This window comes from Grammomys surdaster, unplaced genomic scaffold, assembly GCF_004785775.1.
Source record: "Grammomys surdaster isolate TR1022 unplaced genomic scaffold, NIH_TR_1.0 948, whole genome shotgun sequence".
NCBI classification, from domain to species: domain Eukaryota; kingdom Metazoa; phylum Chordata; class Mammalia; order Rodentia; family Muridae; genus Grammomys; species Grammomys surdaster.
Window position 1 is genome coordinate 66,246 of NW_021605367.1, and position 71,159 is coordinate 137,404.

Below are 71,159 nucleotides of genomic sequence, written 5' to 3' on the forward strand. Positions count from 1 at the left end.
ACACCAGGCAAATCTTTGGCTGCCCCAAAGTACTTGTAACCTCGGTTTCCTGGGACTTCTTTACCTTCATGATCCAGCATCTTAGGGCCAACTTTCTTGTTGGGAAAGAAAGAGAAGGAATGGATCTGATACACAAGCCTGCTCTTTTGTGTACATTTTAAGATAATGTCACATATGAAAAACACTCTACACAGAAGAATATTTGTGCATTTTTTTTCAAAACCCTTAAACACAAAGCTAGAAAGATGTGGCTCGAGACTAGTGTTCATCTAGCATGCAAGTAGCCCTGGTTCAATCCCCAAAACCAGAAAAAAGTAAGTTTAAAAAATAAAAAAAAAAAATTGTTGGCCTGACATGGTAGCATACACCTTTAATTTTAGCACTGAAAGGACTGAGGAAGGAGGCCTGATGACCTGAGTTCAACTCCCCAGGATCCACATGGTAGAAGATAAAAAATGACTTCTTAAGTTGTCCTCTGTCCACTAAATGTGCACTGTGGTGTGTACATGCACACACATAAATGAATGAATGAATGAATGAATGAATGAATGAATGAATGAATGAATGAATGTCATTAAGAAAAATTAAAAACCAAAAGGAAAAATTCAACAGGGCTGAGGATGTTAACTCTGCACTGTGCTTCCTTAGACCCGAGTATAACTGGGTGTGGGCGTACATGCCCAGAATCCCAGCACTTGAGAGCCTGAGACAGGAAGACTGCCACAAATCTAAGGCTAGCCTAGCCTGAGCTACAGAGTAAGACTTGGTCTGAGAGAAGAAAAAAAAAAAAAAAAAACAAAAAACAGACAAGAAAAGGAAAAATGTATCAAGAGGCCTTGGGATGCACCTGAATCAGGAAAGCCTTGCCTAGCTAGCACAATGAATGCCCTAAGATCAGTCCTCAGCACCACATAAAACCGGGCATGGTGGTATATGCCTGAAACCCCAGAACTCAGGAGGCAGAGGCAAGAGGCAGATGTGCAAGGTTAACCTTGGCTACTTTGAAGCCAACCTGAACTACATGACACTATCTCAAAAGGTAAACAAGCAAAACTAGTAATAAACATAAAAAATAAGGTAGAATGGAAGATGCCAAAGCACATGACAGAACTTCCTGAGCACACGCTGTGTGTACCACACTCTGTGTGTACCACATGGCGGTATAAACTGTGTGTGCTGGGGCTAGACTGGTATAGACCTTAGAAACACATCCTGTTCAAGGCTTGTGCCATTCGGGATTTCAGGATGGTGTCACCATCCTTTTCACAGGCATCCTGCCCGCATGTAACAGCTGCTTCTCAACCCTGGCACCCCTGGCACCTCTGGACAGGCACAGACTGAACCCTACCCACAGTCAATGCACACAGACACACTCTTGGGCAAGTCGTTAGTTTGTCCCAGGTATCCCTGGAGCTCTAGCTACTTACTCCATAGTCAGGACCGCCTAGCTCCTTGATCCGCACCTCCCAGTGTCCTTTCTCCCTTAGCAGCTTGTTAATTTCGTCATTCAGGTCTCGGATTCGGAATTCCCCTAAACCAGCTAGAAAACAAAAATGTTAATATCATTTCTTCAAGATGCTATGCCCTAAAATACTAAATGTCAGTACTTCTAATACATGTACTCAGTGTTACAGCTTTAAGATGGAAGGCCTCAACCCCAATAGTGTACTGAATAAAACTACTTATTTAAATTAAGAAGAAAAGGCCTGGTGTGGCAGTGTGTGCCTTTAATCCCAGCACTCAGGAGGCAGAAGCAGGCAGATCTTAGTGAGTTCAAGGTCAGCCTGGCTGACATAGTAAGTTCTAGCCTAGCCAGGGATACACAGTGATACCTCCATCTCGAAAATAAATAAATAAATAAATTTTTTTAAATAAAACAAATTGATTAAAAAAAAATCACCAGCCGGGCGGTGGTGGCGCACGCCTTTAATCCCAGCACTTGGGAGGCAGAGGCAGGCGGATTTCTGAGTTCGAGGCCAGCCTGGTCTACAGAGTGAGTCCCAGGACAGCCAGGACTACACAGAGACACCCTGTCTTGAAAAACCAAAAAAAAAAAAAACAAAAAAAAACAAGAAAACAAAAAACAAAAACAGAACAAAAAAAAACGAAAAACAAAAACAAAAAAAAACAAAACAAACAAAAAAAAAACAAAAATCACCAACACCCAAATAAAGGAAGACCAAATACTATAAACAACAACTCCCAACAGGGTAGGATTAAAAATTCTTTAAAAAACTTCACCCTCGATGGGCAGCAGTAGCGCACACCTTTAATCCCAGCACTTAGGAGGCAGAGGCAGGCAGATTTCTGAGTTTGAGGCCAGCCTGGTCTACAGAGTGAATTCCAGGACAGCTAGGGCTACGCAGAGAAACCCTGTCTCGAAAAACAAAATAAAACAAAACAAACAAACAAAAACTTCACCCTCTCTAAGCGATAGTGACACACACCTTTAATTAATAGCCCTTGGGAGGCAGAGGTAGTGGGTCTTCCAGACCAGCCTGGTCTACAAAGTGAGTTCCAGGACACCCAGGGCTATGCAGTGAAACCTGTATCAAATAAACCTTAAAAAGTAGCAACCAAAAAAATATGAATGGAAACCCTTCTCTATCATTTACACCACCTTAGAATGAACAGTTAAGGTTATAGGCAACAGTTACTTTCTGAGGCAAGCAAAGATTCAGTGAGTCTGGCTTAATTAACTGCCAGCACCAGGCTATGCTGCCTTAGTCCTTTCAGGAAAGCAGGCCAAGACTGTGGACTTGACAGATGAAAAGGAAGTGCACAGAGTGCGTGCTGAAAGGCTGACTATGGTGGCTAAGCACTGGACACAGATGGACACCCCAACATAGATGCGAGGATGGTTGGTGACCACACAAGTTGAGAGTCGTCAGGAGTCCCAGCAAGGTCTGTGTAAGGCAAAGCTAACTGGACTAAAGCTGCAAGTGGCCATGTGGAGAGGGAACACTGTGCAGTGAGGGGTGCGACCTGGATCTGTGTGACAGCTTACATAGGCACGTCGGTCAGTCAGACTCAGCCCGCTTATGTTAGAGATGGCATGCCTCATCCTGAGTAAGTCCATGAAAACAAAGAAGAAAAGATAAGATGGAGAGAGAGCTCCGTGGTTAAGAGCATCTGCTGCTCTTGCAGAGGACCAGTTTGGGTGGCAGCCAGAGGAGGAAGAGGAGGAAGAATCACCACCACCATCATCATCACCATCATCATCTCATCATCATCAACAACATCAGGTGTTATAGTAACTTCTTGCTGACATTTTGAAAACCGAACTGGAAGCTGGCTGTGGTGGTGCATGCCTGTAATGCTGGCAGTAGCGAGACGGAGGTTGGAGAATGAGGAGTTGAAGATCATTCTCGGTGACACAGATGAGGCTGGGATACCTGAGACCCTTGTCTCAAGACACAAAAGAAAATCTACACAGAGAAACATTCACATGCTTGGTACAAAGCTACGAGGTTTTACAAGCGACACAAGTCATCACTACAACCAAGACACGGAGATCACCCACCATCCCTAAACATCCTCTCACGCTCCGCGGTGGTCAGCCTCAGCCCTCCATACAACTACTAATGTCACTGTTTTCTGTTCCTATGATTGTTCTTATATGTCACATAAATGAAGTCACATGGAGTGGCACTTTGAGTTAGGTTTCAGTTGTTTTGTTGTTTTGTCACAGGGTCTCCCTAAGAAGCCCTGGCTGTTCTGGAACTCACTATGAAGACCAGCAGGTTAATTCTGAGCTTGCAGAGATCCTCCAGCCTCTGATAAGACTAAATGGTTATGTCACCATTCTCAGTACATTTGGGGTTTATGCTCCTGGCACTGATCCACATGTGTGTGCATCACTAGGTAGCATTTCAGCATACGGACAGACCTTTGAGCTGCTTCCTGGTTGAGACAAAATTAATTAGGGGCTAAAGTGCTATACTTTTTTGTTTTGTTTTGTTTTGTTTTGTTTTGTTTTTTCGAGACAGGGTTTCTCTGTGTAGCCCTGACTGTCCTGGAACTCACTCTGTAGACCAGGCTGGCCTTGAACTCAGAAATCCACCTGCCTCTACCTCCCAAGTGCTGGGATTAAAGGTGTGCGCCACCACTGTCCGGCAAAGCTGCTATACTTATTAGATATTTTTGTTGGAGAATGCAACTGTAGGATAGCAGGCTGCAGTGTTTACTTTTATAAGAGATTATAAAGCCACAGTCTACAGGGGCCATCACTCTCCTCACTAGCCGAAGAGTACAAGTGCTCCACCTTCTCTGCCACACTCAGCCATGTGCCTTTTGCCTGTGCAGTACATACAGTACCCTGTAGTTTTCATCTATGCGCTATACATGAAGCACATGCTCATCTGCCTCTATGCATGCTCTTTGGTAAAGTGCTTAAACATCTATTTTTAAAACAGTTTATTGTTTTCTTATTACTGACTTTTAGCAGTTCATTCCTTACTGCTGCCTTCCCCACTGAACTGCCTTTATGCCTCCATCAGAAGTGCACAGAACAGCCCTTAGGAGGCTAAGGCAAGAAGATCAAAACCTCTGGCAGGCCTGAGCTACAGTGAGACTGGCTAAGAGAATGAGAGATTGCCGGATGGGGGGAGATATGTGCCTAGGTAAGGCGCCACTCTCTCTGGATGAACTCTATCTTCGTGTCCACATAGCTATCCTTTTACCAATGTAGGTTTTTGGTTTCTGTTTCTTTCTTGTATGTGAGAGGGTCTCTCTATGCAGCCCTAGCTCCTGAAACTCACTATGTAGACCAGGCTGTCCACTCTGGCCTCCAGAGCGGTGGATTCCAGGTGTGCACCACACATCTGGCTCTCCCTCACAAATACACTTGTTGTAGTGGCTTTACTTTATATTAAGCTTTTTAAATTTAAGTGGTACGAATGTGCCAATTCTGTTCCTTGTTTTTAAAGTGGTTTGCAGTTATACATATACATACACATTGTGTAAAAAAAAAAAATAGTATGTACTTATGTATATTTTGGAGACAGTATCTTGTGGCCCTGGCTGGCTTCAAACTTCTTATGTAACTGAGGATGATCTTGAATTTCTGATCCTTTAGCTTGTATATCCCAAAGCTCAGATACCCAGTTTATACAATGCTAAGGATCAAACCCACAGCTAAGTGTGTGCCAAGAAAACCCTTTATTACCTGATCTACATCTTCTTTCTTAACATTTAAATTTTTTGATAAAATTGTCAACATAAAAAAAAAAAAAAACCTTTTTTTTTGGCTAGCATTTGCAGGAAAAAACTAGTGGCTACATATCAAGACCTTATCTCAAAGAGTAGTAACAAAAAAGCTGGGTGTGACGGTCCATGCCAGTAACCCTAGCACTAGGAAGGCTGAGACAGGATAGCTGTGAGTTCCAGAACAGCCAAGGAGGAAGGAAAGGAGGGAAGAGGGATGGTAGGACTATGCAGAGTCCTACCACCTTCAAACACAGCATCTCTTCATATTATTAACGTTTCTTAATTCCTTTCAGCAATATTCTGCTGTGTTCAGCAAACTAACTCTGGATATATCTGCTAGGTTTATACACAAGTAGACTGGAGTATGTGTCAGTAGTGGAAGACCAAATGTACAAGACCCTAGGTTCAATCCCCAGTACCACCCAAATAGACATATACTGTGTAAATATCCTGGTTTCCTGGTGTGTCTGTGTGTCTAACACTTGTGTGTGGGTACCAGCAGAGGTCAGAACAAGATGTTGGATCCCCAGGAGCTGGAGTTAAAGGTAGGTGTGACAATGTGGAGTGGAGACAGGTGACCAAGCACAGTTCTCTGGAACAGCAGAGCAGTTCCTAACCACAGAGGGGCTCCCCAGCCCTTTGCTGTTATCTCGATTGGTTTTCTTTTCTTTTTGTTCTTTTTGTTTGTTTGTTTTCTTTTCTTTGTTTTGGTTTTTGAGACAGAGTTTCTCTCTATGTAGCCCTCACTGTCCAGGAACTCCCTTTGCAGACCAGGCTGGCCTGGAGATCCACCTGCCTCTGCCTTCCTGTGTGTTGGAAAGAAATAGTGAACAAACCATCTCAAGCAGTATATTTGGTTAGTTTTCAAACCTGGGTTGTGTCCTGAAACATGAGGTTGTCCTGCCTGACCCTCGTACTTACCGGTTTTATAAATGTTAACAACACAAAGCTCTTGAATTTCCACACACACATGCACATGCTAAGCTTTAAGTACGTAGGCATTTTTCTTCCTGTTGTTATAATTAGAAGACTTAATTTGTAAGATTTCAATTATTTTTAATTTTCTGACATTTGTCATATGACCTAGAAGAATATCTTCTACTTTGGTGAATGATGTGTGTGCTCTTATAAGGGAAACAGAATATAGTCATAGATAGATAGATGGGAGGCTGGAATGGGAAGATCAAGTAGGAACAAGGGAAGGGGGCTGTGGGGGGGAATACAGAGAGAGACAGCTAAAATTCAAAGTCATTTGAGGGGTAGTATGGAAGCCTATTACAGAAGAAACTTCCTAAAACATATACACATTGAAGGCGATCACCTCTTATCACCAAACTAGGCGTCCAGTACTGGGATTGTGTTATATTTAACTAAGTTGTTGTCCAAGAAACTCCACGGGAATGGTTAAACAACCCAGGCTGTTGCCAAGACGACAGGTTGCTTGTCCACAAACTGACAGCAAAGCTCCACTGCTGAAGACAACATCTATATGACTCACTGAAGACGGAGATGTCCAGCCAGTGTCTACATAGAGCCTTCACCTTACATCCCAGCATCTTTGGTACAGAATCATACGCTCTTAAGAGAGACTGGAACACTAACTGAGCTACAGACTCTTTACTACAGTGGTGTCCTGCCTGCAAGATATGCTAGGGCAAGCAATCAGTGGCACAGAGCTGTGGTCGTAACAAACAACGTCTAGCTTGACCTAAAGCCCACTCCACAAGATGAATACCTGACACTGCTTGGGTGGGTGATCAAGAACCTGAGACTAAGACAGCCCAGGCACCAAGGGCAAACACCCTTTCCTAGTCTAAAAAGGAAAAATAAAAGCAGTGAGAAAATCAGTCCTCCTGACAACCTGCTATGCTCACAGACCAGTGCCTTGCTCGGCCAGCATCAGAGATGATGCTTCTTCCGTAGCCAATGGGAACAGATATGGAGACCTAGAGCCAGACATCCCACAGAGAACGAACACTCGGCCCTAAATGCAAGTCTACATCAAATCCTGTCCCTCAGGGGCGGTGGTGGCACATGCTTTTAATCCTAGAACTTGGCAGGCAAAGGCAGGCTGTTCTCTGAGTTGGAGGCCCGCATGGTCTATATAGCCAGTTTCAGGATAGCCAGGGCTACACAGGGAAGCCCTGTCTCAAAAAGCAAAAAAAAAAGACAAAACAAAAACCTCAGAAAAGGAGGCAAAAAAAGTGTAAGGTCCAGAGGGGAGGGAGGACACCAAGAAAACAAGACCCTCTAACTCAACATGAGCAGAGCTCACGTGAACTCACAGGGCCTGCGCATGCATAGGGCCTGCACAGCTCCCACCATGCCCTCTGCATTTGTACTATGGCTTCCAGCTAGGTGTTGTTATGGGATGTCTGAGTGTGTGAATGAATGGGTCTCTGATTCTTTTACCTTCTCTTGGATGCTTTTCCTTCTGTTGGTTTGCCTTGTCCAATTTCGATGTGACAGTTTTTGTTTTATCATATTATTTATTTTTTTTACATTTTTTAAAAATGAATGAATGAATGATTAAAAACGTATCCACTACAGTAAGGATTAACAGCTGAACTGCCATTTATGCATACTGGGACAGGGAAAATCAGTTTTCTTTTTTTCTCTTTTTTTTTTTTGTTTTTTTCGAGACAGGGTTTCTCTGTGTAGCCCTGGCTGTCCTGGAACTCACCCGGCAGACCAGGCTGGCCTCGAACTCAGAAATCTGCCTGCCTCTGCCTCCCAAGTGCTGGGATTAAAGGCGTGTGCCACCACCGCCCGGCTCAGTTTTCTATATAGAACAACACTAGATATATCAACCACTCCATGAGAGGCCTCATGTTCAGGAGTAGTTGATCAATATGTACACAGAGCTCTGCCGGTTTTTAGTGTGCTTACCTTACACTCGGTTGCAATTTAGGTTTGGTTTTTTGTTCTGTTTGTTTGGGGGCGGTATTTTGCTTACTTGGCTTGGGGGATTTTGTTGTTGTATTGGGTTACTGTTTGTTTTTAGAGAAAGAACTTAAAAGTTGGGTGGGGGGGAGAGGATCTAGAAGGACTTGGAGGAGGGGAAAAATATGATCAAAATATATTTAAAATAGTTAAGTGGAATGTTATTAGACGCTGCATTCTGTCAACGTCAGCTAGGCCAAACTGACTGACACAACTGTATTCGTTTGTTTGCTGGTTTTCACCTCCTGTGAGGGTTCCCTTGAGCTGCTGCCTGCACTTCCCTGACAGTGGGATTGCAAGCTTGCACCACACCTGGACAATGTTCACATCTGGTCCCCACTTCTGACTCTGCGCTCTACAACACTTTAGAAGGTAAACAGCTTACCATTCTGAATCTGAGCGACTTTTTTTGAGATCTCTCCAATGATCTGTAGGGAAAATAACAGGCAAATTTTCATGATTTTTAAACATATTGGAAAGTCCTGGAAACCTGTAATTCACAAGCAACAAAAATGGTACAGGTGGGGCTGGAGAGATGGCTCAGTGGTTAAGAGCACTGACTGCTCTTCTAGACGTCCTGAGTTCAATTCCCAGCAACCACATGGTGGTTCACAGCCATCTGTAATGGGATCCCATGCCCTCATATGGGTGTCTGAGGACAGCTACAGTGTACTCATATACATAAAATAAATAAATTTAAAAAAAAATGGTACAGGTGTGGCAGAGCACACCTTTAACTCCACCACTGGGGAGGCAGAGGCAGGCAGAGCTCTGTGGGTTCAAGGGCAGTTTGGCCTATGCAATGAATTCTAGGTCAGCCAAGGCTACAAAGTGAGACTATGTCTTAAAAAACAAAAACAACACTGAGCAGTGGCGGTGCACATCTCTAGTCCAAGCACTTGGGAGAGAGAGGCAGGCGATCTCTGTGAGTTAGAAGGCTAGCCTGGTCTACAGAGAGAATTCCAGGCCAACTAGAGCTACACATAAAAACCATGTCTCAAAAAACCAAAAATAGCTTTTAATCCCAAAACTAGGGAGGCAGAGGCAGGCAGATCTCTATGAGTTAGAGGCCAGCCTGGTCTACATAGAGATTAGTTAGAAATACAAAAAGAGACCCAGTTTCAAAAAAAAAATTGAATTCTGGTTAATAATCATTGATGAGATAAAAAGAACCAAGCAGAGGCATTATTTCTACTGAACACACCTGTCGTCTCCACTTCTCCGCTTTCGGCAACTCAGTACATTCAGAAGCAAGAAAAGGTCTCCGTTCCTAAGGAGGATGAGAGTAACACATTGCAACTAGGCTCTGTACACACTTACGTACCGTCCACAGCCAACTCAGCCTTGAAACCTGAAATATCTAATGCTCTAAATATACTTGAAGTCACAGTGCTAGAGGACATTCAACTCCTAACCATTACTGAACTATCTCTTCTTAGGAAACTATATAGTTAGGATACACAATTACTCAAGGAGCAATGTATAGTTAAAATAAATATATGTAAATATTTAATCTCTCTGGGTCCACTCTCTACCTTCTTCTAGTCAATATTAAAGCTGGAATAATGAGGGGAAAGCAGGAGGCAGATAGTCACACTGCCAAGAGAAAAGAGGCACAGCAGCGATGCAAGTGTACAAACTCCTCAACAAACACAGCAGGAAGAGCTGGGGTTCGAAGCCTGCCCAGGGGGTGTCAGCCCATTTGCTCCCTGATACTTCCCAGGGAACACTACACTCACCTTGACTTTTCCCTCTTCCAGCTGGGCTTGACGAAATCTCGCCAGGGCAGTCCTGCAGGCACACAAAAGACTCCATTAGATTTCTTATCACTCGAGTTCCTGCATGGGGTAGATCTGCTAACGACCACATCTAACATCCTTCATGTAAATGGTAATAAGAAAACCAGACTAGTTTAGGATTTCATGTTCCAAGGGATAGGCCTCAAACTCCATTTGTGTTTCCAGGTACTCAAGTATCTATTTACATTGCGTATGTAGACTGTGGGAAAATTCTATTTCTCAGACTGTGATAAGCAATATATAGAAGTGTCAAAAGATTCCCATCGGGTTTCCCTTCCTGTCATTTCCAACTCATCCCCAAGAGGGAAAATGTTTACTCAGTGAGTTTAAGATCTGGAAGACGTCAGACATTAATGGGAAAAAAAAAACCACAAGCAAACACAGAAAGGTTATTTTAACACATGGAGAGAAGAAAACACTTCTTAAAAGAGTCCTACCAAAGGGATCACATACAAGTTCTGTGCCAATTACTAAATCTCAAATCTATCAGCCCCAAGGAAGTTGATACTCACATGGCTTTTTCTGCATTTCGGGCCTAGAAAGAGACAAGGGAAGAAAACAACATCAAGTTTAGAATAACTGTCTTTCTTGTGATTGATTTTAAATCATGCTTTTTAATCCATAAATGTGTGTGCCTGCTTGTCTGTACATGCACTGTATGTGTACAGTGGCCAGAGGACAGAAAAGAACACCAGTTCCATGGAACTAGAATATAGGCAGTCGGAAGCCACCTGATATGGATGATGGGAACCAAACCTGGGTCCTCTGTAGGAACAATAAGTGCTCTTAACCACTAATTCCTCTGGCACTAGAATCTTTTTTATCACTTCTACTGTTTTGTTTGTTGGTTGGTTGATAAAGTGGAAATTTCTGGTTTCTTTGGAAACTCAGTTGTGTCATATAATGTTTTTCTGGAAACTCTCTTCTGAGAGGATGTTTGTGCTGAAGAAGACACATGGGAGGATGTTTTGCTAAGAACAGCCATATGGTGTTCTTCTGGAGGCAGCCTGGAAAGGGGGCATGTGATGTTTTGATAAGAGCGGATGCTTGAGAGACCATATGTTTGGAAAGGATATAAATGTAGCCCGAGAGACAGTGGAGGATGTTGGATGGTATTGGTATACCTTACCGTTCTTTGTCAGTCATTGTTTGTCATGACTTCATAGAGGAAACACATCAAAAAACTTCTGGTGGTGTTCTAGCAGCTTCTTGCTGCTTCTGCAGATTCGGGCCAATTGCCAGAGCCTTGCAGTTTCTACTGGATCAACCTGCTGTTGCTGATTCATGAATGGTGTTTTCAAGTCCTGCCATTGCTGACTCCTCAGAAATGATATTTGTGAATGGATCTAGCTGCTGCTGCTCAATTGTGTAAACTAAATTGCTACTACCCTGACAATGCAAACTAAATTTGTTCCAAAGAAGTATTTCTAAACAGGTTCACATCCTCCTTTGCTCTATTAGCCTTTCCTTTCCAATACCCCGATGGATAATGGGCTATAAGAGACATTGAAACATTTAAGAACCCTTTAAAAATAGGTTTTTAAAAAATCTAAACCTACAGGTTGATTGGTTTCTGGCTTTTTGAGACAGAGTACTCTGTGTAGCCCTGGCTGTCCTGAAACTTGCTCTGTAGACTAGACAGTCTTTGAACTCAAAGATGGGCCACCTCTGGCTCCCGAGTGCTGGAATTAAAGGTGTGTGCTGCCACCATCACCGGGCTGTGTTTTTTTTTTTTTTTTTAAATCATACACATAGTGCAGAATGTACTGTGATCATATCCTTTAACCTCTCCGACCCTTCTCTCACTCCTGATGACATATGAACCACCTTACACCACTCTAACCAGAAAGCAGTGTAGTTATCTGTTCCCTGCCTGTGGTTCTCAGAGGAAAGCATCAAGACTAGCTTTTGCAAAGTGATGTTCATTTGAGTGCTGACACACCAGTGTTAAGTCAATAGTCCCTAAACGTCACACAGGGTCAGGAAGACTTTTTTTTTCAGTTGGATTGTGTGTGAACTACACAGAGAGAATACTTGCTATATTTGGAACTTAGATTTTGCTCCCAGCTCTTCCTCTCACCATCACTGAGACATGGTCTCTCTAAAACCTAAGTTTCCCTTCACAGCAGATACTGTAGCTTCTATCTTACAATGTTGTGAAGACAAGCAGAAACAGATACACAGTTTAGAGAGTCAGCAAAATGAATTTATTTTAACTTGCCCTTCAGATTGTCCCTTCCAGTCAACTCTGAAAGGACCCTGGCCAGTGGAGGATGGATATATGACAGCAATACAGGACACACCCTCCTGCAGAAGCAGCTGCTTCAAGACTGCTGCTTTCTCTCTTTTTTAGGTTTCTGTTCTCAATAGTTTATAGCTTCCAAAACATCCTCTGTAAGCATTTCATGGCTTCCTTAAATTTTTACGTATCTATTTTATTTAACAGGGGTATGTATCTGTTTGTACCTATGCATGTGTAAATACCACTCTGGCCAAAGTGTATTAATGATTTTTTTTTCTACTTAGTATTGTAAAATACAGACCGGCAAGAAGGCCTATATATTTGAATAAGTGTTCATATTTTGCAAACATATTTACATGGTTATGCATATATTTACACCTGTTCCTTAAACATACTTTTGTGTATGCATATGGATACATATCTACCAAAATAGGCTAGTTTTTAGGTAAGACTATAGAGATTTCAAAGACATCAACAGCCGGGCGGTGGTGGCGCAAGCCTTTAATCCCAGCACTTAGGAGGCAGAGGCAGGTGGATTTCTGAGTTCGAGGCCAACCTGGTCTACCGAGTGAGTTTCAGGACAGCCAGGACTACACAGAGAAACCCTGTCTCGAAAAACCAAAACAAAAAAACAAACAAACAAAAAAATCAAAGACATCAACAAATCTCGGAAGTATGAAAACCACTCCGTATGCTTTTAGGGGGACTTTTACCTTTAAATGTTTGTTATATTTTTTGTATGTGTACGAATGCTTTGCCTGTATGCATGTCTAGTGCCACTTCACAAGTGGGTGTTGGATCCCCTAAAACTAGAGTTTTGGATGATTGTAAGTAACCATGTGGGTGCTGGGAACAAAAGTGGAGTGGTTTTTAACCACTGGGCCATCTCTCGAGGTCCACGGGAACTTTACTTTGAAAATACTACAGTAATCACGCCTCTTTGTACCAACTCTGTGTCTGATCTCATATTTCCATATTAAACACTTCTTGAGTGAATGAAACCGAAGATCACAACGTCTCAACACTTCAGCCCATCCTATTCATTCACTCACGGTGATGTCACACCTGTCTAGAGAATGCCAGACTCTGTCGCCGGCAAAGGTGTAAAGACCCTACCCTTTAGAAGTTCCTATCCCTGGAGATTGAGAACACCTAGGCGGGTCTTCCGCCCGTTCAGTCTCTACCCAAACTGTGCTTCACCCGGACTGAATCACCGAGACGCAATACAGCTCCTAAACTCTGTTTTCTTGCAATTTCTAACAGCTACACCAGGCGAGAAAAGAATCCCGAAATAGGCCAGGGAATCCGAGGCCGCACACTGGCCCGGACATCCCATCGTCCATAAGCCTGATCCCTTCCCCATGACACTCACCATGATGCCGGCGAGGGCGCCCTGGCGCCGCGACGCAACACAACGTGTTTAGGGGCCCGGAACCAGGCAGATAGGCGCGGGAACAGAAAACAGCGGACAGTATGGCCTTTTTGTCGGAAGAATAAATGGAAAGGACCGGAAGTTAAGGACCGGAAGCGAGGGAGAACGGGGGAGGGGAGAGAAACGCAGCAGCGCTTCGGTGGGCGGCTTCCTGCTGACGCGTGTTCAGTGCGTCATCTCGCGCCTAAGTCTGCAAGACTACGCTTGCGCGGGCGGATGGTGTGTGTTATTTTTCGTTTGGTTTCGTTCTGGTGGTAACTGCAATCAAAGATTCGCCTGCCTCTGTCCTTCCTGATTCTTCTATGACAGTGAATGACCTTTTTGAAAAATGACTCCACCTCTCAGAATGTACTTAGTGTTCACAGCCACTCGGGGCCCTAAGTGGACTTCCGTCACCTGCCTGAACCTGGGTCGCTGGCATACCTCCAGGAGCAGGCACTGGTTGAGGAGCCAGTGGAGCGAACCTGCCTTCCTGGGAGGCTACTTAACCGCTGCCTGTCATTTACTTGGAGCTGAACAGTGTCTGAGACTACGATCGTCCTCCTTTTAAGAAACATGTATAATTATTATTCTTTATTAAAGGTGACTGTTTTCAAGAAACTGACAGGATGTCCTCGTGAAAGAAACATTAAGCCAACGAATCAAGCCTCTCCCCACACATTCCCAGAAGGCAGAGACTACTCTGTTTTAAAATACAGAGTTAAGGCTAGGCTTGTTGGTCCATGTCTTCAATCCTAGGATTTTGATGGCAAAACAGACCAGTTTCTGTGAACAGGAGAACACCCTGGTCTACACAGGGAGTTTCAGGCCATCCAGGGGTGCATAATATGACCCTGCCTCAAAAACTAGAGAAGAGCTGGGCACCTTTGATCCCAAGACTCAAAAGGCAGAGGCAGACATCTTTGAAGTTTGAGGCTAGTCTATAAAGTTAAGTTCCACGACAGCTAGGGCTACACAAAGAAACGACTCGGAAAAACAAACGAAACAAAAAAGTAGTGAGAAGAAAATGAATTACGGAGTAAGGTCCAGAGAAGAAAAAGCTACCTGGAGCAGATGGGAAGTTAGAGACTACATTCGTCACTTGGTAGAGATACGGATTCTGGAAATGGTGGTGGGCTCTCCCACTGAGTCAACACTAAGAAGAGTACTCATGTCATAGTCCATGCAAGAATGTTACCACCATGCATATAAGGCCAAATTGGAGTCCTTTATTAGCTGGCAACTAATGGGCAGGCTCTTGTTCCAAAGCTCACTGTGCATGGAAGCTCAGAGATACAACATTTATTAAGGTTAAAAATCTGTGACATTGTAGTCAGGTGTAGCAACCAAAACATTTGTTTTGGCTATGCATTCAGCAGACGTTTTGGTTGTACATCTCAGCCATAGTCAACCCACTATATCAGCTTTCCCTGCTCCTGGCTACTCTGTTAGACTCAACCATAAGTACACAAGATCTCAGCAGAAGCCGTGAACTAGGAGTTCAGGATCAAACAGGTTCAGACAGATACTTGGAATAGTGCTTTGGGTCAAGAGCCCCAAGATTTTTTTGCCTTAACTCTTAATGTCTGCATTACTAAAGCACGGTGACTTTTCACATTCAGAGATTTGTGGAGTTTTGGCCTTTTCTGTTCAACTGTCTGTAAGTTTAAAGCAGGGAGTGGGATTAGGAGGAACCAATGGAAATGACGTCAGAGATGAGCACTGCTCCACTTCCTATGACATGAAAGAACACTAGATTAATGTCTAGCACATTAAAAGTAAACCCCTTGCCGGATGGTGGTGGCACTCGCCTTTAATCCCAGCACTTGGGAGGCAGAGGCAGGCGGATTTCTGAGTTCGAGGCCAGCCTGGTCTACAGAGTGAGTTCCAGGACAGCCAAGGCTACACAGAGAAACCCCGTCTCAAAAAACCAAAAAAAAAAAAAAAAAGGTTTTTACTATGTTGGTCCTGTCTGGAACTTTAGAGCAAGATTACCTCACTCACATACTCACCTCACTTGCTGAGTTTTGAAATTAAAGGCACAAACCACCACATTCTGCAGTTTTTCAAGACTGGCTAGCATCAAACTCTTGAGATCTACCTGCCTCTATCTCCCAGCACTACCTGCCTGCTGCAGTTTTTATACGTGTTTCAAGTGTGTATATATGCAGGATGTGTGCAGTGCCTTTGGAGACCAGTCTTGCTATATAGTTTTGGTCTCCCTTATAAACTTGGTACCCTGAAGCCGTGTGGCATACATCTTTAATCCCAGCGCTCAGTGGCAGAGGATCTGAGTTAGAAAGCAGCCTGGTCAAGAGGAAATTCCAAGACAACCAGGGCAAAACAAAAAAATACTGTCTCCAAAGGTGGAGGGGGGGGGGCAAGGAAAAGCAGGTTACTATACCATAAATAGGTGTAATTTCCTGTTTTATAGCTAACTAAATGTAAAGACTAGGACATGCTGTTTTCTACCTCCAGCTGGGTGGGCACTACTTCCTGAACCAGACTAGGAAAAAAACAGAAAAACTAAAGCACCAAACCTCCTGCCATACAACTACTACATGCCGAAGACAGCACTTTGAATCCTGTAAAGCAGTCACGGTCTCCATAGAATTACATTGTTCAGTCACATGGGCCAGGCTATAGGCCTCAGGCCCTAGGGATTTACATACTAATGAAGGCAGAGCAAATTAAGCATGCCTCCCACAGATCCTCTCCCAATCCTCCCCCTTTCTCCCTCCCTATATAGCTCAGTTTTAGGGTTTTATAACCTGAGTTTAGTTTTATAACCTGAGTTGTAGGGGGTACGCCTAGACCCATCTATCATCCCCCATGACAATAAACCTTTTTGGAACCAAGGACTTCGTGTTGTTGAGGCCTGCCACCGCCAAAGCCTCTAGGCCGCTGGAACTATAGGGCTCCTCCCGAATGTGGGACCCGCAACAGCCCAACGCTGTGGCAGCCTCTAAATTTTCACCACAAAAACCTACTGCAGGGGTCTCAATTTTGAGCAGTTTTTCATGTATTTCAACATAAACCTACCTACTGGGCTACAGGTATGCCCCAGTGATAGGGCCTAACATGCTAAAGGTACAAGTTTCATGTTGCTGTTTTAAGATTCTCAATTATGCATTTTTCTCCAGCAATGTCCACCTGCATGTAGGGACCATGTTAGTAGAGGGCATCAGATCCTGTGAAGGTGGAGGTAACAGGTATTTCTGAGCTGTCCTGCAACAAGACATGGCTAAGGCATCTCTCCTAAGGTCTCTCTCTCTCTCTCTCTCTTTTTTTTTTTTTTTGTTTTTCGAGACAGGGTTTCTCTGTGTAGCCCTGGCTGTCCTGGAACTCACTCTGTAGACCAGGCTAGCCTCGAACTCTCAAACTCAGAAATCCGCCTGCCTCTGCCTCCCAAGTGCTGGGATTAAAGGCATGCACCACCACCGCCCGGCCTTAATTTTCTATTAAGAGCCAATGTCCTTACAATTTTCAGTATTTGTAAAGACTACAAAATTACATTTCAGTCACTCTTGTAAAAAATTTACAAACTGATGGGTGACTCTTGAGGGACATGTAAAAAGAAAAAAAAAAATCGAGAACTCCAAAGTTCTTCTCTGATCTTAATGCAAATATCTACAGGCACATTAAAGGATATTAGGAAACAAAGGACAGGGCATCAATTTTTTATTTTTCTCTGTAGCAGCTCTGGCTGTCCTAGAAATTATTTTGTAGACCAGGCTGGCCTCTGAGATCTGCCTTGCTTCTGCCTTGGGTGCTGAGATTAAAGGTGTACACCTGGCCTCAAGGCACCAATTTATAAAGGAAGCCAAAAAGGGATGACTGCCTCAAAGTTGGGTGTGATAGCCCATGCCTTTAATCTCAGAACCTGGCTGAATAAAGCAGAAAACTTTATTACCAATAGGTTAATTGCTGGGGATGTAGCTAGTTTTACTGGGCACATGCATATATATGCCAAAGCTGTGCAGGTCACAAGGACTTTGTGTGAGCCTGTTCTCTTTTCCATTTTAACACGGGTTCCCAGTTCAGCTTCTCAGGCACCATTACCCACTCTGCCTTTGCGCCTGCTCTCAGCGACACTGCACAGGAATGTCTAAAAATAGGCTATTCCTTACTTATGCTGGTTTCTACTTTTAGAAACAAATTTACTAGGGTATTTAATATGCTTGGTTGCTTCGACATACTACTTGCTCAGTAAAAACACCAAGAGTCTAAGTGTGGAAATTATGTCACAGGCATGACACAGCTGATATACTCCCACACTGACATCAATGTGACAGAACATCACAAACTGGCAAGAATTCTTACATGTAAGATTAAAAAAAAAAAAAAACCCAATGTGAAGAATTACATGGCACTGAGAATGGATCAGAACTACTAAACAGTTGTATTTCAGAGAGCAGGAGTAGGAAGGGTGCTTAGGGTTAACCCTAAACTACATAGTATTAACTTGCTTTTATTATAATCCTAGGGTTGGCAGGTCCATGGAAGCCAACATAACAAAGCTAAATATAACATGCTAAAAAGCAGTAAGTACCAGACTATTTTGAGTGAACTAAAAATTAGGGGCATTGTGACAGCAGGTCAAGAGAAATGTTCTTTTGTTCGTGTGTTTAAGTCGAAGCACAACTGTGGACTCAGGTCTTTTCCATCTTTACATGGATTTGGGAACTAAACTCAGGCCACCACTCTTATGTGGCAATGCCTTTACCCAGCAGACAATCAGAACATAGACGACCCACAGAGAACTCTTCATAGCTCTGCAAATTAATAAAACATTGTGTTCTTCTATCATCAGCTTTTCCTTACTGAAGACAGTACTAAGCACAGAAAGAAAAGTCCAAACTGTCATCTTTCAGTCCTCCACATTCCCCTCTTTAATATGGCATTTTGTTCTATATACATTGATGAAAATTTCAAACAAACAAAAGGAACTTTAGTCAAAACTCCCCTTCCTCCTCCAGCTTTATTGGAATAGTTTAAAATTACATTTTCTATTTTCTAGGACTTCAGTTGCTTTTTCCATCTGACTTTTAAAAACTGATTACAGCAAATGAAACACAGTTGTCTAAGTGATATAGTATACAAAAATAACATCTTGATTTCTGTGAAAATGCATTTCTCTGCAATTCCTGAATAGCTCCAAATTATGCTAGCTCTGAGCATCGGATGTTTACTCTGGGTTTTAGATTTAGTCTTTGAAAAAATGTGTTCTACACCTTTGCCATCACCATCTGTACGTCCAGCATCAACACTGGGATGAAGCTGCTTCTGTGTTAGGCTTTCAGCCAGATTCCCTGGCACAGCCTCCAACACATTTGTCTTTTCAGTTTACTCCCAACTCAACTGTATGTTCTATGAGGGCCTGATGCAGATGTTACTTGATGTTATTTAATAGCTACTGAGGTCAGACAATCCAAGGCCGTCATTATGCTAAGAATTAAAGTTGTTTATGGAAGCTCAGATGCTTCCAGAATTGGTTTTACCTCCTACACGGGAACACACTCAAACCCAGAAGGGCTGACTGGTCTGACTGAACTCTTCCCACCCATTAGTCCCTCTTCACCAGTGGCACGGAAAGGGGGTTCTTTAACAAAGCATTATACATAACACCTCTACCAAACTAAACATAAACTTTTTTTTTGTAGTTAAATGCAGAAATTCGGTTTTTTTCCACCCCTTTCCTCCTTTTACACTGCAAGTAAAGCTCACTGGCCTGGGAACAGCCTCTATCTGCCAACCTTTGGCCAGTGAAGAGGATTCAGAGAAAATAATACAACCATCAATCAGAAAAAGGAGGGGCGACAAAGGAAAATAATTAGGCTGTAGCCTCAATTGTGCATTCCCGTGCAAGATGCCCTGACTCGCCACAGCGGTAACAGTTGACTTCACTTGTCTTGCTGCAATTGATGGCTACATGACCAGTTTCACCACACCTAAAAAAAAAAAAAAAAAAAAAAAAGGAATTTACATAGTTTTGACACTGCTTCTCAGACTAAAACTGCTCTTCAATCAATGGTCAATACCAGAGGAAAAAAACATTATTTATTAACACAAGTAAGTATGTTTTTCTTTGTAAAACTACTCTTTTAGAAGACTTTATTGCCCAGGTTGTTTTTAAATCCATTACAGTGCACTCTCAAGTGTTTTCTTCTTTCTTTAAAAAGACTATATACTTAATTTTGAAAACAGTCTAACCAAACCAACGCAGGCCACAAACACAACCTTCTAGCTCCATGCTGTGCTATGAAAGTTAAATCATCGTGACCAGCTAAGAGTCTATCTTTGTATCTTAACCAAGAACAGAAAGAGTAAAAAAAGAACTAACTAGGCTCTCAAAAAACTTGTCATAAGAGATTAACTAGTACCAAGTCCAAAACATCAGCAAAGACGGCGTTACTTGTAAATTAATCCCTAAGGTTTCATTTATATGCCAAGGGCACTTAGTAACTATACCACACACAACCCATATATCATATATGGGAAGTCAGAATATAAAACGGCAGGGATTTGTTTCCTCCTTCCCTATGGGATACAGGCTTGCACAAGTCCTTTCACACTCACTGAGCCCTCACTGCCCCCAACTGTACACTTTATCTTAGTTCAGTTGTCTACCTACCAGGTTTGAGGTTCTAAGTCCAATACCTAGTACCAAAAAGAAAAACAGTAGCAGTCTTTGCCAGGAGTGGTAGCTATAGCAGTTAAAACTGCCTCAAGTTGAGGAGCCAATTTGGGCTAGTGAACTCATCTCAAAAAAGTAAAAGACAAGACTGCTCGGTAAGTAAAGTCATCTTTTTGGCCACTAAGCCTGATGATGATCTACCCTAAGGAAGAACAAGCCACAAGTTGTCCTCAACAGACACTACCTCCACAAAAATCTTCAAGTTTTTCAGTGCCCACTTTATGACTCACCTATAGCACTTCACCTTGGTGCAGTCTTTTTGAATATGTCCAAATTCACCACAAGAATAGCACTTCTGCTCATCCGCGTGGTCACAGTCACGAGCCAGATGGCCTGGCTTGCCACAGTTGTAGCAGCATTGCTCTCGCTCTCTCTTGGGCTCCTTGCAGTCCTTGGCAATGTGGCCACCTCTACCGCAGTTATAGCAGGCTTCAACAATAAGGAAAAGAAGCAGACCAAGACTATAAAACCTTTATAAAGTAGTATGTTTAAGCCACATGCTACAAATCCTCAAAGCTAGGAAACTGTAAAAAGCTGTGTGTGGCTACACACTCACCTCTCCCAAGAGTATGAAGTGTTAAATACTTACCATCCTCCTGAAGATCACAATCCTTGGCAAGATGACCAGACTCACCACAGCGGTAGCAGATGTCAGGAAGAGACGAGGAAACAAACTGGAACCCTAGTTTGAGCAAAAACAAAAAGAATTGGGATAATCAGGCCAGTCATGGTATTAATGAATGCTGGAGTACTTCAAAATTTTTTACTCGACAAAAATACCTCTATCCGAGGTAAAACCACCTCTGCCTCGGCTTCTCATTCCACGACCCCGACCTCCACCAGTAGGGCATTCCCTGGCCCAGTGGCCAGATCGTCCACACTTGAAGCATTCGTTGCTGCTCATAGCTGCAGTTAGAGCTTTGGAATATCAAAAATATCATTAAACACTTAGAATTCATATTGGTTAGAGAGACACCTATCTATTTACCTGTTCTTCATACACCCACTACCATACACAAAATGAAAAACTCTTACAACTTATCTTACAACTTCTAAATAAGGCATACATGGATTAACATGCCTGTGTTAATAATCTCAGTAACACCTCAATCTCAGTAACACCCGGTCCACCTTGTACATGCAGACACCATGTGTACCTACTGCACAAGGAAACTTAGTAACAAAAAAAAATAGCTTACTTTTTTGCCCAAAAATACTAATTTAAAATTTCATGTCAAGAGCAGTGGCACAGAATCCTGAGTTCTAGGCCAGCCTGAGCTACATATATTCACTCTTTCTCAAAAACTTGAAACCAAAAGTAAACCCACAGCTGGTGAGCTCAGAAGTCTAACTGTCCTAGATACCATGCACCCAAATTGCCTTCTCCCTTAGGTCAGGCAACTCCCCGCTCTTATTTTCAACTGAATTTTAGTTAGGTCTTTTAGATTGTGACCACTCCCCACAGAAACTTAAAACATGGCTGAGAACTATGACTTTCACTACTTATGACTATCAGATTCTTCTGTACCCCCCGCCCCCGCTTGTCACATCCATTTCCAACTTTTAAGAGCCACCTCAATGCCAAGCCTATTAAAAAAAAAAAATCTGAACATATCTCCCAGTCTCAAATTCACATTAAAACCTAGGGTACTTGTTAACAGCTATCAAATCAGACTAACGATGCTTGTAATTATATTCCTGGAGGGCTGAGACTGAATCAGCTCACCTTTGAATCACTACAGCATACCATAGAGTGATCCTTTTAGGAGCAGTTATATTCCATGGCTTTTGCAGAGATGGGGAGGCCTTAAGTCCTTTCTCCTCAGTACAATTTGTATTTTATATAGACCCAATTCAATCTAACCAAATACTAACAGTAAAGCACCAAATATGCTTAGTATCACACATTTTTCTATCACTAATTTACTATGTTAATGTTTTCAATTAAGTACTCATTAAGAGTACATTTGAACTCATCTGTCTCAAATCATAGGTATGATCCTATAAAGATTTTTTTTTCTTCCAGACAGGGTTTCTCTTTATAGCCTCAGCTGTCCTAGAACTCACTCTGTAGACCAGGCTGGCCTCAAACTCAGAAATCTCTATGCAAAGATTTTTAGGAGCAAAGGCTTTTGCTTCCAATAGGGATCAAGGCTTGCTCTCTAAGGATATTTCTGATGAAAAACAACAAACTAGCCAAACAAACAAAAAACCCTCCAGACTGAAGAGATTACTCAATGGTTACAAACACTTGCTGCTTGTGGAAAGACTAGAATTACTCTTCCCAACATTATTGGCATGGCTCCAGTTCCAGGATATTGGATACCCTGACACCCTCTTCTGGCCTCCACTAGCACCAGTTACACATACGGTGTACACTCAAACATGCAGGCAAAGAGTCATACAAAATAAAAGTAGTGTAGTATAAAGAGAAAATCAAGAGTTCTATGTGCTGCCGGGCAGTGGTGGCACACGCCTTTAATCCCAGCACTTGGGAGGCGGAGGCAGGTGTATTTCTGAGTTCGAGGCCAGCCTGGTCTACAGAGTGATTTCCAGGACAACCAGAACTACAAAGAAATCCTGTCTCCAAAAACAAAAGCCAATATGGAATAACAAATATGGGCTAGAACTGTAGTTTAGTATAGCATTGGCCTAGAATTCTTGAAGCCTTGAGTTCCATCTCCAGGACTACACACACACACACACACACACACACACACACACAAATCTGCAAAACCTTAAGGAAAAGAAAATGTAAAATGCAGTATTACCAGGCACAGTGGCAGGTGCATGCCTAACATCCCAGCATAAGGAGACTGAGGCACAATGATCAAGTGTTTAGACCAATCTAGCAGTAACTTGGTGTGAGACAAGATAACAACAAAGTCAATTCCAACCCAGAATACTCCTTTTTCACTGCTGTTAGACAACAGATGTGTTGCTAGTATCTTAACAGTATAAAATCTTCTAGAATCATGGTTAATCAGGTTAGCTAAGGCTACCCATTTGTTATGTCACCTCAAAGACAACACAGTCCTCACCACCAACTATGGTGTGTGTTGAGCTAACTTTACTATTTCATCTGGCTTGCTTGCTTTTTTTTTCTTTTTATGTTTTTCAAGACAGGGTTTCTCTGTGTAGTCCTGGCTGTCCTGGAACTCACTGTGGACCAGGCTGGCCTCGAACTCAAGAAATCCACCTGCCTCTGCCTCCGAAGTGCTGGGATTAAAGGCGTGCTGCCACCACTGCCCAGCTTCATATGGCTTTTTTAACCCAGTGGTTTACACTCATTTTTATCCTCTAGACCCTTAAGTTACTTTTCCCAAGCAAAGGGTTATCCTTGCTTTATCACAGTTGTTATACTGAGATATTATGGCACAATAATAGATCACATGGCAGTTCTTGCCTTCAGTAAATTGACTTGGCACCACATTACCACACACTGTTGTTGTATCAAACTAGATATTTTAAAAAGCAAGATATAGCCTGTTACCTGATTCTGGCCACCATGATGAAAAATAAGAGTATCAACTGGGACAAACTATTTTACCCTACAATTTTACCTGACCTTGGTTAACTACACCCATATCTGTCTTCCCTGATTACCTGTGCAAAGCTTAATAGCTGAGTTTCTACTGGGCCAGCCATAATTACATAATCTAGTATCTTATACACTCTTCAACGTATGTATCCTTACTCCCTTTCAATAAGGAAAGGGTGGCTGGGCTTGGTGGCACATTCATTTAATCCCAGAACCAGGGAGGCAGAGACAAGAACATCTTTGAATTCAAGGACAACCTGGTCTACAGAGAGTTCCAAGACACAGAGCTACAAAAAGAATCTTGTCTCAACAAAACATAATGATAATAATAACAATAATTAGAAGAACAAATCTGAGAACAAGTGACTTACCTACTAAAGCCATACTGGAGGACCCTAGTACCAACAGTTTACCTCTAAATCCTCTTAAGGCTAGCTAAGTGATAAAGGAAAATACTTACACATACATGCTGCTTCTTATATGTAATTTAAACCCCAAATGCAGAAAGTATCTGTTCTTTTTGATGAACCAAATAACAACTACAACAGGTGAGACACTGTAGTCATTTTTAATTTATTCACATTAATCCTTTACAGAAATTTCTTGATTTTAGGCCAAAATCTTTTGTCTTCTTATCCTTCTGAGTGTTAACATACACAAACACCAACAGCTTAATCTCACTAGCTAAATACCCTCATTAGTAATTATGGAGTCAACTCCAGATTACTGCACCACTCTCATAGTTCTTCTGCCTCCCCCACCTCTTTTTGAAATAGGGTCATATGCAGGAACCTCTGTTGACCTCGAATTTATTAGATTTAGGAGGCCGTTCTCAAATTTAAGAGATAAGTCTCAGTTCCGGTATTAAATGAGTGTGTCACCACTCCTGGATTGTCTTGCCCTTTTAAAACAATTTTATTCTATAGCCTAGGCAGGCTTCAAATTTATTTGCAATCCTGTCTATTCCTCCCAAGTACTGGGATGATATAGGCCTATATCACCACACCTGGCTTGTATTTATAATGTACAAAGCCTTTCTATTTGCATGAGGCCGTAAGTTTACTTTAGTATCCCAAGTATTTAACAACCTGAAATTAGACAGTGCCAGAACAAGAGCCCTATTAAGTGAGGCAGGGTGGAAAAGGACATTCTCCACATCGCTGGCCAGGATGCCTTGGTATTAGTACTCTGGCTCTCCACTTACTGACAGGAACCTAGGAGAAGGCAAAACCTCTGGAAATGTACCTAACGGAGCAATCACTCCAGCAGTGACTTATTTACTATATAATGTTTTTAAGTCTAAAAGGTAAAACGAATCAAGTCATACATCATTACAAAATCTAAATACTTGCAGTTGTTCAACTGCCAGAATATAAGCCCTTGGTCTTCAGCTGACTTGGCTTGAAACATTTTACAAACAAATCACTTCTTGCTATCAATACGAAAATAAATAGTTCAAATACAATATTTCCTAATGTGAAGTAGGAGGTAAAGACACAGATATAGTAACTGTTAAGTTTTAACACTTGTTACCATTGAGTTGTAATTTGAAGAAAAAGTTAAGCCCTTAACTCAGCCCTTGGGATTCCAATAAATTATTCCTTTTATAGTCCAGCATACAAAGAGTTCCTTGTAGACAAGAAGCAAGCCTAACAAGCTTTAAAAAAAAAAAAAGTACCTAGGACTATGGGGGTTACAATGTGATAAGCTTGAATTTTAACCAACATAACTTTCAGTTTTTCAGAGCTAAAGAAGTGATAAGGACTATAGCGTATGTATCTTTTTAAAACTTTCAAAATCCTACATATACTGGGATTAAATTGCTATCAAACTTGCAAATTTCAATCCAAAGATTAATTCACTGTGGTAAGTCTCTCCAAAATTGGGTCAAGCAACAGGAAATGGTAATTTTTATTTAATAAAACTTAATTTCGGGGTAAAATGGGGATATAACTTAATTCTCTTTTACTTTAATGCAGACAAATTGAGTGTCGTCGTTTGTCTATTTTCTGTCTTCAAGAATATTCCAAAAACTTAATCAGCCGATTGCTGAGCAATGTCTCCTTTCCCAAGACCCCCACCCCCACCCCAGATGTAGTCACTTCCTCTGAAAGTGCCTGGTGGCCGAGGCCATGTGCTTGACATGTGGCAAGAAGCAAAAAGCTTTACCCATAAAATCAAGACCCAAACCCAAGTGAGAGCGATTAAACCGTTCTAAAACAGGTTTTCACGCTAATGAAAAAATTCTAGATTGTTCTTTGCCAACTCTACTTCCGAAGCTTACTTCTAATTTATAACCGTTTAATCCGAGAAATATTGGTGAAGACTTCTGTCGCCCTGGTAGCCTTAAAGGCCTGACAACCTACGGCTCCTTTCTACCCAGCTCCCGCTCCATTAAAAAAAAAAAGGGGGGGGGGAGGGTTGAAGGACCTAAGGCTTGAATCTCGTCGATTCAGAGAGAGGTGGCTTCTTTTGGGTAGCCATGTCGAATAAGCTGCTAAAGAATACAAACTACAAAAAATCAGGAGTTTGAATAAAGGTCGACAGTACGGAGAACCGAATCCAGACTCCTGAGCCTTACAGGGGAGTGCGCGGGCTTCGTCACGGGCCAGGTCCTGAGGCCCCGCAGCCGCTGGCACATGGCCCGCCAGGCCTCCACCCAGCGCTCGGCCTGGGGACCTCCACCTCGATCAGGCGCTCTCCCCCCGCCACACCGCCCCGTTCCAGGAGTTCCCGCCACACTGGCCCTCGGCGCTAGGCCCGCGCGCGACCCTCCCCGCATCGGCCCCAAGGGCGCCGGGCCTCGTCGCCACACGGATGAGGCCTGCGTGGCCGCGGGGGCCGAGAGGAGCCCCCGCACACCGGCCCTAGAGCCCGCGCCGCAGGACGGCCAGGACGCCCGCCCGAGTGCGGCAAGCCAGAAACTGGGGCCGAGGCGGCAGTCGGGCCGAGCCCCGCGCCTGACGCAGCAGGGCGCAGGCCAAGGTGCGGCCGCCATCGGGCCTCGCAGTTCCGGCCCTCCGTCGGTCTCGGCTGCACCAACCCCGCGACCTCCATTAAGCAGGCTACACCCTCGGCTCTCACCTTCGGCGTCTGAGCTGCCCACAGTGGAGGAGACTCGGACGTACAACCAAGAAGGCGACTGGCAAAGCAGCGACTGTTTATTTTCAGGGTCCTTGCCTGCGCCACACGCGGGTCTGCACACGGCCCCACACACGCCGCTGCGCACGGCTCTCCTCCGCCTCGCCCACGGGTCCAATCAGCGCAGGAAGCTAGGCCAGCCAATCAGAATCGCCCGCTGGGAGCGCGGCCTCGCGCGAGGGCGGCGGGGGCGGGGCGGGCTGCTCCACGCCCAGCCTCTTCCGTCCTGCGGCGCTCGCGGCCTTCCCGCCCGTAGCTGGGTTCCGTGGCTCTGATGGCTGTTTCGCTGCTTTCCTACAGGCAGTTCGTCCCTCGAGCCTTTCCTATCCTTTACTCCAACTCCGAGTGATGGTTCTCGCCAGCTGTAGCCTAGGGGACTGGCCTGGGCAGTGGTCGCGGCTCGCCAGAGCCAACCTCCCCTTGTCCGGCCTCTCCTAAGCCTATGGGGCTCAGAGGCAGGCCAGGTTTCCAGAACACACACTTAAGTTTGGGGGAAGCTCGTAGTGACCTGATCATAGAAGCGGCTGTGGCTACCATTTCGGTCCATGAGATGCCTTTGGGTTTTGTGTTTCCTGGGTATAAACCGACAGCGCGCTGCTAGTGTCCCTGGCTTGCGATAGCCCTAAATCAAAATGCCTAATGAGGTTGAAGATGGTGACAGGTGATTTGTGTCACAACACTTCTTGTGACCCATAATGAATGACATCCCTAGGATTTATGGACAAAAGAGGGGGCCAGGAAAGTCATTGCCTGGGCTGCCCCATTCAGGAGTGACCTTCCGTTTGCATTTTGTACCCATCTATAACTCTAGTTTTGGAGGATCTAGAACCTTTTGCCTCCACAGGCACTACACCCACATGCTACACAAACATGCATGCAAGCAAAACATCCATGCACATAAAATAAAAATAATCCTAAAAGGTTAGAAGGTAAAACTAGGATGAACTCTCCTTGCCAGTAGCAGTTCTCTGTTGGTGACTATGGAGACCAGCTACTGTTTTCCCTAGCATATCATCCCAGTGGATCCTTCCGGTTCCAAGGCTATGACTGACTGGGAGACATGATGCCTAGGTTTAAATCGCCATTACTCATTTAGTAATGCAAAGCATTTAGCAGTTTGTGTGTAACTCAGTATTAATACACAATTGTCAAAATGTGAATGCACTTTAAGAACACATGCTATTTTTAAACCTTTAAACAAAAATGATAAAGCATAAAAGGTTTTCTTTTTGTTTTTGTTTTTGGAGACAGGGTTTCTCTGTATAGCCGTGGCTGTCCTGGAACTCACTGTAGACCAGGCTGGCCTCGAACTCAGAAATCCGCCTGCCTCTGCCTCCCAAGTGCTGGGATTAAAGGCGTGTGCCACCACTGCCCAGCCTGGTTTTCTTTTTTTTTTTTTTTTTTAATTATTTTATGTATGTGAGTACATTGTCACTGTCTTCAGACACACCAGAAGAGGACATCAGACCCAATTACAGATGGTTGTGAGCCATCATGTGGTTGCTGGGAATTGAACTCAGGACCTCTGGAGGAGCAGTTAGTGCTCTTAACCGCTGAGCCATCTCTCCAGCCCATAAAAAGTTTTCATAGCACAAAAAAGATCACACCTCCAATCCTTAGCAATTGATTTGATTAAGCTACAGCATCAGACTTACCAGTAGTAAAATGGTAGATTTTATTTCAATTGTTTCTTAATGGGAATTTTATACAGCTTTATAGACATATAGATTCCCTCCCTCTGCTCTGATTAATTGTCATAGTATAGTATCTTTATCTTTTTTATCTATCTGTCTTGTTTGTTTGTTTGAGACTGGGTTTCCGAGCACAGGATGGCTTTAAACTCCATATATAGCTGAAGATAACCTTGAGCTCTTGCTCCCCTACCTCCATAGCCCAAGTGCTGGGGTTATAGGCACACACCAACATATCCAGCCCTGCAGATAAAGCAATTGCAGACAAGTAGCATCTTAAATTCTAGCAGTGAGTATGTATAAGGCGAGGCTATATAGGAATTCCATGTTACTCCAGGACATGAGAACCCTAAACTGTTTTTTGCTTTTGAGAGAGGATCTCACTATATAGTCTTGCCTGGTCTCGAACTTACAGATATCTGCTTGCCTTTACCCTTTTTTTTTACTGGAATTAAAAGTGTGTAACATCATACCAGAATTTATAATTTTATGGCATGTTTCTAATTTACCATTTTAAGTACAATCATACATAAAATGTTTGATCTTACTTTTGGGCCCAGGGATGGAATGTCTCTTACTTATCAATTGCTTTGAAGCTGGGTGTGGTGTGGTGGTGACAACTGATGACTCTTCACCTGGCATCCAACATTCTGTAATTATCACTATTCGTGACACCAGATTGGCTATGAGGTATCAAGACAGTCGGCAAGGAGATCTGTAATAGAAGTTAACTTGTATTTCCTGAATATAACCATCCATTTCACTAGAAATGTTGAAAAATAAGGAAAAAAAAAGCCAGCTTAACCAAAAGCTAAGCTGTAGGTCACCAAGACAGTTCGACAAGTAACAGTGTTTGCTGCCAGGCTTGACAGCCTGAGCTTGATCTCTGAACCCACAAGTTAGAAGGAAAGAATGGATATCCCCCCCAACTTGTCTTCTGACCTCTATACATGTGTGATAGCACATTTCCAAACATACATAAACATATACATATGAAAATATATAAATGCAATGTTTTTTTAACTTAAGCTGTCAATAGTACTGAAGAAATGGACTCCTGTTGCAGTCTCTGTCCTTGGGATGTGTTTTGCCCCTCCTCCATCCGTGTTCAGGGTTGGTCATCATGCAAAGTGTCACATGGGTTACAAAGGTACTCAGTTATCCTCTAGACCTTGCTCTTGAAGAACTTGCTGGTTAGCAGGAGCCATAAGAAAATGAGTGTTGGAGAGAGGGCCAGCTAAAGCGCTGTGACTCAGCAGGATTCAGTCTCTAAAACAGGTCACTGTTGAGCGGCTACGCTGGCCAACTCTCCATTTCCCATTCAGTGCCCAGCTACATAGCACATGCCTTACATTCTGCTGTCAGACCGAGATGATGCATAGGCCTTTTCCTTTATGTTTTCTGTGCCAGCAGGGAAACTGCTGTGACTTTACTTGGAAAGTATGCAGCCAAGGAAGCGGGGAACAGACTGATGTTTCCACCCCATGTATGCCTCCAAAGCGGAGAGGCAGGAACTAGACTAAATCCTGAAAATCAGACTGGGTGTGGTAGAACACACCTGTAATCCTAGCATTCAAGAGACCAAGGCTGGAAGACTATGAGGGATTAAAGGAGAGCCGACCTACTGAGTGAGTCCAGAGTAGGTCTAAAATGTGAGATCCTGTCTCCAAAACAAAACACTGGGCAAGAAAACGGCTTGGTGATTAACAACATGCTCCAGCAGAGGACAAAGGTCCAGGTCCCAGATCACAACTACTTGTGACTCCAGCAACAGGGACTCCAGTTCCTTCTTACTCACACATATAGACTCCCACAAAGTCGCACACACACAATTACATTTAAAAGAATTTTTTTTTAAATCTTGAAAAAAAAAACTAAACTAAAAAAGTAATCAGCCAGGCAGTGGTGGCACACACCTTTAATCCCAGCACTTGGAGGCAGAGGCAGGTGGATTTCTGAGTTCGAGGCCAGCCTGGTCTACAGAGTGAGTTCCATGACAGCCAGGGCTACACAGAGAAACCCTGTCTCAAAAAATCAAAAAAAAAAAAAAAAAACTATGAACATAAAGCTTTCATAGCAACCTCTGCATAAAGCAAGCAGCAAGCAGGACCATTCTGTCATCTGTTACTCCCTATGGATTGCTGAGTCTAGATTGTTTCAGGCTATTTGTTGGTTTGTTTGCCTGGCTTTGGAATTCACTATGTAGACCAGTCTGACCTTGAACTGCACAGAGATCTGCCTCTTCCTCCATCCCTACAGGCAAAAGAGGAGCCAGGGCAGGCCTTGAACAGGTTCTCCATCCACTTCCTTCTCTTCAGTATCAAAACCAGGACCAGACTGGGCTAGAACCTACCCTGCCTCCCAAGCCCTGGGATTTAAGGAGTGTACAACCACCCTCAGGTGGTGTTTTTGTTTTGAGACAAGATTTCCTGGAACCCAGGGTGGGCTGAAACTTGCTATAGAGCCCAAATGACGAGCTCCCGATTCTCTAGCCTCTACCTCCCTGGGTGCTGGAATCACAGATAGACATCGATATGCCCAGCTATGCCAGGCATTTTTATAATTTTCATAAGTTTCCACAAAACCTTTGTAAGTTCTCATCATCCTCAGAAGGTAATGTTTACAGATCTAAAATAATCTGCCCAAGGTCAAAATGTGAGGAGCATGCTTCCAACACAGCCTGCACATTCACTCATTGCACCATCCACTCAGCTCCATCCTAAAAATGTGTCCTTACGAAGGTTATATAAGCCAGGCCCCCTGAGTCAGAGGCAGGAAGGTCTCTGAGAGTTCAAGGCCAGCCTTGTCTACAGAGTGAGTACTAGGACAGCCAGTACTATGTAGAGAGACTTTGTCCTCTAAAAGAAAAAGGAAGAGGAAGAAGAACAGGAGGAGGAGGAAAAAGAGAAAGAAAAACACTGTATAAATGGAATCATACGTGTAACCATTTGAGATTATCTTTTTCACCCATTATAATTGTCTGTAGATCCATTCCAAATCACTGTAGATCAATAATCCACTCTTTTTATTGCTGATACTCCCCAGTTGGGCAGAGCACATGTGTTTCGCTACTGGTCATTGAAGGACCTACTTCCAGTTTCTGGCTACTATGATAAATGGTGCTGCAGAAAGAAAGTAAATCAATTGCTACAAACATCTATGCAATGCTCTTCTATGAATATAAATTTTCATCTTGCCTCTCACTTTCCAATTAGCATTTCCCAGATTACTAGGGGAGCTAAACATGTCAACTAAAATTGTAGTCTTCCAGTCTCTTCTTTCCAGAAGGACTATTTTGCACATTTTTTCTATTGACTTGGTCTCTTATTAATTTGTGAGTCTCATTAGTATTTCTTTCTTTCTTTTTAGTTGGTTTCATCTTGCTGTATGTGTATATATGTCTGTGTGCATGATATGGTTGTGTATGATGGGTATGTCTGTACCATGACACCTGTCAAGGTTCAGAGGACAACCTTGAGTCTTAGTCCTTGCCTTCCACCATGACATTTTGAGACAGGATCTGTAGTAGGAATTATATATTCTATCTAGTCCATATAAAAGACACACAATTCTGGGTTGTTGTTGTTTTGTTTGTTTGTTTGTTTGCTTGGTGGGTTGGTTTTGGTTTTTCGAGACAGGGTTTCTCTGTATAGCCCAGGCTGTCCTGGAACTCACTCTGTAGACCAGGTTGGCCTCGAACTCAGAAATTTGTCTGCCTCTGCCTCCCAAGTGCTGAGATTAAAGGTGTGTGCCACCACCGCCCCGCCCAATTCTGGTATTTACAAGTTGTAATCCTCTATTGGGCTGGTTTGGAGCTGTTCTAACTTACATCCCAGCCATATGTCCCTCGTTACTTGCTGCTTCTCCTGGTCATGTGCTCATGGTCTCATCTCCTCCTCTCCTTGCCTTTTCTCTTCCCCTTCTCTGGTCTCTATGGTCCCCCCCTCCTTAAGTCCTGCCAGTCTCTCTACTGCCCAATCACAGGACTTTATCCTTTTATTGACCAATTAACTTGGGGAGCAAGGCTTGCACAACAAAAGCTGGTGACCTTGAGAATTCACCAAATCTTGGGGCAACCAGATCTTGGAGTACAGAATTTAGGATCTGAATACATAGCAGTGCCAGATCAACCCCAACAGGGTCTCTTGTTGCTCACTGCTTCATAGGCCAGGTTAACTTGCATCCTGTACCCTTGTACAGCATCCTAGGTTTACAAATGCTTACATTACTGCTATGTTTTGCTTTTTACCTGGATCCTAGGGATCTGAATGGCTTAGCAAGTGCTCTACCCACTGAGCCATCTCTCTAGCCATCTCTAAGTGTTCTTGTGTGAAGGGACTGAAGAGGTCCACACAATCCTCCATAGAGCCGATCTTCCTGGCTTCCCATCACACTTGAAGGGCAGATGCCAACAGCCCATAGATTTGGCTCAGTAAATCTTTTGCCTGATATTTTGAAGCATTTAGATGCATTTATTGCAAGCCAAACCTAGCCCATGCTTTCCAGCATTTTGACCAGCCCTGGGAAGCTGCTGACATCATGGTCTTCCTTCCTTCCCTGGTGCTCCCGTTTCTCCAGCTCTGCAGCTAGAATTTAGAATCCTGACTCATCCTTCAGCAGCCACAGAGAATGCTGATTATTCCAGTACAGTCAGTGTTCACAAAGTGACTTTGAAAAGAGAAAGAGCTTTGGAGGAGCCAAAACCAGTGTTCTCTTAGGTACCAGACAGCCTCTCCTTAGCCCTCAGTTCAACAGCCACTGCTTTCTCCTTGGCAGAAACAAGAGCCATGCTCCTGAAGATCTGGCCATAACGCTGGGGACCTTCCCATCTGGTGTAGCAATTCTATCTTCCTGAGGCCATAACAGTGCAATGTCGACCTGCCCCACCTTGGTCTGCACTTACAGAGCCTGGCTATGGCACGGGATTTAGGATGAGAATTTGCACAGCCCAGCAGCTTACACTTCAGCCTGTGATCTTTGAGACATTCCCTGCAGCTCAAGAGGTGGTGTACTTCTGTGATCTTCACACTCAAGAGTCTGAGGTAGAAGGATCTCAAGTTCCAGGCCTATTGATGCTACATGAAATCTTGTTTTAGCCAGGCGTGGTGGCGCACGCCTTTAATCCCAGCACTTGGGAGGCAGAGGCAGACAAATTTCTGAGTTCGAGGCCAGCCTGGTCTACAGAGTGAGTTCCAGGACAGCCAGAGCTATACAAAGAAACCCTGTCTCGAAAAACCAAAAAAATAAAAAATAAAAAACTGTATTGTGATGGGGGGGACATACGCACGCCATGGTGAGAGTGTGTGAAGTCAGCAAACTTGTGGGGTTGATTCTCTTCCTCCACTGTATGGGGTTCAGGATTGAACTCAGTTTGTGAAAGTTGTCCCCAAGCACCTCTAACCATACCATTCCCTGGTCCTCATTATAAACTAAAAAGGAATTTAGCTTTATTTCATTTTATGTGTATGAATGTTTTGTCTGAATACATATATGTGCACCATGTACATGCCTGATCCCCTCAGAGGTCAGAAGAGGGCATCAGATCCCAGGGAACTAGAATTACAAACGGTTGTGAACTACCATGTGGGTGCTGGAAACTGAACCCAGGTCCTCTGCAAGAGCAACAAATACTCCTAACCACTATCTGTCCAGTCTCTCATTTTAAAAATTATATTACTCTATTTACTTATCTTGTGGGGGTGGGGCAACCAAAGCACAGGTATGAAAGTCAAAGGACAGCTTGCAGGACTCAGTTTGCTCCTTCTACCATGTGGGTGTGAGCTATCTCAGCAATTTGCTTTTCTTTCTTGACATATAATGATTATATGATTCACTGAGTACGATATTTCAACACACATACATGTATATATACACATAGTATGTAATGGTAAAATCAGTAATTAGTATTTGCAGTTCCTTATCATTCCTTCTGTTTGGAGGTTTCAGTTCACCTTCTCCAGTTTACACAAAGTGAGTAACAGTGGTCTTGAGCTGTAGTCCCCGCCATGCTGGGAACACTAGATCTGAGTCTCCCTCCTAACTGTAGGCTTTCCCAAACCGTTTCAGTTCTCACTTCCCCTGCCTTGCCAGCCTCTCTCATGATTCTGCTCTCCTCAGTGAGGTCAACACTTTTGTTTTTTGAGACAATGTTCTCTCTCTCTCTTTGTGTAGCATTGGCTATCCTGGAACTAGCCATGTAGACTAAGCTGGCCTTGAACTCACACTCACAGAGATTCACCTGCTTCTGCCTCCCAAGCGCTGGGACTAAAGGCGTGCACTGCCTGGCCAGGTTCTAGAGGTCACTTCTAAGCTTCTAGAAGAGAACACACGAGGTTTGTCTCTTTTCCTCTGGCTCATTTCCCTTAACATGCATCCATTTCATAGCATGAGTTTGAAAACATGAATATGACAATTCCCCCCCCCCCCAGATATTGTACAGAGAAGCTGATTTGTAAAAATTCATATAAGAGAGATGTGTGTTGGGGGAGGGAGAGAAGATTTCTTATAATTTTTGCTTAAACCATAGCAAGTACATAAAAACAGGCTGTCTAGGAGTATGAGAATTTATGTTTGTGCTATACAAATAATGCCCAAAAAAAGGCTTTGAATACTTCCAAAGGACTGAGTTAAGTAAGTGTCCATGTGTGTATATATATATATATATATATATATATATATATATATATATATATATAACAGATTAAGGTAAATATCTGTAGCCTCATTTGTAATTTTCTTCTTTCCTTCTTTCAGTACTGAGAGTTAAATCTGGGGCAGCATATGGGTCATGACCCCCCCTTTGGTGATCTTTATGCATACTTTTTTGGAGGCTACTTTATTGGGTTCTTATACCTATCACCCATCCAACATTATGTAGGAAAGAAAGAAGGTTAGAGGGGAAAGTTTGGGGCAGAGACCTCTTTAGACTACTTCCTGCTGACTAGGGACATTGAGTTCCCAGGGGCAAGTCCAGTCTTCATAGTCAGAATATTTCCAACCAGCAATTCAGCAATCCATTGCAAATGGGGCAACCCACAGCAGTGGGGAGCAGCGGCCACCGCTGGCCCTCTCAAGGTTCTCCCATTTATACCCTCTCCAGAGTCCCAAATATAAACTCTCTGCAGCTGGCAAAAATCACACCCTCCTGGAGCACAAGACAGTCATAGTTAACAGTGTGGACAACCTGAAGCAGCTCCACATGCCACACTTGGGATTAAAAACAAAAATATTCACATAACTGGATTTTTAAGGAAACCAAAATTCTCACTGCAAGAGTCAAATGACCCTATCACAGGAGTTACCTAAGAACATTCTATGCTAAAGCACAAGGCTGACCTTGACCTCTATAGCTGGAGCTGGTCTTGAATTTGCAATCTTCCTGCCATGTCAAGTGCCTGAGATTACAGACCTATACCTACCAGGCCTGGCCACAGTTCCTTTTCTATAGTGATTTGTCACACAAGCTTGTTTTATAACAAGCCCCAGACCTTATTAGGCCCCCAGATCTACTTACTCTATGATGGAAGTACCATTCAGGCTATAAAGCTCAGCACGAAGACACCACCACCTCCCAAAACTAAAAGAAAGCTCTAATTAATCAAAGTCCACACTTCTGGGAAACTCTCTAAATGTCCTAAGCTTGCTTTTTCGGCATTTGTAGTTCCACTCTGGCTAACTGTTGTTAACTGAAGTATGTCAACCCAGGACATGGTCTTTGTGCTTAAAAGCTCATCCTGAGAAAGGCTCAGGGCTATACTGGGATCCTGAACAGCTAATAAAGACTTTCTACAGGCTTAAATCTATATCCAGGCAGTCGTTTCTGACAGATACCCCAACAATTTGTGCAGATTGTGTTTTATTTTGTTAAGTGTTGAGTCAGAGGTCAAAGAGACCAGGCTGATCTCACACTCATTGGGTCTCAGAGAAAGACCGTGGACCCCTGATCTTCCTACATCTTCCTCCCACCCAACTCTAATAGAATATTTTTGGAGAATAATCTGTTTTATTAACTCTATTCTATTTTGTTGTGATTTGGTTCCCACACTTCCAAACACACAGAACACATGCATACACAGTTAATAAGGACATAATTGGATATCACTAGTAGAAGAGGAAACTATGAATTCCCAGGGCCTCACCTGATAAAAGCATGGGCAGCTACTCTTGCTGGGCTAAGGAGCAGCTGTGTGATGATGTTATTAGTAGACACTCCTTGGTAACTGGGTGTGAAGTCAGGGGATTCCGAGTTCAAGGCCATCCTCAGGTAAATATTGAGTTTGGGCTCATTCCTGGCTACATGAGACTCCTTCTCCATCCTGCCCCAAAATGGATATTGCAGTTAAAAGTAAAGCAGGAGGTTAGTGAAATAGCTCAGCAGGTAAAGGCATTAGTGGCCAAGATGACTTGAATTCCATTCCTGTACCCCATGTGATGGAAAGGGAGGACCAGTTGGCTCCTCTGCCTTCTACAGATGTCCTGTGCCACTTGTCAGTGCATATACATATTCACCCTTGGTGTACACACACAGCAAACAAATAAACACAAGCTGGAGAGCTATCTCAGAGGATGAGACCTTTCTGCTCTTACAGAAGACCTGACTTCAGTTCCAGGTACCAATATTGCGTAACTCACAAGGTTCTATAACTCCAACTATAGGAGATCAGAAACCATCTTCAGCCCTCCCAAGGCAATTCACTCAAGTGCACATAGCCCCACACAGGTAGACATATGTATATATGATTAGAAATAAAGCTGGTTTCCTGGTGAATGCTTTAATCCCAGCACTGGTTAGATACAATCTCTGTGACAGATGGATTGTTGTGAGTTCAAGGCCAGTCTTGTCTACATAGCAAGCTCCTGGAAAGCCAGGGCTGCATAGAGATCCTGTCCCAAAACAACCAATCAAGTAAGCATATAGACAAACAAACAAACAAACAAACAAAATCCTAAAATAATAAATGTAATTAGTATTTTTAGAGAGAAAACACAGGAGATATAGTGCTCACTGGTAGAACATGCATCTTTCTCTGTCCTGTGATCTTTCCAGCATTCTCCAGAGCTATGTTGAGCAGGAGCCAATCACTGACTTCCCTTGGAAAGGTTCTTTTGATTCAGTGTTTTGTGCTTTCGTTTTAATCTCAGGTGTGGGATTGGATGGTTGGCGCTTTAGCAGAGGCATGGCTTTGCCAGCTGCAGATAGTTTCTGCAATTGTGTCACATTTGGAATTCTGGGAACTTTTCAGAGGGCACATAAATGCTAGGACCCTGAGAGGCATGGGTCGGTTGGTAGTTGGTAATCATTCAGGGGGGTTGGTTGAAGTTTGATAGTAGTCATGCTCAAAGTAGAGACAAAAAGAAAGAAGTTAGATTCAGGGACACTCCCCCCCAATCACCCTATCCTTCTTTCCCTCCTATCATAGTGATAGATAGTGAAGCCAGGAAGTATAAAGGGGACATGGAAAGAAGAACCCACAAAGTAGCAAGGACCAGCTACAAGTGCTGTCTCAAGTTTATTCACACCCTATATACAGGGCTTTAGTTGCTTTTTTCTTCTACCTGTGAGAGTGTGTGTGTGTGTGTGTGTATGTGTGTGTGTGTGTGTGTGTGTGTGTGTGTGTGTTGGTGTGTGTGTACTAGACAAGTCCTTTATCATGGAGATACACTCCAGCCCACAATCCACTTTTAGAGAGAGATCCACTGTGTATTATACATCCCTGTATAATATGTACCATAGAGGTAACTCAAGGATGAAGCTATAGAAAAATCCATAGCAGTGCACAGGTGTGGCATGCACACCGATATTCGCAGGACACAAAAGGCTAGGGCAGACATATTCAACACCAGCCTGGGCTACACAGTGAGAGCCTGTCTCAAAAATAGCACCAGCAAACATTAGATAATTCTGCATTACAGAGTACACAAGGTGAAAGATATGTCCTACTAATCTTTACAATCCTAGCATTTGTTACAATACCTGGAACACAGGCATCCCATGGATTATTATTTTCTATCTTTAAAACGTTCTAGGAAGACTTCTTGAGGGAATGCTTTGTTTCCCTCTCAACTTTAGTCAGAAGTTGCACAACTTATTCATTGTCCATCCTAAGAGCCAGCATTTACCACACTGCGCTTGAGAGTTGCTAAGACAAAGCACCTTCCTCAGGTTTTTCCTGTTTCCTAAGCTGCCTTCCCACCTTGATTTGATAGGACAGGGGTTGGCATGTGCCTTCTGCAGGCCTGTGCTATGACACAGTAAACTGAGTCTGCAATACGCAGAAGAGATGTCAGCACAGGTGCTTTTTAAGCAGAATTGCCACACACTAGGGAGCATATCTGTAGAACCGTGTGGATCGTAAGTACTATGGCCAGGTGTGGTGGTGTGCAACTAGAATCCCAGCGCTCAGAAGAATAAGACAAGCAGCTCGAAGGCTGGAGACGAGCCTGAGCTACATAATGAGCTGGAGGCCACCACCATGTCTCTGTCTCTTACTTTTTAGTTTTGGTGATCATGGATAAAGCTGCTGTAAATATCTGGGTACTAATGGCTGTGCGGACACGAGCTGTCAAGGCATTCCAGTAAATATCAAAGAGCACTTGCTCGGTCTGACAGTAAGAGTATGTTCAATCTAAGAAAATGACAAATTAGCTAAATGTGGTTATGTATGCCTGTAAATCTAGTAATCAATGTCTCTGTCTCTGTCTCTGTCTCTGTCTCTCTCTCTCTCTCTGTCTCTGTCTCTCTGTCTCTCTCTTTCTGCCCACCTTTACCAGCATTTAGTGATGTTATTGTTTGGTTTATTTCTCCATCCCACATAAGTACCACGGGATAAGCTGACTCTGTTCCTGCTTGAGGAAAGAAGAATTCCTTCACACACTTCTTTCCCCCCTGCCCAACCCCTCACACACTTCTTTTAAAGAATGGAAGCTTATACTACATTCTCAACCTGGTAGACAAGTGCAGGATATGGGTTACTTTAATAGGTATGGGTAGTAGCTCTTTTCATTTTGACTTGCCATTCCTTAGCAGCCCACGACATTGAAAAAAAAAAATATATATATATATATATATATCCTCTTTGATTAGCCTTTTGCCCTTTTCTACTTCCCAAACACTTTGAGAACAGACATGTGCCACCACACTGGCATCATTTGCTTGTTTGTTTGTTTGTTTGTTTGTTTGTGAGACAGGGTCTCACTATGTAGCCCTGACTGTCCTGGAACTCCCTATGTAGATCAGACTGGCTCTGCCTCCTGAGTACTGAGATTAAAAGTACTTACCAGCACACCGGCTTCTTTTTTTTTCTCATGAGAACTGTTTTATTAACACACTATTGTTACATAGTAAGTGTAGCTGCAATATATTTACTAATTGTATAAATATTACTACTCCTTGTATAAATATTATTACTAAGGCCATTATCAAACCAAAAGTGTGTTAGTGCATGAGTGAGGTCTAGTATATCATCACTACCTGGGACTTGCTAGAGGAACACATCACCAGGCAGCCTGTCAGGAGTACTTTAAGACCACACAAAATTGTGTCTTTTCTTTGAATCATCTGAATCAGGTCCTTCTGGAGAGCCAGTGGATCCAAACTAGTAGCAAAGACATCAAGAGGAATCAAGCAAAGTTGAAATATGGTGGCACACATTTTTCTTAAATGTCTTTTTTTTTCTTTTTAGGTTTTTCAAGACAGGGCTTCTCTGTGTAGTCCTGGCTGTCCTGGAACTCACTCTGTAGACCAGGCTGGCCTCGAACTCAGAAATCTGCCAGCCTCTGTCTCCCAAGTGCTGGGATGAAAGACGTGCGCCACCACCACCCAGCCAGCGCACATTTTTCATCCCAGCACTCTGGAGAGAGAGACAGGCAGATCTCTGAGTTCAAGGCCAACCTGGTCCATATAGCTAAGTAAATTACTACTTACTACTTACTACTAAGTAAGTTAGTATGCCTAGAATTTAAAAGCAGGTACTATCTAACTTTTGCTATGCATCAAGATTTTAAAAATATAGACCTCAAATTAAATTGGCAGAAATTCTTTATTTCTTGAACTTGTGTCTGCCTACGAATAGCTGTTAATTTAACAGTGCAATTCAGTTCCTGGCTCCTAGGGACTAAAGAGACATTGCCTCCTCCTGTTTGTTATACTGTCAGCTGGGGCAACAGAGCCATGAGCCTTGAACTTTGCCAAAGGATTCTGTGGCTTACTCCCTAGACGTTCAGTCTGTTGTCCTTTGTTTTGTCTTAGACATAGTCTCACTATGCAGCCCAGGCTGACCTGGAATCCATACTCCTCCCGCCTCAGTGTTACCAGTGCCAGGGTTAAGATAGCCCTGAGAACCTTTTGGTGTCAAGCATGCTCTGGGCCCTGGAGGAGCAATGGGGAGGAAGATTTTTGCTTGTAAGAGGCATGCCTGTGGGGAGCTTTGCAAAGCACAAGGGTAAAGAGAATCTCTCCAAATCCAAGATCCTTCCTCCCAGCCATGGAAACCCAAACCTATTCCCTGATGGAATAATGGTGACAGGATCACAGGCCTCAGTGGTCAGCAGAGGATAAGCCTAAGATGACTAACTCATAAATGACAAAAGTCTACTGTTTAAGCAGATGCTAAGATGCCCAGAGAATGGCCAAGGCCTTCACAATGCCGATGGTCTGGGGACTTGACACTCCAGCTCCTTCTGTTTCTCTTTCAGCCATGTTTCAAGGCGGTTTTCTGCATAGTTCCTACCTCTTAGCCGTCCCATTCATTGCCTTCTCTGCCCTAAGACCCTTGCCCTTGCTGTCTCCCCAGACAGCTCCACTGAAACGTTTGATTTAAACACCTATCTCTGGCTGGTAGATGGCTCAGTGACTGAAGGTGCTTGCTAACAAGCCTGCTGACCACAGTTATCCCCCGTGCCTGCATGGTAGAAGGAAAGAACCAACTCTCACAGGTTGTTTCTGACTGCCCTGTGGCTGTGGCAAAAGTTCCCCCCCCACACACACACACGGAAACAAATAAATGTAAACATCTTTTTAAAAAAATATTTATTTATTTTATGTACGTGAGTACATTGTTGCTCTCTTCAGACATACTGGAAGAGGGCATCAGATCCCATTACAGATGGTTGTGAACCACCATATGGTTGCTGGGAATTGAACTCAGGACCGCTGAAGAGCAATCAGTGCTCTTAATCACTGAACCATCTCTCCAGCCCCAAATATAAACATCTTAAAGAACAAATCTGCCAGGTGGTGATGGTGCATGCAGTTAGTCCCTGAGACAGAGGCGGGCAGAGCTCTGAGTTCGAGGCCAGCCTAGTCTACAGAGTGCTAGAACAACCAGGGCTACCTTGGAACACTGGAGTGGGAGAGATCTAGTCTGACCAGTTCCATCATTTGCTAGGCTGCAAAGCTCAGCAGATGTAGTTACTTGGGAGCTGGGGATGTAGGTCAGTTGGAAGCCCTGGGTTCAGTCCCCAGAATTGCACAATTTGGTAATGGTTGCACAAGTCTATAATCCAGCACCCCGCCTGCCTCACCCTCTCAAGTACTGGAATTACAGGTGTGAGCCACCATGACTGGCTTGGGGTGGATCCATCATTCAAAAGTTGAACTGTGGTAGAATACACGATATCAAACCTACCTTTCAGTGTACAGCTCAACATCACTGACTGGTCCTGATGCTGTCCAGCCAGCACCCATCTCCACGGCTTTCCCATCTTTTCAAACTCAAACCCTCCTCCCATCAAACACTGTCTCCCTCCCCAGCCTGTATCCACTACACTTCTCTTACGGGTGAGTCCCAGACCTCAGGTAAATAGGACCTCAGGTATCTGGTTTTTTCTGACTAATTTATTTCACTTGATGCAGTGCTCAGGTTCATCATACTGTATCACATGTCAGAATTCTCTCTTTTTAAAAAAAAACAAAACAAAACAAATCTCACTAAGTAGCCCCAGTTGACCTAGAACTCAGCTATACAGATTAGGCTTGACATGAACTCACAGAAATCGTTCTCCTCTTTCTCTCTCTGTCTCTGTCTGTCTGTCTGTCTCTCTCCCCCACCCTCCCAATGCTGGGATTAAAGATATGTGCCACTGTGTCTGACCCTTTAAAAGTCTTCTCTGGATTTTTATTCTCCTTTTGCTTCAGGTGAAAACAGCACAAGTCAGCTTGACTTCTGATGAAGCAGCCAAGGCAATCTGAGGCTCTGAGCAGCCCCAGAGGAGCACAGCCTGTGTACACTGGCCTCTGGCCACTGTCCCTCATACTGCCTTTTTGAGGATGAACCTTTGGACAAGGACCTCAAAGCTTGACAGAGATAGTGGAGCACCTCAGAGAATCATTTCGTTTTCTTTGCCAAAGGGGAATAAAAAATTATGCTGAGTCAGAGCAACTATAACCATCGAACCCTTTTAGACGTTCTACTTTATCCCTGGGCTCTCAGACAACAAGCCAGCGTTCTAGAGCTATGCTTCCGAGAAATAAACATGAATGAGTCGGCAAAGTCCCCATGCAGAGTACTTCAGGCTTCCAGACCCAGAGAAACCAATTCTATTGTATTGTATCATTTTTTTAATTGTATTTATATTACGGGGGTTATATGTATGGCACAGGGTGGAGCTGGCGGTTCTAGGACAGCTGTTGTTCTTTGTGTGCTCTGTGCTGGACAGATGGTTGTAGCGAAGAGCGTATGTTCTTCCAGAGGACCTGAGTTCAAATCCCAGCACTCCCATGGGGCATCTCACAGTTACATGTAAACCTGGCTCCATCAGACCCAACATCCTCTTTTGGCCTCCCAGGGCACCTGGACACACATGCACAAACCCACGTGGAGACATACACACATATACATAATCTTTAAAAATACAGGAAAAAAATTTAAAGCATATACTAATAGATACCAGGAATTTTGTAGGTTTTATGAAAATGGCACATGTAAAATATTGTTTTATTCTTGTACTTTATTTTAATATTCTAATATATGGTTTTGGTTTTTTTGTTTGTTTGTTTGTTTTGGTTTTTCGAGACAGAGTTTCTCTGTGTAGTCCTGGCTGTCCTAGAACTCACTCTGTAGACCAGGCTGGCCTCAAACTCAGAAATCCGCCTGCCTCAGCCTCCCAAATGCTGGGATTAAAGGCATGCGCCACCACCGCCTGGCTCTAATATATGTTTTTATGTGTTTTCCAAATACAGTGTTTTAGTCCCTTTTACTGCTGTAATCAAATTAATGTATAAACAACAACTACTGGTGCCTCTGGAAGAAATTTAAGAGATTATCCCCAAATTAAAAAGAAAAAAGTAGCCGGGCAGTGGTGGTGCACACCTTTAATCCCAGCACTTGAGAGGCAGAGGCAGGCAGATTTCTGAGTTTGAGGCCAGCCTGGTCTACAGAGTGAGTTCCAGGATAGCCAGGGCTACACAGAGGAACCCTGTCTCAAAAAAACAAAAAAAGAACAAAAGAAAAGAAAAGAAAAAAGAGAGAAAAAAGCAACTTCCAATGAGCTCAGAACTTCCAATGAGCCCAGCACTCCAAAAACTTAGGCTAAAAGATTACAAGTCTAAGACCAGCCCTCCATAGACAGCAATAATTTGTCGCAATAAATACATAAAAAATGAAGTTGACTCACGCCTGTAATCAAGAATTCAAGGCCATGCTAGGCTACAGAGCAAATGTGAGGGGTGAGGGCAGCCTGTACTACACAGGGCCTTGTCCCGGTAAGTTAAAAAGGTGGCCTGACCTGGCACTTCCAAAGCCGAGCGCTGTCCTCAACACTATATAAACTGCATGGTGTCACATGCCTATAATCCTAATTCCAACCCCCAAAAGATGGAGACAGGAGGATCTGAAATTCAAGATCATCTTTACCTACACAGAGAGTTCAAGCAAATGTACCGGAGAGTAGAGGAAGTTCAAGGCCACTCGGAGTCTCAGGCCAGTCTGAAGGTAGATAGCAAGACCCTAAATAAGTAAATAAGAGGTTACCGGGAAGTAGAGGAAGGTGAAGCAGAGCCAGTTTCCCTTTGGGCTGTTGGAAACAATGATCATTGCTTGTATTACGATTTATGTAATCAGTGTTATTGAACTGAACATGTAAAAAATGGTTTAATTGCCGGGCGGTGGTGGCGCACGCCTTTAATCCCAGCACTTGGGAGGCTGAGGCAGGCGGATTTCTGAGTTCAAGGCCAGCCTGGTCTACAGAGTGAGTTCCAGGACAGCCAGGACTACGCAGAGAAACCCTGTCTCAAAAAACCAAAAAAAAAAAAAAAAGAGAAAGAAATACGAAAAGAAAGCACAAGGTGGTGAAATGGTTAAAATATGTCATATAGTTGACCACCAAGATGAAGTGAAAGGGACCCATACTTCTGTAGCCCCACAGCTTCACAGAGCTAAAATGCCTATCCCTGTGATAGTCCAGCCCGGATGCAGGCTCCCTCTACCCTTCCAGACTCTTCTCTCAGGAGCTCCTCTTCAGATTCTTCCTGCTCAGCTCCTGGGCTGATCTTGGCCGGAGCCCAAGCTGCTGGCCCAGCTCCACAAGCCTCTCTGGTTTCCTCCATGACTCATTCAGTTCTCCTAGAGGCCAGCAATCTTGGCCATGCACAGCCCTAACCTGCCCTGTCACCCTTAGATCTGAGTCACCTGGGCTCCCTCAGGACTTTCTGTTCAGTCATTAGGTGTACCAAGAGAAAGAGAAAGGACCACAGCAAAGTAAGAAGCACCCTTAGAAAACGTACAGGCCTCTTCTTTTAGACTGCCAGGGGCTAGCCTGGGGTCTGCCATTTGCTAAAGGCAGAAGGTCTTGCTGGATGTGCTTACTCTTCTGTAAGATAAATGCTCATGCTGAGATCTGTGGGGGTAGGGGTTCCATTCTGGGATTTTAAATAAAGGTTCCAGAAGGCCACAGGTGTTCTTGCTTTGGTTTGGTGCTGGGGGTCTGGAGCAATGGTTTCTCCAATGCCAAGCACACACTTTACCATTGAGCCACATTCCAGCCAGGGGGCCACAGTTTTGGACTAAGCGTCCCCAACAGACCAGGCTAAAAAAAAAAAAATCAAAATGGAACCACTCACACTGAAGTTCCAGTCACCAAATGAAACCCATAGGTCTATCTGACTTTCTGAGAGATTACTGTTAGAGAGAAAGCCACAGGATTTCCAGAGAGACAGCATCAGTCAGGGTGGTAATGAAGCCCCCTCTGCCTCCATCCTGACACAGGAGTAACCCCAGACAGTAACCAACTCATCAGTTAGCTCCCCATTGCTCTGTCACAAGACTGGAGCTGAAATGATCAGTCCATCTTGGGGGTTGTTTTTCTCTGATGTCTTCAGTCTCTTCATAAAACCAACTTCCTTCACTCGGACCACCACAAGCTGACTGTGTTTTAGAGAGTGAAGCCTTGCTTGTTTTTATTTACCTTTTGAAGGCAGGATCTCATATAGCCCAGTTTGGCCTTGAGTTCCTGATCCTCCAGTCTCCGTCTCCCATGTGCTGGGATAGGCGATGCACACCGCCATGCCTGCTTTTGTTGTCGTTGCTGCTGCTGCTGCTGCTGTTATGAGATCTTGAATCCAGGGCTCTGAGTATCCTAGTAGTGCTTTATCACTGGGCTTTATCCAGCCCTCATTTTACTTTTTTTTTTTGTGGCTGGATCTCATTGAATTACCTAAGCTGGCTAGGCCAACACAGGGTTCATATGATTTAGTTTCAAAAGAAAGAAAAGGGGTGGAGGAGAGTGCTTGTGTGAATTGTTGATAGTGGGGAAACTTAAAAAAAAATGTTTTTCCCCAGTTCTGAGTATAGGTCCTTATCAATGTAAACACACAGGTCCTGCCCCAGGCAGGATAAACATGCCTTCTCTGTATAACACACAGGCTGCACATATCCATGGTTCTAATGTACAGTGTGCAGAAATCATACCTGTAACCAATAGGCTAGGGTTAGTAGATTGCAAGTGCCCTAGGCAAATTGGTCTTAGAAAACTCTCCCTACTCCAGAATGCTTGTGCTTACTGCAAAGAGAAGCATGCTGTCCCCTAAAATTCTCCTAACCTTGATGGTGGTTTTTGTTGTTGTTGTTTGTTTTGTTTTGTTTTTCAAGACAGGGTTTCTCTGTGTAGCTTTGGCTGTTCTGGAACTCACTCTGTAGACCAGGCTGGCCTCGAACTCAGAAATCCACCTGCCTCAGCCTCCCAAGTGCTGGGATTAAAGGCGTGTGCCACCACTGCCCAGCTAACCCTTGATATTTGACAGAGTTTTTGACTAAGTGTTTTGAGTCTCCCCTGTTGAGTTCAGTCTACAGTGAGCCAACTGCTAAGAGGCTGCAGTAGGAACATCCCAACATAATACCCATCTAGAAATGTTGGTACTCTCTACAGTGTGATTATCCTTTGAGATGGGGTCTCAGTAGCCTAGACTCTGTCTCTCTCTCTTCTGTCTCTTTGTCTTTCTCTGTCTCTGTCTCTGTCTCTCTCTCTCTCTGTGTGTGTGTGTGTGTGTGTGTCTGTCTGTCTGTCTGTCTGTCTGTGTCTCTCTGTCTCTGTCTCTCTCTCTTCTCTCTCTGTCTCTATTTTCCTCCTTTTAGCTTTTCTGAGACAGAGTTTCTCTATATATCCTGGCTGTCCTGGAATTTGCTCTGTAGACCAGGCCAACTTTGAACTGACAGAGTCTCTGACCTGTCTCTGCCTCCAAAGTGCAGGGATTAAAGGCGTGTGCTGCCTCACCCAGTTCAAGGATCCCAAACTTTTGATACTTCTGCCTTAGTCTCTGGAGTGCTAAGGTTACAAGTGTGAACCATTATATATTATTTACACACGAAAGACAGAAGAAAAGTAGAAAACACATACAATTGTGCTCTTCAGGCTGTTATGGTTCTCCACTTCAGTGGATGGACTGAGAACGGGGAGATGGAGATAGAATTGCATTTCATCTAAGTTCAGGTCATACTACTTGTAAAGATTCCTTGTCTACTTATGAATCTTTTCTTTGTTTGTCTGTTTGCTTGCTTGTTTTTGTTTTCCAAGAGAGAGTTTCTCTTTGTAACAGCCCTGGCTGTCCAGGAACTTGCTTTATACACCAGGCTGGCCATGAGCTCACAGGGATACACCTGCCTGTGTCTCTCAAGTGATAGGATCAAAGATGTGTGCCACCACCCCCAACATAATTAATAAGATTCAGCACTCATCCGTAAAAACAAGGGATTGAACCGGTTTTGCAATTCTTTCAAATCCTAAGGAAAATTTAAGATAAATTAACAAAGATTGTAAAGGTTTCATTGTTTTGTTTTGCATTTGTTTTTCATTATTTGAGCCAAGACGTTACCATGTAACCCTGGCTAAAGTGGAACTCACTATGTAGACCAGGCTAGATTGAACTCAAAATGTTCTTTGTATGCTTCTGTCTCCTATGTTCTCAGATCAAAGGCATGCACCACCATACCCAGCATAAAAGGATATTTTTATAATTTAAAATGGCAGAGTAAGAATATTAAATTATCAGGACTGAATGCACAGCTCAGTTTGTTGCACAAACGTGTGATCCCCAGTACCTATGTAAATAAAAAAAAAATGGTGGCTGTGATGCCACACCCTTGTGGTCGCCGCTCTTCTGAGGCAGAGACAGGCAGATCCCTAGAGCTTGGTGGCTGGCCAGCCTGGCTGAATCAGTTCCAGGACAGTGAAGGACCTTCAAAAACTAAGGTGGATGGCTCCTAAGGAACAGCACCCAACATGTGCACCCACATACAGAAAAGCTAAATAGAAATTTCTGCTTTCATTACGGATATAAAAGTGAACATGGACGCGGACAGGAGTGGAAAGGAGAACCTTCTCAGGACATCAGGACAAGTGGGACAAGTGACCTCAAGCTTGTACTTGTATCATTACAACTTTGTCAGTATTCATCCTCTGTAGGTGAGAACTCACAGGGAGATCCTGAAATTTTTCTGGCTCAAACTCACTTTTCAAATTATAAAAATTCCCTCTTCTGTCCTGCTTTTCCTTTTTGCTATGCTAGGGAGGGAGCCAGAGTCTCCTAGGTGCTACGTGTTAACAACCTCCCTCTTTTATCCACAAGCTGATAGGCCATCCCTAAAACATAGTCAGGCAAGCTCCTGACCTTTGGAAAGCGAATCAAAGACTATATTGAGAAAGGATTTGTAACCAGGCTTGGCTGCCTCAAGAGTTATTTAGAGCAACCCCTTGCTCAGTTACATCCCAATGTAGGGGCCACAGGGGTCATTGGGACATGGTGACAGCTGCCATGTTCTGGGCACACAGAGGATCTGTACCAAGCTGGGTCTCTGGAAGGAAGCCATGGGACTTCCTCACAGGCTGTGCCAGGCAAGCACATGCCATTCAAATGGATCATTGCTCCACAAGGCTAAAAAGAAAAGTCAATTCTAAACGGGCTCATATCACCTGGCTCCAATCTCCAGAAGCAGCAAATTAATAATAATAATAATAATAATAATAATTCAAATTGCAGGATAAGTATTCATTATTTTATTGTATTATCTTATTTTTGAGATGGTTTCTTTATGTAGCACTGGCTGGCCTGAAACCTTACTCTGTGTGTGTGTGTGTGTGTGTATTTGTACATACATATACATAAGTATATAATCAGTCTGACCTCAAACTTGCAGCAATACTCTTGCTTCTGTCTACTGAGTGCTGTGTGCATGCAGTACCAAGCCTGGCTAAGTATTTACTCAACACTATCAAACAACTATAGTTTATAATACTGCTTACTCTTTGTTTGCTTGGTTGGTTGGTTGGTTATTGAGACAAGGTTTCTCTGTATATCCTTGGCTGTCCTGGAACTTCTTCTGTAGACCAGGCTGGCCTCAAAGTTACAGAAATCCACCTGCTTCTGCCTCCTGAGTGCTGGGATTAAAGACATGTGCCACCACATGTCTTTAAGAACACATAATAGTGTTCTTTAAAAAAAAAACAACTCTCTGTGTGTGTGTGTGTGTGTGTTGAATATATGTATACGTGGGAACCAATGAGTGTATGAGGGCAGAGATGGACACTGCATATCTGCCTGAGACAGTCCACCTTTGTAAAGGGAATTTTATTTATTTTTCAATGTGTGTTTTGCCTGCGTGTATATATGTGTAGCATTTCGTGCAGTACTTCAATAGACCAGAAGAGGATGTTGGAACCTTCTTGAACTGGAGTTACAGGCAGTTGTGAGCTGCCCTGTGGTACTGAGAAGCAAACCCAGATTCTTTGCAAGAGCAGCAAATGTTTTTCTCTCCTGAGCCATCTCTCTAGCCCCACTTTCCAGCTTCCCCCCCCCCCTCCACCCCTGTGAGACAGGGTTTCTCTGTGTATCTCTGGCTGTCCTGGAACTAACTCTGTGGAGCAGACTGGCCTTGAATATGGAGACCCACTTGCCTCTCTCGAGTGCTTCGATTAAAGGTGAGTCAGTCTCCATGAAACTGGAGCTCACAGATTAAAAGGCTGTTTGGCCACAGAGCTCCAGGGATCGGCCAGCCTCAGACTCCTCAGCCTTGGGATCATAGTCACTCAACACCTATGGCTGGGGATTTGAACTCAGGTCCTCATGCTTGCATGGCAAACACTTTAGTGACTGAGCCATCTCCCCAACCCTAAGTGTTCTCCTAAAAAAAAAAAATCAATTTTATATAAATAATAAATAAATATATGTATGCATATATTTGTATATTCCTTTATGAATATGTAAGAAAAGCCGGGCGGTGGTGGCTCACGCCTTTAATCCCAGCACTTGAGAGGCAGAGGCAGGCGTATTTCTGAGTTCAAGGCCAGCCTGGTCTACAGAGTGAGTTCCAGGACAGCCAGGGCTACACAGAGAAACCCTGTCTCAAAAAAAAAAATGAATATGTAAGAAAGATAGGAAACAGGATGAGCTTATTCGTTTGTTTACTTTGAGGCAAACTTTCACCATGTGGCCCAGGCTAGTATTAAACTCATAGCAATCCTCTGCCTCACCATCCCAAGAGCTAGGATGACCAGTATGAACCGTCACATCTGGCAAGCTTGTATTTCAGTGGTATGTTGGTTCTAGCTTCAAACAGTACATTTGGGTGGCAGGATGCTCAGGATTGAAGGAGAGCATGCCAGGGATGCGCTCTACCTCTCACTCACCCTCTCAGCACGAGGATTTTTTTCTTTAACCTCTAGTGACCTTTCTAGGTAAAGCTCATCAGATTTTAAACTAATAGCACCAAGAGGTAGTTTAAAACATTCTAATAAATACAGAAGAAAGTACTTCATGGACTCTCTGTATAAGTTATATGCAGAATACACCAGGTGTTAGTTTGAAACAAGAATACAAGTTCAGGGTAATATGAGACACATCTTCTTTTAGTTCTTTGAGTGTGTCTCTGACTCACCAACAGCCTTGTATGGAGATCATGATCTTGGAGAATGCACGGTCTGGCCGCCTGCCCCTGGCAGCCCCTACAGTGGGAAACCAGATCTGCACGGAGCCAACAGAGGCTATGACTCAGAAGGAGAGGACTATGGTGGGAATTGTGGTCTTGTGTCTTGTGGGGCCTCTGAGTTACATCCTCCACACAAGGTGGGTATAGCAATAAAGCCTTTACAGGGTTGTGGAGGTTAGCTAAGTTAGTGCATAGGCAAGCCTTTAGCATGGAGCTCACCATGTGTCTTGCTCAAACATTTATTGTCTCTCCCTGATTGGACTCAGTGGTGCTATTGGACAATGTCTGTGCAAACATATGCTGGCTATAATTGGAAATGGATGGCTGCACGATCTCTGATCGTTTTAATCTAGTTCTCCTTTAAGCAATTTTCAGATAGAGCTTCTCAGAACAGATCAGGAGAACAGGCAAGAACAAGTTTAGAGACAAGGACCTAAGGGACAAAGATGCTGACATGTAATACATCACGACTGTGTGTGTGCAAAGGTCAAATGGGCCGCTGCCTGTCCTGGCAGACTTTGCACCCCGCTTCCTTTCTTGCACTGCAGCCATTATGACTTGCCTTCTGCTCCTAAGAGCCAAACTGAGTTTTTGTCAAGACAATGTTTTATTTCCTTTTGCCATTGGCTCCTGGACATTCTTCCCAGGATCTCAGTGTGGCTAGTTTGATCTCACCAGTTCAGTCTCAGTAAAAAGCTGCCTCCTTGTGTACTACTGAGTTGACTGGGGTCCTTTGCTTTACTCAAATGGGAATTGTACAAGTCAATAAGAATAGCTCTTTTCAGCTGGGTGGTGGTGGTGTACACCTTAAATCACAGCACTTGGGAGGCAGAGGCAGGAGGATTTCTGAGTTCGAGACCAGCCAGGTATACAGAGGGAGTTTCAGGATAGCCAAAGCTACACAGAGTAATCCTGTCTCTGAAAACCAAAATAATAATAAAATAGTAATAATAATAATAATAAATAATAATAATGATAACAACAACGACTCTTTTCTAGTGTAGCATTGTGTGCCCTTGAATGCTGAAATCTCATGAGCTGAAGTGAGAGCCCCATGCCCAGAGACCTAGAGACTTAATCATAATGCTTCAGCTGCTCCGGGTTCCACTTGCGAGCAGCCCACACTCAGCAGCTGGTGGAACCCTGAAGCCACAGCTGTCAGCAGGGTCAGAGACAGCTACAGCGACAATGCTAGAGCCTCAGATGTCAGGACCCCTGATCTTTTTTTTTTTTAAAGATTTTATTTATTTTTATATATGTGAGTACACTGTCACTATTACCAGACACACCAGAAGAGGGCATCAGAACCCATTACAGATGGTTGAGAGCCACCATGTGGTTGCTGGGAATTGAACTCAGGACCTCTGGAAGAGCAGTTAGTGCTCTTAACTGCTGAGCCATCTCTCCAGCCCCCAGGACCCCTAATCTTACAGGCTCCAGTGTACTCTCCTCTCCCTCTCCCCCTCCCTCTCCCTCTCCCTCCCCCCTATGTGTGTGTATGTTTGTACACTGAGATAAGATGTCCACAATGCCACTCACTCCTGGTTTATGAGTCTTGCTTAGGCTGAAAGTAGGATAGTGGGTTTCCCATGTATCCAAAGTCTCCAAGGCTGAAGCAAATCCTCCCTGTAGCTGAAGCTGCACACCTGGGCTTCTTGGAAGAATTTATCTCCAGTGAGTCCCTTATGGATGGTGGATCTTCCTCCTCATAAGAGCACCAGGCCTCAGCCTCAGGTTGGCAACCTTAGCAGGACTCTGGCCAGAAGCCAACACATCTCCAGACTTTCAAAAACCTATGCATCATAGGCTCAAGGCAGAGTCTGGCTGGCTGGATGTGGGTATATAAATTAAGTACAGAATAAGCACCAATCAAGAGAGAGCTGTCAAACCTGGAGGGTGAGGATGACCCAAGGCTGCCAAATGGTTCCCGGCCAGGCCCTGAACCTGTTCCTCTTCCCTCCAAGGCAGTGATGGAGGAGAAGGTACTCAGTTCTCAAGGCACCACAGCTTGGCCTGGGCATCTGCACCAGGGCTTCTGGGGTGATCTTGGCTTGGATCCGTCCTGCTGCCGTGGTGCTTCCAATAGACAATCGTTGTAAGTGGGCTGTCCAAGACCATGGTTGTGGGCAGTCAAGCAGAATCTCTTTCTGGCTCCAATTGCAGCTGCGAGTTTTTCCTTTTCTTTAGTTCCTTGTTTCTGCACGGATGACATTGTGGGAGTCCCTCCCATCCCACGTGCCTCGGCAGAGCCTTAAGTCTCCAGATTCCGCCAAATCAGCTACTGTATTTTAAAATATTAATTTTATTTCATTTCCTCTTCTCTCTTTCTCTTTTCTTCCTTCCTTCAATCCTTCCTCCCTTCCTTCCTCTCTCTTTCTCTTTTTCTTTCTTTTTTGAGACAGGACCTCACTATGTATCTTAGGGTAGCCTGGAGCTTGCAATGTAGAACAGACTGGTCTTGAATTTACAAAGATCTGCTTTCCTATACTTCTCAACTGCTGGGGTTAAAAGCACGTCGTCCCCCCCACCCCAGTTTATTGATCTCATTTATCTATCTATCTATCTATCTATCTATCTATCTATCTATCTATCTAGTCTTCTTCCTTTTTCTTTAAAAGATTTATTTATTTTATATGGGTACTATTGCTCTCTTCAGACTCACCAGGAGAGGCATCAGATCCCATTACATATAGTTGTGAGCCACCATGTGGTTGCTGGGAATTGAATTCAGGACCTCTGGAAGAACAGTTAATGCCCTTAACCACTGAGCCATCTCTCCAGCTCCTTCTTCCTTTTTCTAAAGTGATACTTATGTGTGTGGGTTTATGCACCTGAGTTCAGAGGCCCATAGAGGCCAAGAGAGGGCATCAGATCTACAACTGGAGTTACAGGCAGCTGTGAGCTACCTGATACACGGGTGCTGGGAACTAAACTCAGATTCTCTGCAAAAGCAGCTCATTGCCCCTAACTCCTGGGGCATCTCTCCAGCTTGCAACTTCTTTTTTTTTTTTTTGGTTTGGTTTTTTGAGACACGGTTTCTCTGTGTTCTCTGTGAGAACTCTCGAACTCAAAAATCCACCTGCCTCTGCCTCCCAAGTGCTGGGATTAAAGGCATGAGCCACCACCGCCCAGCGCAACTTCTTTTATAACTCTCCTGTGATCAAAGTTTTATCCAGCTCAGTGAGCTGGGTATGGAACACTTCTCCAGCATAATTCTCGCAGTGATGTCTGTCCTTTACTGTCTTCCAGTCCCTGGTATTCATGGAGACCTTAGCCAATAGTGACCAAGCATCCTAATAGCTCATATAAGCTAGGCTATCAGGGGCTGATTTCCCTTGCATTGCCTCAAATCATAAAGCCATAGTGAAGACCAGACATGAGGAGGGAGGGAGAGAGGGAGAGAGAGGGAGATCACTAAAAGGTTCATGAATGCAACCCTGAAGCTCCAATCCCACCGGATTGGGGTCTTCCCTCTTACTACATTATAGCCTTGAGGAAGGATCTAGTAAATTTGTAAATTAAAGGACCTAGTAAAATTATACACATGTGTATTTGTGTGCACTAGCTGGCACATGACCCACGACTCATGTGTGGAGGTCAGAGGCCAAATTTGAGAATCTGTTTTCTCTTTCCAACACATGGGTTCCAGAGTTCACACTCAGGTCATCAGGCTTGACCTGTGGTCTCCAATCTGGGGTAAATACTTTTTTTTTTTTTTTTTTTTTTGGTTTTTCGAGACAGGGTTTCTCTGTGTAGCCCTGGCTGTCCTGGAACTCACTCTGTAGACCAGGCTGGCCTCGAACTCAGAAATCCGCCTGTCTCTGCCTCCCAAGTGCTGGGATTAAAGGTGTGCGCCACCACTGCCCAGCCGGAAACACATTTTTGGTAGGCAAAGAGTGATAGAAAAGGATACTCAGTATCTTCTGTTCCCGTACACGCATAGGTGTGTGCACATCCCCCCACACACCCACACACCCCACACATATATGCACACATGTGATACGCTCATAAAGACACAAACATATACATATAAACACATAAATCTGCTACTGGGTAGCTATTTCTCTGAGTTAAGACATTCTTTGCTTAAGCAAGGAAGGAGGCTCCAGTAGCTAATGTAAGCAGCCAGTGCTTGCAAGTCTCAGGAGACTCAGAAAGTTACAGGGTCCCAGCTAGTAAGAGGACTCAGTAGGTAAAGGCACTTGCCACCAAGCCTAGGGACCTGCAAGTTGTCTTCTCCTCTCCACATATACCACCTTTACTTGCTTATTCTTTTTTGTTTGTTTGTTTTTTGTTTTTCAAGACAGAGTTTCTCTGTATAGCCCTCGCTGTCCTGGAACTCACTCTGTAGACCAGGCTGGCCTCGAACTCAGAAATCCACCTGCCACTGCCTCCCAAGTGCTGGGATTAAAGGCATGCTCCACCACTGCCCGGCTACTTGCTTATTCTTTGAAGAAGAATCTCCCTAAACCTTGGGCTAGCATTTTCTTGGCCAGGCTGGAAAGCAGGAAGCCCCAGTGTTTCTCCTGTTTCTACCTCCTTTGGAGCTGGGATCACCTACACGTGCTAGATGCCTGGCTTGTCATGTGTGTATTGGAAGGTAAACCCATATCCCATAAAAGAGCAGCCAATGCTTTGAACTATTTCTCCAGCCTCTATTGTGTGCAATTTTATACTTCTAAGTTCAGGACATTTTTTACTTAATATGTGGTGAATAATGTCTAACTTCATTTGGAATGTTCCAAGGAGAGAGTGGTTGTTGGTTTCAAATGCTGCTGAAAGATAGAGCAAGGAAATGGACACAGAGCCCCACAGAATCCCCAGAGCCCGTGACCTGTGGCAGAAGTGTCCCAGTGGAGAAGAGGGACAGGCACTGACAGAAGAGGAAGAGGCAGGAACAGGGGGTGAGGGCTCCTTCTGAGGAGGGGCCAGCTACTTGAACTTCATGGGTTGTCTTGGGTTTGTTTGTTGGCTGGTTGTTGGTTTTGTTCCTCTGTGTAGCCCTGGCAGTCCTAGAACTCTGTAAATCGCACTGGCCTTGAACTCAAGAGATCTGCTTTCCTCTGCCTCCCAAGTGCTGGGATTAAATGTGTGTGTCACCACTGTTAGGCTTGTCTTAGGTTCTTTCTGTGAAAAGAGATAAGCTGAAGTGAAGTTTCCTTTAAACCCAAATGTTGCAGACTAGCATAGACAAGATAGCAAGACTCCAACTCTTTGGTTGGTTGGTTGGTTTTGGTTTTTTGAGACATGGTTTCTTTGTGTAACACTCCTAGTTGTCCTGGAATTCACACTGTAGACCAGGTTGGCCTTGAACTCACAGAGATCTGCCTGTGTCTACCTCCAGAGTGCTGGGATTAAAGGCACGTGCCACAGTGTCTGGTCAAGACCCTACTCCTTAAAAGATTAAAGATTAATATAGGGCAGTGGTGGCACATGCCAACTCTCCAGCCCCTAAAGACTAATATTGAAACAGCTGGGGCCTGTTTTGAATCCCATAAGGTTTTTGTGCTGTCCACCTAAGAGTGAAGAGGGTACACAGAGAAGAGTGAACAAACCTGGAAGACTTTTATTCACATGGAGGTGACAGACAGCTCACTAGGGAAGTGGAGGCTCTTAACTCTCTGTAGCTGGTCTGAGAGAAATAATGGCAGGTGTTACAGCTCTGAGCTCACCGTGTGACACCCCCCCCAAATTTGGGAGTCTATAGACATCAGGTTGCCTGTGAAAGTAAAAGCAGCAGATGAGGTAGGAATCAGTTTCTCCACTATAAGCAGCAGGTCTCAGGCTGAGGAAAAGGTAACTTGCTCCTTCTCGGAATCTATGGAAACTGACCACCCTGACCACCAGGTTTATACAGACTTCCATAGGAGAACCCTGATTGGCTACCTACATTTAAGTGAAGATGTGAAGAATATGGAACAATTAGTTAAAGAGCCTGGCAAAACTAGGGTAACGGGAGGAGCGTGTCCCCCCTGTATGAATGAGCAAAGCCATGCCAAGGACACTAATGCCCAAGACTCATGGGAAAGGCGAGGTACGCTGATGAATGGTTGGCTTTTTACTAAAACCAGTATGTGCAGAAGGTACCAGCTCAGTGTCCTCACCCCCACGATGGCAGCCTGAGAGTGCTCCCTACAGAAATGAATCAACCCACCTTCTCATTTCTATGTATATAAGAAACTTCCTGAGTTTCTGGACTGGTGTTTCCCACCCGATCCCAGCTTTACTTAACTTGTGTCTGTCATTGAGTCCAAAGGCCCTGCAGGTTGTGGCAGGGAATGTTCCCAATCAGGGGTGCTGTTCTGTCCTCTCATCTCCCCTCCTTCAATGTTGGAAGAAAGTCAGGAACAAGCCCTGAAAATTTTCACCTTCATTTCCAGCCAGCCCATGTTTTTGCATCTGTTCCCTGCTGCCACTCTGGTTAGGAGACCTCTCCCACCTCTCTCAAACAATACCTGTCTCAGGGTTTCACTGCTGTGAACAGACACCATGACCAAGGCAACTTTTATAAAGGACAACATTTAACTGGGGCTGGGTTACAGTTTCAGATGTTCAGTCCATTATCATCATGGTGGGAAGCATGGCAGCGTGCAGGCTGACTTGGTGCCAGAGGAGCTGAGAGTTCTACATCTTGGTCCGAAGGCAGCCAGGAGGAGACTGTCTTCTGCAGGCAGCCAGGAAAGGGTCTTCTTCACAGTGAGCAGAGCTTGAACATAGGACCTCAAAGCCTACCTCAACGTTGAAGCACTTTCTCCAACAAAGCCACACAGATTCCAAGAACTTTCTTATATACATAGATATGAGGAGGTGGGTTGATTCATCTCTGTAGGGAGCACTCTCAGGCTGCCGTCGTGGGGGTGAGGACACTGAGCTGGTACTTTCTGCACATACTGGTTTTAGTAAAAAGCCAACCATTCATCAGCGTACCTCACCTTTCCCATGAGTCTCGCCCATTAGTGTCCTTGGCATGGCTTTGCTCACTCATACAGGGGGACACTCTCCTAACATTTTCACTTTCTATGAGTCTATTTAAACCACCACAAAACTAGATACTGATTTCCTCCCTTCTTTGCACAGCAGGTCCTCACTGAGGCCAACTTGGCCTCAGCCTTCTGAGCCTTGGCATCACAGGAGTGTACCAGAATGCCTAGTTTTATTTACTTCATTTTCCTTTTTTTTGTTGTTGTTGTTGTTGTTTTTTGAGACAGGGTTTCTCGTTTCTCTGTGTAGCCCCTGGCTGTCCTGGAACTCACTCTGTAGACCAGGCTGGCCTCGAACTCGATGATTATTTTATGAAGGGTAAATAGTACTTACTTTTCCCCAATATATTCCCTCTCACCTGCCCCTTCTCTCTCCTTTTCTTCCGTTCTTCTAGTGCCCAGTTTGGTTCGTATACAAACATATTTAGATTTTTGTCTTGTAGGCAGTTCATGTCTCTGCCTTCTCTCCAACCAGCCCCATCAATTTGTTTGGCTGTCTTTAGAACCATGAACATCATGTAGGAGGCCTCTGATGGTGGTGGTGGTGATGATGATGGTGGTGGTGGTTGTGGTGATGTGTGTGTGTGTGTGTGTGAGTGTGTAAGTAAATGTGTGTGGGTGTTTTGCCTTTATGTGCACTATTTGTGTGCCCAGTGTGTTTGGAGGTCAGAAGATGTGTCGGATCCACTGGAGCTAGAGTTACTGACAGCTGTGAGCTGCCCTGTGGGTGCTGAGAATTGAGATCATTTGAAGAGCAGAAAGTGCTCTTAACTGCTAAGCTGTTGGTTCAACCTCCACCACCAGCACCTCCGGATATTTTTTGACTGAGAAAATAAATCACCTCAGAGACTGCCCTTCACAGCATGTCCAAGCCCGAGGTTCAGCACAGACATCATTGCCTCCTGGGGAGCTCATGGAACTGAGTCCTTTTATTTTTTTAAAAATTTATTTATTTTTCTATGAGTACACTGTAGTTGTCTTCTGACACACCCGAAGAGGGCATCAGATCCCATTACAGATGATTGTGAGCCACCATGTGGTTGCTGGGAATTGAACTCAGTACCTTTGGAAGAGCAGTCATTGCTCTTAACCACTGAGTCATCTCTCCAGCCTGGAACCGACTCCTTTAAAATGAAAATGTGCAGTAGCTCTGTTCACATATGTCTGTGTACATCCCAGAGTATCATGGGACTTTTTTGTTTTGTTTTTGTTTTTTTGAGGTGGGGGATATGATATGATGGGAAAAACAGACTTGTTCCTGGGGTCTTTTAAGTATAAAAACCTATGGACTCAGGCACAGCCCAGTTTTGAAAGTCCTCATGCATAGTGACCTTGATGGGGAGCCTGGGAGACATAGTTACAGACCTTCTCTTTAGCTTTATTGCACGTACTCATTCTTCAGTTTGCTGTGGGTGGAGATGTTCCAACCCTTTCTACTTCACTGTCACCAGCTCCTGGTGAATCACCAGCAGCCCTTCCCACACCACCCCTCCTGCAGGGTGGAGGGAGGATCTTGCGGATGCTGCTTCTCCTCTGGTGGGTGCCATAGTAACAGGAAAGCAGCTCCCAGGAGCCTGTTCTGCTAACCAGGATATAGAAGATGATGGGGGTGAACTTCACTGGTTAAGATCTGCGAGCCCACAAAACACCCAGTTCAGGCCTTTTTTGATTTTATCATATGAAAGGAAACAAACCATTACAGAGACATTAATTTGATTTCTATGCATTTTCCCTCCATGAAACCTTAAGTGGCCAACATGAGGGGATTTTCTGTTCCCCTTCTTTTTTACTTTCCCCTTCCCTTCCCTCTCCCTCCTCCCTCTTTCCCTCCCTCTATTCTTCCCCTTCCCCCTTCCTTCCTCCCTCTCTCTTTCCCTCTTTTCTTCCCTTCCCTCCTTCTTCCCTTCCTTTCTTCCGGAACTCCATTTCCAGCCAGAAAGCAGGTCTTACTGATTTGCTTTCCTTCACTGTTGGGGTCAGACCCAGGGCCTTGCACGTGCCAGGCAAATTCTACTAAGCTATCCACTCAACCCGAAGGGATGTCTCATTGCAAAAATAAATGGATACATAAACCTGGAGTTGTTCAGACCGGTGCTGGGATCTGGGCCTGTCATTTAACTACTATTTTTTGAACACCTACTTTGTGCCAGGTACTAGATACAGCAAACACTCTGAAGGTGAGAGATGGCTGGTGATCACTTATCTTAGATGTCAACTTACCTGAGCCGCAAGTGCCAGATCTTTGGGCAAACATGAATCTGGGTGTTTCTGTGGTAGTGGTTTAGGATGAAGTTATTATTAACTTGGGATCCTGACGGAAGTGGGTTGGGCTTCCCCAGTGTAAGTAGGTTCATCTCATTAGTTCAGGGAAGTGTCATGGTTGTCTAACAAACAGATACATGATTTTTTCACTTTGGGAAAACACTGAAATAGTGTTCGTGTGTGTGTGTGTGTGTGTGTACATGAGTGTGCATGTGTGCTTCGTTTTAGAAAGAGTTTCATGTATCCTAGGCTGGCTTCAAACTCACTACATGGCCAATGATGTCCTTGACCTTCAGTCCTGCCTTTGCCTCCTGAGTACTAGAGTTACAAAGACGTGTCTTTGTACACAGTTTATGTAATAACCGGGATCAAACTCAGGGGCTTTTGTATGCTAAACAAGCATTTATCTCATGAGGCTACAGACTGTTCCAGAAGCAAGGGTAGTCCCACATCTCCTCATTACACTGAGCAGACATTCAGACTGTTTCCAGGTCATTTTGGTGGACTGGTAGGGCCTAGTTTCCTATCTCATGTTCTGACTTCTGAAATGGAAGAATTGATGATGTCAGAGGAAGACCTGAAAACCCTACAATACACTGTAGATTTTCTTTTTGTTTTTTGTTTTTTGTTTTTTGTTTTTTTCGAGACAGGGTTTCTCTGTGTAGCCCTAGCTGTCCTGGAACTCACTCTGTAGACCAGGCTGGCCTCGAACTCAGAAATCCGCCTGTCTCTGCCTCCCAAGTGCTGGGATTAAAGGCGTGTGTCACCACCACCCAGCTAGATTTTCTTTTTAAGTTAGGGACTATGGTGATAAAATATTATAACCATACCATTACTTTTTCAGATTTCATTTTTTATTTATGTGTCTGCCTGTGTACATGTATGTGCACAAGTGTGTGTGTGTGGGGGGGTGGGTGCACTGGAGGCAGAAGAGGGCATTACATCCCTGGAGCTGGAATTACTTTCAGTTGTGAGCCAAGTGATGCTTGTCTTCGGGAAGAGCAGCAAGTGCTTGCTCTTGACCACTGAGCCATCTCTACAGCCCCTCAATTTTGTAATCGTTCTTTGACAATTTCATACATGTATGCAATACTCCCCTCCTGCTTCTCCCTGACTGCTCTTCCAGAGGTTCTAAATTCGCTGCAACCACATGCTGGCTCACAACCATCTGTAATGGGAGCTGATGCCTCTTCAAGTGTGTCTGAAGACAGCAATAATGTACTCATATACACTAAATAAATACATCTTTAAAAATTAGTATTATGGCCTAATTAGCCACAAAAGATATTAAAAAACTAATCAAAATGGATGAAAGTACTAGATATAAGAGTAAAAAGTATGACACTCTGAAGAGAACAGGGGCGAAAATGATCTTGGCTTAAGCAATGATTCTTTGAGATGACACCAAATGCTCTGCAAGGAAAGAAGACACATAGTTCACAAATTTCCTTCCTTAAAACTTCTTTTTTGAGCTAGAGAGATGGCTCAGCGGTTAAGAGCACTGATTGCTCTTCCAGAGGTCCTGAGTTTAATTCCCAGCAACCACATAGTGGCTCACAAACATCTTTAATGGTATCCAATGCCCTCTTCTGTTATGTCTGAAGACAGCAACAGTATACTCATATAGAATAAACACATAATCAAACAAATAAATAAGTAAATCTTTTTTTTTAAAAGACACTTTTTTTTCGAGCTTAACCTTTATTAGAATTTTTTGTTATTTTTGTTTGAGACAGAGTGTCTTTGTGTAGCTCTGGCTATTCTAGAACTCATTGTGTAGACCAGGCTGGCCTTGAACTCCACAGAGATCTGCTTGCCTCTGCCTTCCAAGTGCTGGAATTAAAGGCATCTACCACCATGCCCTGTTTTAAGTGATGATTTTTAAAAGCAGAGTTCCCATCAAATTAACACTCACTTCAGAGCAAAAATACATTTACAAAAAAACCTAAATCTTAAGGTAGAAATAAAACATTGAAAAAAAAAAACCTCAGCACCTCTCTCTATATACACATATCTAAATATATCTCTATCTGTCTGTCTGTCTGGCGGGCTGGCGAGGGAGAGAGAGAGAGAGAGAGAGAGAGAGAGATTCATTTCATAAGTTCTGTGACTCTAGAGAACCCTGACTAATGGACCACTATGCAACCAAACGGCTGTTTTCATGAGGATGGACTCAGCAGCCAGCTCTCTGGTTTCATCTGTATAGTTCTACAATATTAAGTAGTATGAAGCATCACTAGCATGCTCACTGGCTGCTTGACACAGTTCCAGCCAATTGCTGCCATCGCTGTCCTTTTATCTCTAACTTTCGGGTTTTGGTCTCTGCATGTTGCATTCTGGGGGACTGTCTGCATTATAATTCACATTATGTCTTTTCCTGAGAAAAATTATGTCTGAGTCTTTTAAGGAAAATCCTAAAATTAACTTTATTTGGAAGTCTTCCTTACACCCTGGAGATCATTAACCACAGATAAGCACATACCTAGATGAGGCCATTGCTCCAGGAATCTGCTTGGGGGATCTTCTCCTGAGCAAACTCAAACAGTATAATTGATATAGGGCAAACAGAGACAATTGATGAACTCTGGCCAGCATAGGTTACAGATTCAAGGTCTCTTTTTTATTATAGGCTTAGAGTTCTCTGAAAATCTAGTTTAAAGACAGGGGGTCATGCAGGATATACCCCTGGAGGAGTAAACTCAGTAAACAATTTAGATTGACTAAAATAAACTATTCCTACTTTGTAGTGTACATGATAAAACATATAATAAAAGAAGTTAGGTGTTGGTCTTTGCAGCTCACAAAAAGACTGGTTCAGATATTTTCTATTTGTCTGGAGTGCTATAAAACACTGCCAGCCTAAGGGCATCCCGCCATATAATAAGTGTGTTTGTTTTAGGGGAGACAGTCTTTAGATTCTTTAAAGTTGTGTTATAGGGCTGATAATAAGAAGAAAATCTGTTCTGTTTGTATTTTCTAGTTATAACTGAACATGTAACCCTGGACACATGCACTGATAAATCAGACATATTCTGTACTATGTGGATAATCATTAGTCCATCATTGTTCTGTGAAACTTGTAAAAATAAAGAAGCACCTGGTTGCTAGTCAGTCAGAGCAGCAGAAATGTCTGATCGATAATAAGTCAGTCTCAGAAGTGGCCTGGTTGTTAGCAAGTCAGAGCTGCTAAATTCCTCTGACTATATGCCTGGCCTGGCTCACCCTCTCCTCTTGCCTAATCCTTATCTTCTCTGTGGACCAACCTGTCAGCAAGGAGTCTAGGCCTGGGAAGCAACAGCCAGCTTCCTCCAGCCACCAGCAGCTAGGCCTTTGTAAGCTCAGGTCCCCATGCATGTGCATCACCCCATTCCATTAAAAAAGATTTATTTATTTATTTATTTATTTATATGAGTATACTTTAGCTCTCCCCAGACACACATACCAGAGGAGGGCATCAGATCCATTACAGATGGTTGTGAGCCATCATGTAGTTGCTGGGAATTGAACTCAGGACCCTCTGGAAGAGCAGCCAGTGCTCTTAACTGCTGAGCCATCTCTCCAGCCCTCACCCCCATTCTTTACAATCTTTTTACTTCAGGCATGGTGGCACACACCTTTCATCCCAGCACTCAGGAGGCAGAAGCAGAGGATCTTTATGAGTTTGAGGCCAGAATGGTCTACAAAGTGAGCCCCAGGACAGGCAGGACTACAGAGAGAAGCCCTAAGATTTTATTATTAAAAAATTCTTTTTCGGGGCTGGAGAGATGGCTCAGCGGTTAAGAACACAGACTGCTCTTCCAGAGGTCCTGAGTTCAAATCCCAGCAACCACATGGTGGCTCACAACCATCCCTAATGAGATTGGATGCCCTCTTCTGGTGTGTCTGAAGACAGCTACAATGTACTCATCAATAAAATAAATAAATAAATATTTTTAAAAAAATTCTTTTTCTTTCATTTTTTTAAAACACAGGTTTTCTATGTGTAGTCCTGGCTGTTCTGGAACTTGCTCTACAGACCAAGTTAGCTTCAAACTCAGAGATCTGCCTGCCAAGTGGTGGGATTAAAGTTATATGCTACCATGCCTGACTAATAACCTTTTTATTTGCGTACACACACGCACACGCACACGCACACGCGCGCACACACATACACACACACACGAGTCAGCTGTAAAGTACTTTGTCTCCTTCTACCTTTATGTGAGTTTGTTAGAAATAAGTTAGGGTTGCAGAGAGGGAGGGGAGAAGAGGTGGAAGGAGAGCGGGAAACCACTACTCCCATTGTAGTATCCTCGCAGGCAAACATGACTCTTGATTAATAGGGTGTGCTTCCGAGAACAAGCAGACAGACACCGGAACCACAGTTTTATTCAACCAGGTGGTGAATCTGTCTTTTTCCCATTGGCTGTGGTCGGACCCCAGTCTTTCTTGACTGGGTAGTTTTAACAGAATCCCAGCAAAGGAATTGAAGGGGGAAAAGGTCAGCCACATTAATCTGAGAATCTAGCAGGACTTTTTTTATAAAGTAAACAAAGTTTTTACCTGGTGTGGAGATTTAAACATTTGCATTAAAAGTCTTAAAATGTGGAAGAAGATAAACAATATTTGAATTCCTTTTCAAAACACAAGTATTATGGTATTTGGTAGAAAAGAGTCACTTAATAATTTTCACAATTGAACCAGGTCCTCGGGCTTGGGAGCAAGCACCTTTACTTACCAGCTGAGCCATCTCATTGGCTCTATTTAGTTTTTGAGGCGGAAGTCATGTAGCTTAGGCTGGTGCAGGAGGATGGCCTTGAACTTCTCATCCTCCTTTCTCTGCCTCATGAGTGCTGAAATTACTCACCATGTCCAGTTATATCGCAATTTTAAAGCACAAATGTACATAACTCTAATATTCATTGGCTCACAATGCTGGACTCTGACGGAATTGGTTCCTCGGCTAGCGATAAGTGCCCTTTTCTCCCCTCGCCGACCCCCTCCCCACCCCCATGGCGACTCCCTTGGCCTCAATCCTTGGGGCCAGTGAACTTGTCTGAGCGCAAATTCCCAATAAATTTGCCTTTAAAATATTCTAACCTGGCTCATTCAAAGGTATTGAATTGGCTCATTTCACCGGGGGCGAAAAAATGACCTATCAGTGAGACTTCAGGAAAATAACAATAAAGAATAACAGGGAACATTTACAGGATCAATGTGCTGCATGCAGCTCTCCCATCAGAATGGACTTTAAATACAGCCACGGGCAAACACATCAGCCAAGGGAACACACGGGGGCGCAGAGGCGGAGCACCCCCCCCCCCCCCCGCAGGTCTAAGGCCCGCCCCCAGTGCCCAGCCACGCCCATTTCCTGGGTCTCACCCCTCCCCTTCCGCCCTCCTTCACTCTGCTGGGTTTTGGCAATCTCCCGGCGGGTAATGAAAGGGTAAAGTAGGAGCAATTGTGCGCAGGCGCAGACAACAGAGTGCGCAAGCGCAGTTCATAGCGCAGCGCTCAGGGCGACGTGGCGGGCGGGAGTACGGAAGCCGCTGGGAGAAGCTGCTCTCACCGCTATTCTGAGCATCTTCCTGCTGCGTGGACCTACCGCTGGCACCATGTTGAAGAAATTCGACAAGAAGGACGAGGAGTCTGGTGAGGGACCCTTGAAAGGCCTGGGGAGGCCAGAGCCTCGCGGGAATTCATGGGACCTTCCTAGGCTTCCTTCTTCCGGGCCTCTGTCAGAACCAGATCCGAGGCCCTAGAGGGGCAGGGGCTTGTGCGTAGGTCCATAGCTGTTCTCGGAGGGGACATGCTGTTTGCACTCGCCAGCTCTGGCCAGGATTGCTGCGTGACCTTGTGCGGGTCACACTCCTCTCTGGGCCTCAGTTTCCCCATCTTGTCAGAGGAGGTTCCCAGGCTGGATGCTCCCTTGTATTTCACTCGACCTCTTGGTATTTGCCAGAGCTGCGTTGGTTCTTTGCCTACCTGGTTAGTCCTACAGTTAATAACTCTGACCGTTTCATTCATTCAATAAACTACAATTACTGCACATCATGCACGTCACTGACCCTAATATTGCAATAGCTAAAGCAAGTGCGACACTAGATGCCCTCAGTAGGAATGTTAGGATGATCACATCGTGGAGGAACCAGACAGTAACCATATAACCACAAGCATAATTACTTCATGTAATATCTGCTGTCAGGGAAACGTAGTCACAGGTTAGTTAGTGTTGGTTGTCCCTGGCACATAGACTCACTTAAGTTCTGGTTGTATGAGTCATTGCTAATTGTTATACCCTGAAAGGCACAGAAAGAATTCTCGGTGACTGTGAGAGAACTTTGACTGCCCCTGGTAGATGATAGAGACTTCCTTCTCTTCCCCACATTTGGCAGAATTTTGAAATTTAGGGTCATAGTTTGGGGTTGTAACTCAGTTGACAGAGTGCTTGCCTTAGCATGCATGAAGCCCTGTGTTTGATCCACAGCACCACAGAAACCAGGAGGTGGAGGCAGGAAGATCAGATGCACTGGATTGTCCTCTGCTACATTTTGAGTTCAAGGCCAGCATGGGATACATGAGACTCTATCTCAAAAAAAAAAAAAGAAAAAGAAGGAAAGAAATCCATTCAAGGTCACAACCTGTAATCAGTCTTCTCTGTTCACTGTAGGTGGAGGCTCCAACCCCCTCCAACACCTGGAGAAGAGTGCAGTACTCCAAGAGGCAAGTTCCATTATGCCTGTATCTGGTCAGGAATAGCTGCTGTCAGATACTAACATACATACATAGAGTGCTGGTTTATAAAGCCTGGGTCCAGAAAGATGGGACTTCGTTAATTATATTTGCTAAGTATGGCTAGTATTGGGGCAGCAGAAACAGAGACTTCAGGTATGCTTAGTAGATAAGTTAAGAAAAAGAAACTCTCCCCACTTGAGAATACGTTTATGTGGACTGAGCTTAATACATACCCTGTGGTTCTCTTGGCCCTTCATGAACTGAGGGACAGCTGTGGAAGGGAAGTGTACTAGGCTAGAGGTAATGGTTGCTTCTTCACAGGCTCGGGTCTTTAACGAAACTCCTATCAATCCCCGGAAATGTGCCCACATCCTCACCAAGATCCTTTACCTCATAAACCAGGTACCAAGATGAAGCTTGGCAGGGAATACAAGGGAGGTTGTGTAAAAGGGGATGTACCCTCAAGCTTTTGACAGCCCTGTGATTGGAACCAACAGTCTAGTCCTGGGTCCTCTTAAGTTTCCAGTTCTTATTTGTTGCCTGTGCTTATGTATCTGCATGCTCCAAGGGTCTAACCTGCTGACCTGTCCAAACCTGCGGCTTTTCTGATTACCACAGGGGGAGCACCTGGGGACCACAGAAGCAACTGAGGCTTTCTTTGCCATGACCAAGCTCTTTCAGTCCAATGATGTAAGTGCACGACTCTCTGCATTTGTGCAGATGTGACACCTGTGACAGGGTGGTGGGAGGACTACTCTTCAGTATAGACTGCCTTCCACACAGTCAGGCTTTTCCTGACTCTGATCCTTTCCCACCGAGCAGGACTAATAGAGTCTTCCTCATACCTTTTTCAGCCCACACTCCGCCGCATGTGCTACTTGACCATCAAGGAAATGTCCTGCATCGCTGAGGATGTCATCATTGTGACGAGCAGGCACGTCTTGGGCAGGGGTGGCTCCTCTGGGATCCATTGACAGAGACAACATGTAGAGCTAAGGGACTTTTGACATCTGGCCTGTGCCCTTTCCTCCAAGGCCCACCCCCTGCCAGCCTCTAGAGTGAGCTGCTTCTTTCTCACTTCTCTGGCCTTGCTTCCCTTCCTCCTCCTCGTAGACAACACAACTGGCATGGAACATTCAGAAAGTCTTTAGTCAGTGCTAAGGAAAAGAAAAACAGTGCAGGAAGTTAATGAGCAAGTCTACTGGCCAACACTGGTTTCTGCATTAGGCTGAGTAATTTAGGGACAGATGTCACTAATATGTACTCCGTGACCTTGAGGACTGGATTCAAAGCTGGACGCATTACTATACGCTTGTACTCGCAGCATTTGGTAGGAACAGGAGGATAGCTGCCAGTTTGAACCTGCCTGGGCTACATAGCAAGATGTCTCCAAACAAAAACACACAATAACAACCCCCATCACCAGGTCCAGTTCTTTTATTTCTTCTTGACGTTGTTATCCAAGGAGAGGGTCCACACAGCCAGTTTCAGGTGCATTGACATTTACTGGGGCTAGCGAGATGGCTCAGTGGGTAAGAGCACTTGCTGCTTTCCTAGCACCCACATTAGGAGACTTAAAACTGTCTGTAGCCAGGCAGTGGTGGCTCACGCCTTTAATCCCAGCACTTGGGAAGCAGAGGCAGGCAGAGTTCTGAGTTCGAGGCCAGCCTGGTCTACAGAGTGAGTTCCAGGACAGCCAGGGCTACACAGAGAAACCCTGTCTCAAAAACCAACCAAACAAAAAAAACTGTCTGTTACTCCAGCTACACAGGACTCTGATGTGTTGGAGGACCCCTGTATTCATGTGCACATGCCCACATGTAGACAGATACACATTACTAAAAATAATAAAAATAAATTTAAGAATTTTTTTGAAAGATGATACTGAGTGTCTTTACCAGTCCATGTGTGGTTTTTGGAGTATAGTTGCAAACAAGAAAGCCATGGTGTTGTGTGAGAAAACTTTTCCCAGGGAGACAAGCACACACATCTACTCACCCCGAATAGGGAACCCATGACCGACCAAAGTGTGGATACCACTGAAGTCTAGTTTGGTGAACCATGTCTTTTATTGGGGCTACTTACAGGAGTGTGGGTGAAGGTTGACGTTTACTTATAGGAGCAGAAATGACTCAGACAGCTGAGTCATTTGACATCATCAAAGCCCACCTTCAGCATGGGTGACAGGTCACAGAGCTGGGAACTTGGAATACACTGTACGCCCTGCAGGCAGCTCAATAGGGTCCTTCCCAGGTGCCTCAGTTGATCTAAACCTTTTCCAGGCAGCTCGGCAGGTTTCTACTTCCAGGCATCTGGCCTGCTCTGAGAGTCTTCTGTGCAGCTTGACGCTTAGTCTGAGACACAGTCTCGGCTTTTATAGCTTACGCTGGCAGAGAGCGGACCTTGTGAATCTGGTCAATTTCAGTACTCCCTGAATCTGATTTTGAGTTGTTCACCGTCCAGCTTTAGGCGCTTCCCTGCAGGATGGAATGCTTCAGTCCTGGAGGACATGTTATACAACTTACAGCCTCTGCAGCCTTAGCATCTACCAGCAAATACCAGGCAGCTGTGTTCTACCATGGTTTATAGAATTGTAATAGACTGTGAAAGCAGAACAGGAGGACCCCCAAGACAGATTCTGAGCACGAAAGAGGGACAGAGGAGAGGGAATAAGAGACAGACAGAGGATGAGGGAGAAGGGGCAGGGATAGTTGTCCTGGAATGGGACAAAGGACTGCCTCTGGATGGAGAGGAGGCAGACATGACGGATGGGCGAATGACAGTTTATAAAGGTAAAGGGGGACAGTGTTAGGATGGGGTGTTTAACATAATCAGACATGCTCATTAGGTGAGCCAAAGGGGGCTTTTGATCACTCGACTTCAATACTTGGATAGCTGGACCTTGGTAGTCAGCCTCAGGAGGAGGAAGTGGCCAAATAAGGGAATGGTCCTTGGCAGCTAGCTTTAGGAATATAATCTAATGGTTTTTAACATGGCAGAAGGAATGGGAGAGAGAAGGGTCAGGCCTGCCAGAGCCATGTTCGCCGTGCTCAGGCTGGCCAGAGTTCTTTCAGACAACAGCTTGACTTTGGACCAGAAGAGATCTCCAGAATGGTCTGGATTCAGAAGGAGTAAGGTCCAGGCTGAGCGTCAGCATGTGAGAGGCCTGCAGAGGAGTGCACAGCTCACTGAGTAGCTGCTCTGTTGAGGCTTAGGAAACTTTGAGTTCATGGTGGTCCTTCTGCCTTTGTCTCCTGAGTGCTGGGAGTGCCAGCGTGTAGCACGCTGAGTTCTGGAAAACTCCCTGGAACTGCTGTTTGGCTTGGAGGGGCGAGAACAGAAGGGAGCAGTAGTTAGCAGACTGGTGTGATCATCCAGTCAGGGGTGGTGTGGACTAGAGAAGAGGGATGGCTTATGACCCCTGCATGTCAACAGTGCCTCCTTTCCCCGGCAGCCTGACAAAAGACATGACTGGGAAAGAGGACAATTACCGTGGTCCTGCTGTCCGTGCCCTCTGCCAGATCACTGACGTGAGTTCTTCACCCTCTATCTGCTTCCCAAGCTCTCACACATACTCCAGGTTGTCTGCAGCTCTCTGAATCAAGTGGAGGAGCGGGAGTGGGGTGGGTGGAGTGGATGGGTATCTCAGTAGGAGCTTCTGAAAATGTTTGTTTTGGTCTGCACCCCGTTTCTTCCTCGTCTGAGCTCATGTTCTTCTCTCACAGAGCACCATGCTGCAGGCTGTTGAGCGCTACATGAAACAAGCGATCGTGGACAAGGTGCCCAGTGTCTCCAGCTCCGCCCTCGTGTCTTCCCTGGTACGTAGCTGTGACTGGAGCCTGCGAGAGTGGATTGAAGGTAGAATAAAATATCTGAGGGTATTGTCAGAGGGGAACCAGACACTCTGGGTCCATTGGGAAGAGCTGGGGTGAGTGGCTTTACCCGTCCCTTACATGGCAGATTGCCAGGACAGGCGTCAGACAGATGATAGCTGGCTGTCTATCCTTCCATGGTCTTGGGCTCAGGACAGTGAGGAGGGCCTGGCTGCATGTGAGAGGTGACAGGGGTTTGACAAGAAGGGCATCTTTCCTTTTGACCCCTTACCAAGTCCCACTACC

At 44.2% G+C, this 71,159-nt stretch overlaps 3 protein-coding genes across 6 annotated transcripts in view; 1 reads left to right on the forward strand and 2 right to left on the reverse strand.

The window, feature by feature from the left end:
• Positions 1-13,680, reverse strand: part of LOC114634367 (pre-mRNA-splicing factor ISY1 homolog) — a 20,680-nt gene extending 7,000 nt beyond the window's left edge. The window contains exons 1-7 of the mRNA XM_028782984.1: positions 13,565-13,680; positions 10,463-10,485; positions 9,891-9,942; positions 9,356-9,421; positions 8,537-8,579; positions 1,428-1,540; positions 1-95 (exon numbers count right to left, since the gene is read on the reverse strand). The exon at positions 1-95 is cut by the window's left edge and continues 23 nt beyond it. Of these exons, the coding sequence (XP_028638817.1) occupies positions 1-95; positions 1,428-1,540; positions 8,537-8,579; positions 9,356-9,421; positions 9,891-9,942; positions 10,463-10,485; positions 13,565-13,567 (395 nt within the window). The 5' untranslated portion in view covers positions 13,568-13,680. The remainder of the gene's footprint in view (positions 96-1,427; positions 1,541-8,536; positions 8,580-9,355; positions 9,422-9,890; positions 9,943-10,462; positions 10,486-13,564) is intronic.
• Positions 13,681-18,471: 4,791 nt separating this feature from the next.
• Cnbp (CCHC-type zinc finger nucleic acid binding protein) lies at positions 18,472-27,070 on the reverse strand. 4 transcript variants are annotated; one of them, XM_028782967.1, is made up of 5 exons: positions 26,926-27,070; positions 21,081-21,218; positions 20,890-20,982; positions 20,531-20,729; positions 18,472-19,554 (listed from the first exon to the last, which is right to left on the reverse strand). In XM_028782967.1, the coding sequence occupies exons 2-5, from the start codon at positions 21,202-21,204 to the stop codon at positions 19,437-19,439; spliced, it is 534 nt and encodes a 177-aa protein (XP_028638800.1). In that variant the 5' UTR covers positions 21,205-21,218; positions 26,926-27,070; the 3' UTR covers positions 18,472-19,436. The 4 variants fall into 4 exon arrangements, with proteins under 4 accessions (XP_028638800.1, XP_028638801.1, XP_028638799.1 ...); XM_028782968.1 differs by having other exon boundaries at positions 20,531-20,732; positions 21,102-21,218; positions 26,926-27,061; XM_028782966.1 differs by having other exon boundaries at positions 20,531-20,732; positions 26,926-27,061.
• Positions 27,071-65,816: 38,746 nt separating this feature from the next.
• Copg1 (coatomer protein complex subunit gamma 1) overlaps positions 65,817-71,159 on the forward strand; it is a 25,712-nt gene continuing 20,369 nt past the window's right edge. Inside the window, exons 1-7 of the mRNA XM_028782965.1 lie at positions 65,817-65,958; positions 66,977-67,029; positions 67,363-67,443; positions 67,660-67,731; positions 67,896-67,975; positions 70,496-70,571; positions 70,767-70,859. Coding sequence (XP_028638798.1) covers positions 65,922-65,958; positions 66,977-67,029; positions 67,363-67,443; positions 67,660-67,731; positions 67,896-67,975; positions 70,496-70,571; positions 70,767-70,859 — 492 coding nt within the window. The 5' untranslated portion in view covers positions 65,817-65,921. The remainder of the gene's footprint in view (positions 65,959-66,976; positions 67,030-67,362; positions 67,444-67,659; positions 67,732-67,895; positions 67,976-70,495; positions 70,572-70,766; positions 70,860-71,159) is intronic.

What these genes read in the sequence shown, in the direction of transcription:
- Cnbp (XM_028782966.1), bottom strand. Translation starts at nt 21,204, where the DNA reads ATGAGCAGCAACGAATGCTTCAAGTGTGGACGATCTGGCCACTGGGCC. An exon ending in TTGTGATCTTCAGGAGGATG is followed by an intron (nt 20,733 to 20,889) that starts GTAAGTATTTAA and finishes TCCTTATTGTTG; the next exon opens with AAGCCTGCTATAACTGCGGT. An exon ending in ACCAAGGTGAAGTGCTATAG is followed by an intron (nt 19,555 to 20,530) that starts GTGAGTCATAAA and finishes TTTTTTTTTTAG; the next exon opens with GTGTGGTGAAACTGGTCATG.